The sequence below is a fragment of the Arachis ipaensis genome, chromosome B9 (assembly GCF_059453495.1).
Source record: "Arachis ipaensis isolate K30076 ecotype BB chromosome B9, ASM5945349v1, whole genome shotgun sequence".
NCBI classification, from domain to species: domain Eukaryota; kingdom Viridiplantae; phylum Streptophyta; class Magnoliopsida; order Fabales; family Fabaceae; genus Arachis; species Arachis ipaensis.
Window position 1 is genome coordinate 137,514,226 of NC_142444.1, and position 72,089 is coordinate 137,586,314.

Here is a 72,089-nt window from a genome sequence, read left to right on the forward strand (position 1 = left end):
TCCATAATTGATCCAAAGCTTCAATTTCACAAGTTTGACCTCCAATTTGATTTTTCACCAACAACATTCAATCTAAACTACATATATCACTATAATTAATCCCTAAACTCAAAATCTCACAATTTCACAAGAGGGTTAGGGTTCTTACCTTGCCTATAGCTCAAGTGAGTCAAACCCAACAAAACCCACAAGCTAATTCGAACCTAAACACCAAAATTAAGCAAGATTCAACATGGATACACATTGAATTTCGAAATTGGGAAGGAGAGAATCTAAAACTGGGAAGTGAATTCCATACCTAATTAATGACTGGGCTTTGTAGAGCTTGACACTGCGGTCGCGTGGCCACAAACGGTGCGACAATCAAAACTCTAAATCAAAAGTTATCAAGAATTGAAGTTTGGAAGGTGAGGGTTTGTGTTTTGGAAGCTCTCCCCCTTCTCCTCAAGTTTCCAGTGTGAAATGCTAATGGAGGAAGAGAGAGTGTGCTGAGTCATTAAGTGTGAGTGGAATGGGTTGGGCCTTGGGCCCAATAGGGCCCGATTCAACCGGTTTGGCCCCTTCAGCCAAATCTTGGACCAAATTCTTTAAAATTAGTGTTAAAAGTCTTATTTTAATTAGCTCTATCTTATTAAACTATAAAATTCATATCCTTAATTTTTTTCTAATAATTATTAATTTATTAGCTAATTACTTATTAATTTTACGGGTTTTACAACAACAGCCCTAAAATTATCAAAATAACCCCAGCTGGGCTGTTCTTCATGGCCGAACCACAATTCACAAGCAACAACACTAATTCAACAAAATTTCAACATAAAACTCAATCAAACTCAACAATAATCAATCAAACCAATATTTACTTATAAAATTCACATTTAATTATTATAAAATTACCAAACCTACCTCCGTATGAAATCAAAACAACGGAAGCTCCGGAGAAGCTTTTTGACCGAGCAGCTGAAGAAGAAACGTCATAAATTGTCTGTGCCTCCTAGAACTCCAATTGGCCAAACTCAAGGGGAAGGGGAGCTATGTCACCATCAACTTCTACCGAACAAAAGAAACGTCAACGTGAAGAAGAAGAAGATACGAACACTTTTATTGGATTAGATTTTTTATTGGAGTTACGAATATCAAGAAATCGAACTCAGAAGGGTTGAGGTTCCATGATTTTCTTTCTTTCTCTCTCACGGCCATTCTTTCTTTTTTATTTCTTATTGGTTCGTTTCCAAGAGATAATGAAGGATAATGATGATGATTAATTAAGGTAGTGATGAGTTGTCAAAGAATGGGGTTGGGTGTCGCGTTATAAGGCTGCTGAGTCAGCGATTCAAGTTATAAATATCTTAAACGGATAATTATAAAAGCTGGATATATTAAAACACAAGTAATAATATATATGAGTTACTAATATAAATGACATTAGCAACATAACAATAAAAGATATACGATGAAGCATTAGCAAAGCTACGTTCACCGAGAAGTACAATATTTACTCATATCGGCGGATATTGAACTCGATAATAATATTATTAACTAAACTTTATTTTAAATTAAAAAATATCAATTACTTAAATTAATATATATATATATATATATATATATATAATTTTCATTATTTATAACTTAATAAAATTATGGTTTTAATTATGTAAAATATTTTATCATAATAAAAATATGAGACTTGCTACACATACAAGACTTTTTGGCATACAAGTCTATACAAGTCAGCCAAAGTCCGACAAAAACAACTCTCAATTTAAAGAGCGTGTAAACACGCGCTTCCTCAACTTTGAATAGCGCGAAATGAGAAACGGTTCTTCTTCAACGTTTGTATTCCATGTTCTTCCTCCTACTCCTTCTCCTTCTCCTTCTTCTCCTTCTTCTTTGCATTCCTCCTCATTTTTCTTCGCATTCCTTCTTCTTCTTCTTCTTCGCGTTTTCATCCTCATCGTGGTTCTTTTTATTGTTGTTATTGTTGCTGCATTTTTTTTCTCCTCCTCTTTCTATTATTTTGCAACATTATGTATTTTTTTATTCTTTGCTTGATTTTCTCTCCCAAGAAGAATTATAAAAAAAACGAAATAAGAAGATGAGGAAGAAGAAGCAGTAGAAGATGAGAAGGAAGAGGAAGAGTTTTAAATTATACAGAACTTATCAGAATAAAAATACACCTAAATATCTTCGTGTTACACCTAAATATCTTCATGTTACACCCAAATTTGCTACAAATACAGAAAAATGTTTCCTCTAATGCTGCATTTTTTTCTTCTTTTTTTTCCTTATTTCTTTCTTTCTTTTAGTTAAATGAATGTAAGTTCATCCTCTTCCAAGTAATTTTGCAGCATTATGTATTTTTTCTTCTTCTTTATTTGATTTTTTGTTTTTATTCTTGTTAAGAGAGTAAAACAAAAAGAAACTTGAGAATGTAAAACAAAAAAAAAAAGATGAATAAGAAAAAAAAGAAGATGGTAATGATGATAAAAAAAAGAAGAAGAAGAAGCAATAGAAGATGAGGAAGAGGAAGAGGAAGAATTTTGAATAGTGCAGAAATTATCAGAACAAAAATAAACCCAAAATTCTTAAAATATACTCAAATATCTTCATATTACACCCAAATATTTTTGTGTTATACCCAAATTTGCTGCAAATACAAAAAAATATTTCCTCTAATGCTGCATTTTTTTCTTCTTCTTTTTTTCCTTATTTCTTTCTTTCTTTTAGTTAAATGAATGTAAGTTCATCCTCTTCTAAGTAATTTTGCAGCATTATGTGTTTCTTCTTCTTCTTTGTTTGATTCTTTTGTTTTTATTCTTGTTAAGAGAGTAAAACAAGAAGAAACTTGAGAAGGTAAAACAAAAAGAAGAAGAAGATGGTGATGATGATAAAAAAAGCAGTAGAAGATGAGTAGGAGAAAGAGGAAGAGTTTTGAATTATGCAGAACTTATCAGAACAAAAATACACCTAAAATTCTTAAAATACACCAAAATATCTCCGTGTTACACTCAAATTTGCTGCAAATACAGAAAAATGTTTCCTCTAATACTACATTTTTTTCTTCTGAATTGAACCAAACCTCAACCACTTGATTGGATTTAAAACAATAAAAGGAGGTGAAGAAATTCCAATGAAAAAAGAAGGAGAAAGAGGAGGAGGAGGTGGTGGTGTTAATGACGACGATAACGAAAAAGAAAAATAACGAAGAAGAAGTAGAAGAAGAACATGCAGTAAGGGCACGAAGCGCGTGAATATAAATGACTTGTAAAGACTTATATGGGAAAAACGCTTGTATGTGGAGAATAATTCTAAAAATATATATAAGAATCTGAATTTAATTGAACTCAAATAGTTATAAAATTTAGTTACTTATAATAAAATAATTTCTAAAATAAGGAACTCCAATTTATGAAATGAATTATAGCTTATTTATATTTTCAAAATTGTGGATCGTTACATGATATACATTAATATTGTAATTTTTTGTATTCTTTAAAATTATAGAAAGAACTAAAATTTGAGGATTTGATTTTTATATCTAAGATTTTTTAATTCAGTTTTGCTAGAGAATCAACTAGGGAGGAAGACAACTCCAATCAACTAGTTAAAAAACAGGTTTGTTACAAAAAAAAATTCTTTATTAGCCTAATTTTTTGAATTTTAAAATAAAAAATAAAAGAAGTTGCCTTCATTGGCTTATGTTTTAGTTGACTCTCTAGACCTTTTTTTAATTTTTATAAAATAGAAATTACAGGATATGATTTATGTACTCTAAAGCAAACGAAGTTAACACTCCAGTCATCTATAATTTTGAAAAATGCAATTGTCACTCCAATATGAAAAATAAAAAGTGACTATCCAAAGGAGGAGAAGAAAAAATAAAAAAATTCAACGATGATGAGGAGAAAATATGCGAAAAAAGAAGTACATAATTCGCGACAGATATTGTGTGATTTTTTTTAATTTTGGCCAATTTGGTTAAAAAAACCGTTGGATGTGTGGCGTAATTGTTTTTAAAATATAAAATAAAGGAAAGAAAAAACCACCGCAGCTGACACATGTAAGAGGTAAAAAAGCGTAGTTTCCGTTTCCCCTTATGTTCATCAACGTTCCTCACTTCTCCCTCCGTCTGGTAACCGGCTCTCTGTCTCTCTCTCTCTCTCTCTCATCGGAAGTTGAGCTCATCCCGCCATCATAAGCCTGTCTTGCTATCTTCGCCATCACGACAATGTCACCATCATTAGGTATTGTCTTCGCTGCTCACTGTTTTTTCTCCTTCCATTAAATGCATTGACTCTAGAAAATTCATCGTGTTCTTGTTCAGTGTAATAATACTAATAATAAGTTAATAACAATAATAACGATACTTAGTTAGCTTTTAAGTGTTGTTTTGAGCATAACACTCTCATGGACAAATGGGAATCATGTTTTTTCTCCTCCCATTAAATGTGTTGACTCTAGAAAATTCAACGTGTTCTTTTTCAGTGTAATAATACTAATAATAAGTTAATAACAATAATAACGATACTTAGTTAGCTTTTAAGTGTTGTTTTGAGAATAACACTCTCATGGACAAATGGGAATCATTATATTACTATCTTCCAAAAAGTCCACAAGTCTTTTTAGGTGTTCTTAACTAAATAACTCCATCTCCATGCGAATTGAGGAAGGAATATGAAAATGGGCGAACGTCCAATTTGGGTCACTCACCGTCGGATTTTCGATGAGCTGAACTACTTTGTTTTTATTCTGTTTTGTTGACTAGGCCTAGGATAAAGTAGAACTTGATATAGGCTTCATGTTAGATGGCATATGTATTTATTTCTTTTTGTTTAACAATATATACATATATAACAATGTAAGCAATTACAATTTCATACGTTATTTAATTTTACAGACTTTAGTTATCATGATGTAAAGTAAACACATGAGAGTTTACGATTTGGATTTATGTTGAACTCCTGGTGAACTTTCCTGAACTCAAGTTTAATAACTTTGGATTTTGGATTTTGGATTTATGCCGACCTCCTCATGATATTGTGTACATTTAAGAATGTTGTGATTGGCTTAACGGTGAAGCTCTTTTAGTTATGGTGAATTTGCAGCAAGCATTGTGACTAAATGAAATTATATTGCAACTTTTTTGTACTGATTGTAAACATTTCATTTATGGTTATCGTTGAGGTTGTCAATTTGTTTACTCATTATTATATATCTAAATGTTTGGCAAATCAATGTTACATAAAAGTTGTGTTTGCCAAATCAATGATATGCAAAAGTTGTTGACAGTTGTTATTTGTTAATGGTTGCTCCTTCTTAAATATGCTCTAGTTGCTAGTCCCTGACTTCCCTCATTTTAGTAATTGGTTTCTATTCCCCATGTCTTGTTTCAATTGCAGGTCTCCTTATATCTCAAGCAAGTTTACCACATAACGGTATTGGTTTCGTAAAATTTTCCTAGAATTATTAGAATGAATGATCATGATTTGCCTACTGTGGGTAATTTGAACAATATGATAAATTGTCGGTTTGCGATAACTCAATATAAATAGTTTTCTTAATTGTATATAAAGTTTAAGTTGATTTACTTGCCATATAGACACTAACTAATGGGTCCCTATATTATGTCACTTTGAATTCCATAGCATACCTTTTCATGGCAAACTATTTTATTTTATTTTATTTTACTTTTTTGATACACAAATGGGTGAAAGACCCAGAAACACTAAAAAACTAGCACTTCAACACTCTAGAAAAATTAGTTCCAGAAACATCAGCAAGGATGTGAGGGATAAGAGAAGGAATGAGGGCTTTCAAAGAAGCCGATCCCAGTTTCGTGAAATTCCCCTTGTCTAGTTAGAGTATCAGTGCAAGAGTTTGCCTCCCTGAAGATGTGATCGACGGCTGTATCACCGATTTCTGCTAGAAGCTTCTTGATGGAGTTAATGAGAGAGTAACTGATGTGATGAACGACGTCCTGCTTTTGGATTAAGTCATTGGCACATTTGGAGTCTCCTTCTACCATTAGCTTAGTGATTGGTAGCTCCTTGCCAAATTCAATCCAACATAAAATTCCCATAACTCAGTGATAAACCCCAATTTTGTGGTTTATCTTGTGTTTAATTTGGGGAATTTTATCAACTTTTCTCACATTTATTCAATGAAATAGCATGGTTTTGTAATTCTCCCTAAATTTGTGCTTAAGTATGAAAACATACTTTTTAGGCCTTAAAATAGCTAAATTTAATTCACTTTAATTCCATTCGATGCCTTGATATGTTTGTTAAGTGATTTCAAATTTAGGAGGCAAATATTGGATTGAAGGGATGAAGGAAAAGCATGCAAAGTGGGAGAACTCATGAACAAATGAAGGAATCGCAAAGCTGTCAAGACTAACATCTTCCTACTAAATCGATGATAACTTGAGCTACAGAGGTCCAAATGAGGCGGTTCTAGTTGCGTTGGAAAGCTAACATCCGGGGCTTCAAAATGATATAAAATTTTCCATAGTTTCCTGGCGTCTAGAGATGCGTACGCGTGCATCACGTGTACGCATGGGTGGATCAGCGTGACTCACTAAAGGCAAATCGTGGCCAGCGATTTCTAGCTCATTTTGGGCCCAATCCAACTCATTTCTGATGCTATTGAACCCAAGGATTGAAGGAGGAATGAACCAAGTAGCCATAGTTTAGTTTCATCATGTTTTAGAGTAGAATTTTAGAGAGAAAGGCTCTCTCATCTCTCTAGATTTAGGATAGAAATTAGGGTGAAGTTAGGTTAATCTCTCTCAAATTTCTCTTTCAATTCTTGTTTTGATTTCAATTCTCTTTATATTTTAGTGTTCTATTGTCTTAATCTTCTTAGTCTCTCTTGTTAATTTCTTATGTTGCTCTCTTTTATGTTAATGAACAATTGTTGGATCTTGATTTCTTTTAATGCAATTCTATGTTTCCATGTTCTTTTATGTTTACCTTCATTGCTATTGTTGATTTCTTGCTTATGATAGTTGTGGATTTTGTTAATTCTTGCATTTTGTGATATTTACTTTTATTGCACTCTAGGTGTTTGATAAAATGTTTTCTCTAGTTTTTGAGTAGTTTTCTTGACTCTTGGCCTAGGCTAAGGGAATTAATTGATCTTGAGTCATTGGGTCTCATTGAATTGGTGATTTGAGAATCCTTAATGGTCAATTTGATAACCATTGCTACTAGCCTACTACTAAGTCAATTAGTGGCTAGGATAGGACTTATGGATTGATGTTGATCAAGCCATTTGACATACTTCAAGTATAGAAGTACACTTAATGAGCTTGGTTCCTCATAATTGTCAATATATGGTTTGTAGACAAGGATGGTGATCTCAATTCCCCATGTCTTAGCCAAGAGTTCTTTTCCATCCTTTTATTAATTCTTGTAATTTACTTTCTTGTCATTTATATTTTCTTGTCAATTACCAAACCGAACCCCTTACCCTCTTCATAGCCAATAATTGAACATTTCATTGCAATTCCTTGTGAGACGACCCGAGGTTCAAATACTTCGGTTAATTCTTATTGGGATTTGTACTTATGACAACCAATAAATTTGTATGTGAGGATTCTTTGTTGGCTTAAAACTATACTTGCAACGAGATTTCATTTGTGAAATTCTAAACCATACAAGAAACCGAACATCACTCAGCCATAGTGATGGTACAACACCCAATCTTCATGTTAAATCCTATGGTAGGTCTTCCAAGAGCGTCCCTTAGCAAGCCTCCACAGTCTCCTCTGGCTGGGTTGGATGACAAATCCATCATCGTTGAGTTTCATCCAACCCTCCTCCAGCAGAAACCATCGAATCCCCTCTTCCCTGGTAATGCATGATACACCTGCCTTTCTTATCTTGTAGATTTGCTCATGAAGAGGGTATCTTATTATCAATAACTCATTCCAATGCATGTACTCTTGTGCATAATAATTGATTGGCGTTTTTCTTCCCGACTGAACATTATACATGCATCACATGTAAGTATTTGTTTTGGTCATATAGTTATGTGAATTCTTATGCTTTTTTTGTGTAAGTCGGACAATACATGTTATCTTTTGCTTGAACTTGGAAAATTTAAACTTCACTTTGTATGATTTTTGAGTTGGCTTTGGTATATTTTAATAGAATAATAAACTTCCAATAATTTTGGTTTGAGTTTAATTTAGGTGAGAACAATGTTCTCCACATATATAGAGAATTCTTGATTCAACTAATGACTCGTTTTTCTTCTCAGAACCAACTATGGATAATCAATTTCTTTTGCTCCTTGTCTGGTTGGAGTCCTATGGTGGCCTCTCTCTTACATTGGCATACATTTAGGAGGTAATCCTCAAGCTTTATGCTTTTGGGATCTAGTGACTTATAATGATATTGATAAAAAAAATTAATCAAATAAAAGTACAGGCATGGTAAACATCATTCTTAATGAATTTAATATATATGAAGTTTGAAATAACATACACAATGAATGACTTATTTGCATTTAAAAGAGAATTTTATCATATTTATCGTGTCATGTTATTCTACTTGAATGAAATTGGTTTAATTGGAAACAATATAATATTTCTCTTACACGTGAGTTAGATCATAATCTTATTTTATTACATTTTTTAATAATTTAATAAGTCCTTATCTCAACCATATCGAATATGAGGCTATATATATCGAGAGTTCTCGATTTCATCGCCGCAACTCACAAACCCTAGTCCTCAAGTGTCACACAAAATCAACTTGAAATCCTTTTGAATACTACGGAGATTTTTAGTGATTGAATCATATCAGGTAATTCTACTTTCTACATCCTAGTGATGATTAAAATTGTATCCTTTGCAGTTCATTCCTTAGAAGATTGGGATTTCGTATCGTTTATGTGAAAAAAATGATAATTATCGTATCCTAAACTTTTGTTCAGTAGTAATAAACCATAGAAAACATTCAATTTCAAATAGGATAGATGACTTTATGGATAATAAATTTGCTAGTTAAATATTTGTTCTATTTTCCTTAATTATAGAAGAGGAGTATATAACTTATTACACGATTTTGATGATATCTTGCAGTAGTTTCAGTTGCAGGTTTGTCGTTTGAGAAAGTTTCGCAAATTAAAAGGTTCAGATAAGTGTTATATATATCTGATACTTCTCTAACGATGCCAGGCTTTCCTACTACAACTTGTGAAACATCGTATGTTCTCTTATGACCATCTTTGATGTTCTCTTGGTTGTTTCTTGTTCTCGAGAAACAAATGTAGTTTTCTTTTCAGAAAAGTGGTGCAGCTTAGTCAATGTTTATATCTGTCAATCTGTGCAAATATTTCAGAAACATAAATCAAATATGCTATCTAGACGCTCAAGGGGATTTATCTATTGAAGAGGAGCTTTCTGCAGAAGAGAGTTTTGCAGTTTATTGCAAGCCTGTAGAATTCTACAACATTCTTCGGCGACGTGCTTTACGAAATGTACTGCATATGATTGGTTAAAATTATCTGTTATTGATAGTTATATTGTGACTATTCATATTTTTTCATGGAATATATTACATGAGCATAGGGTGTATTTTATTCTAAGTAACATTATTGTTTCTGTTCCTATTGTTTTAGAAGGATTTCTTGTACTTTCTGTTTACTTGCCTTGTCACTTGCTTACCTCTACTTGCTTATTTCATTCTCTTCTTATTAAATTATTTCTTGTTTTGTGAAAAAAATTGAAAAAATATCATGTTGGGTTCCTCATGTTATGTTGATGTGTGACAATGACATTGCATGTTTTATTCTAACAATATACTTTTCTATTTTGTAGCCTACATTTCTTCAGAGATGTTTGGACTATAAGATAGAGGCCAGGCAAAAAAAGAGGCAAGAGTTACCAAAGATAATCTTCCTTCTCCTACTTGCACCATTTCTTTCACAATTTATGTCATTTCATGCCACATGCCTACAGGGTGGATGTGCTACATTCACTTTAAAGTTTAAATAAAAATATTTGCGAAGCTTAGGAGCCATTTATTGGTTTTGGGTGGTTATAAATTTGATCATTTGAACTTGTTTTTATTTAATAAGAACCGGCGAATATTCATGTTTGTCAGTCTATGATCACCATTTAGCTGCAAGTCAACATCAGAACATAACCTTGTCCAATCTATACAAAGATCTAAAATCCAATGTTGGTTAAACTCCAAACGTCACAATTCGTGACCAAGCCTAATGTAAAATGGGATGAAGATTGTCCAACCGTATCTAACTAGTGCTTGCAAACATATGACATGCTTCCTAAGAGTAACTAATAATCTTTTCTAGTATAAGATTCTGTTTAAAGATCAATGAGATATACATTATGTACATGTTGTGATACCATTTTTAACCTTTATATTCAGCTGTGGATATGTACCCGTTGATACATTTGATTGACTATGACGTAGTTTGTAAAGGTTTCATTTAAGGCATAATTTTGCTCTTTTTTCTCTCCTAATTTTTCTTTCATTTTACCTATGTAAAGTATCTTATCTGTGATACTAATGAATTATATTTCAATGATTAGGATACAATTGACAGCTTTGTTGGGTGATATAGATCAAACTCAAGCTTTATTTCCCTTGTATATTTGTCTAGCAAGGGTGGTTTCTAAAGATGAGGATGCCAAGGTAGGAATTGCGCATGTTATTATGAGCTAATTAATATTACTCATGCCAATTGGGTTCTTACTACATATATTTTATCTAATAAATGTTTCTGATTCTTGATGTTTTAACTACAAAAACAAAGAAGTATTCTGCTTTATATCGCATTGGTCGGGTTTTCATCTTTCAAGATCCTTCTGAAGTTGATGTTGATACTCAACAAAAAGCAAACTTTTTGCTCCCTGACATTCATAGACTAGCTCTGACAGCTAAATCCGGGTCACTTGTTCTCTTGTTTTTCACCGCCGGTATGCATGTATTTGCGTAATCCTGTACACACACATGACACATGCAATATAATATAATATCATTCTTGCTAAATTCTTTTTTACTTGCAGTGGAGAACCCAAATTTCCCATCCGGGGTCAATGTAAGCCTGGTGCCTTTAGCTCCGAATTCATCTAAATGTGAGATATGCTTTTATTGCTTATATATGAAATGTAAAATTTGGCTGCAAATGACCATATTGTTGTTACCTTGCTATTAGTTGAACTAAGGTTGCGAGAATCGGACCGGTCAATAAACCAGTAAAGTCATTAGTTTAATAATGATTTACTGGTTCGACCGAGGTTCAACCAATTTAATTAAATATTAAATAAAATTATTAAAACACTTATATATAATTTTAAATATATAAATTCAATAAATGGTTTTGGTGCTTCCGAATTTGGTTTTGGTGGTGCCATCAAATAATTGTGGAAGCAACGTTCCAATGTGGTGGACGAGAAGCTTCAAGAGTTCGACGACATCTTTAGGATTGCGGGGCTACAATGGAGACGGCGATACCAACGGATACAGAGAGAGAGAGAGCTCGGCGATGATAACGAAGCAGGGCTGCGGTGGCTGCATGGCTGCAGTGGATGTGGTGCCTGTGGGGGCTGCGGGGCTGCAGTGGTTGCAGGCTGCGGTGGCTGCAGTGGCTGTAGGTTCTTTGTTCTTTCAATTTCAAACTTTCACTTCAGTTTCAAAGAAGAGAGAAGGGAGAGGAGCGGGAGTAGGAGTGGGAGTGTGGGACTGGGTTGCATTGTGGATTTAGGGTTTTCCTTTTTTTTTTTTAAAAGGTGAAAACGGCGCCATTTTGGAATGGTTTACCGAACTGGAAATCCTTTAATAAACCGGCCGGTTCTATCGGTTTATCAGTTAGCTGTCGATTTGACCAGTTCTGTAACTGATTTTTTGTCAGGAGATTCATGAGGCTAATCGATTGGTGACTGGTTTCCGATTAGCCCAATTATACCGGTCAGTCTGGTTCAATTTTCAGAACTATATTTGTTGAACCACATGTACACATGAACACATGTTCACACACACGATGACACTCTTCGATCCCGATTGAATAATAACCTGCTCAATTAAGTGCTTAAAAATTTACTTTGAGGCTTGATGTGTGTAAGAGATCATAAGCAATTCATATATGTTGCAACTAAAAGCATAAGCTTTTATTTTGGTTCTTAAAAAGAATAGTATCATAATTCTGCAGTGTGCAAATGAAATGATTTGTAACTAATGCTTTATTAAAGATTAAAAGACTGAATAGATTATTTTATAGAGTTTCTCTTCTAGATATGTCGAGAGACTATTCACCTTTGCTATATTGATTATATATTTTCCTTCTTTTTACCCTCCTAACTCTTATGTAATTAGATTTTCTGTGATTTTATTTTAGAAAAGAAGCTGATGTTTCAAGGTCTAGTATGTAGTAACAGGTCTCCCCCCGTGTTGATTTTAATGAAATGGGTAATTTTAGGGGTGTGCATAGACCGGGTGAAACCGGATTTGATGTGATCCAAATCCGACCTGAAATATATACCGAGCCTATTTATTAGACTCGAACTCGGCCCTAGACCCGATGAAACCTATACACTTTTGGGCCACGATTATACTGGGTAAAAACCGGGTCGTTAACATTACATTACCTTGATACCTTCTTATAAGCTAGCATGTGAAAATATCCAAATTTCCAAGACTCCAACCATTATTTGACATGGTAAAATTCACTTAGAAAAATATAACAAGAACCAACTCTTCTCTAAAATTAAAGCATAACCATAATCAATATTAATATTATCTAATAACTCCAAATATTTAAATCAATATAAATAATACAATATTATGCATTAGTCTAAAATCTTATGCATTTTAAACATAAAACATTAACTTATAGTCTTATAATAATTAATAACACAAAATATTAAGGTTTACAATACTTAAATTCCATATAAAAATAGCCATCATCCATCACTAATAATACAAAATATTAATTGTGTATGATGACCGGGCCACCGGGTCAATTTCGGGTGACCCAAGCCATGATTCGGTCCCGATCCGAAATAATGACCGAGTCTATTTTTGAGACCCTTACCCGGCCCTAGACCCGGTGAAATCACACCAAAATAGTCCCTAAAGTATTCGAGACCGGGCCGGATTTTCGGGTCGAGCCAAGCCATGCACACCCCTAGGTAATTTCTATGGTTCTGAGAACTGGACTGAACTGGTAATTTGATCAGGTTAAACTAGAAACTGGCTTCCGGTGTGGTTGACATACATAACCTGTCTGCCACAAACCGGTAAAATACCTTTTGAATCGATAAAAAACCGGCAAACCAATTGAACCATTTCCAGTTTGGCCGGTCTAGTAGGTTTTTCGGAAAAAGAAATTGCAGAGCCATAGAGTTAGAGAGTAGAGACTCTACCTCCAAACTAGGGTCTCCATTTCTGCTCTTCCTCTTCTCTTCTATTCGTTGATGTTTAGTGCTTCATCATTGCTGCAACTTTGTGAGCGTCGTGCGGTTTCTTCAATCATCTTCCTTCTGCCAGTTAGCCAGTTCGAGCTCCTTTCCAAAGGTGCCGATGCGAGGAGGACAGAGAAGACCTTTACAAGTGAGAATAATGAAAAAAAAGACCCTTGAGGGGTGAATAATGGAATTTGGGAGAAAGAGACAGATGCCATTGAGATGGGAAGAGAAGTTATGGAAAAAATATTAGAGATTATTAGGGTAAATTTTGGTTACAATGTAAAATTGGATTGTGATTCTAAAGCCTAAAAAATTTGTCAAATTAGTTTGTTGCTAAAGGCCAAAAAATATTATAATCATTGTTATTTTTTTATTTGGGAAAATGTTAGCATCTTTTGATTATAAATAGTAATGATAATTAATTATTTTTATAATAATTGAATAATTTGTATTATATAAATATATATTTTTATAAATAAAATATCTTTCTTATTTAACCCAATTCAAGCGCAGTTGAACCATTAAACCAGCTATATGACAGGTTCATTTCGAGTTTTAGAACCTTGGTAGTTTCACTAATTTGTGAACTTAATCACTCTTCAGTGCTAGAATTCATCTTTTCATTTCATTTCATTCTGTGCTTGATAGCAAGAGATGCAAACTACTGCTTATGTGGGAAGGTATCTCTCGAAAAAGAATTTCAGTCCTGGGATGAATCTTCAAATTTAAGATTGGGACTTCAAGCTGAGGCTGTGTCAACTGTTGATCTTCATCCTTGTATACTGAAGGTAATTAATATTGTCTTCATTGTTCTTTCTTTAGCGATAATTTCAAACATTTTTCTCCATTCCAAATAAGATAGATGTGCCACCTTATAAATTTCTTTATGCTGCAGTATGGTGCTCGAGATAAGGAGCAAAACATCTCAGTTCAAGCACCAAATAATTTTGAGAATGGGTTTCCAAAGAGTACATCAACGCAATTGCAAATTAAAATGTATGCCCAACAGATTGGGGCAAAGGAAAAATCTTCCCATGATACAAACATAACTGCACTTGCATCGCGTATGACCCGGTAGTTACCATTTTCTCATAATATTTCTTTTGCAATGAATAATTTGGGGTAGGAGGGGTTCATTTTGTTTTTGTTGATTTAGGGTTTAGGACTTAGGGTTTACCTGCTAAATGCAAAGTAGATATTTTAATTGGTAATGTGAAGTAGTGTAGTTTCCAAACCAATCTTTTAATATGAAAGCTTTTCTTCTCTAAATTTAGATGTATTTTCGTCTTATTTGGCTTGAATTATCATGTACTTCATATTAAATAAATGTGGTCTTCATTCTAACTTCTTCTCAACTTGTATGATTCAGGTTGAAGGAGGGAAACCTGAAATTTAATTTCAGGTATTACATTTTATTTTCTTTATGATAGTATCTCTGGTTCTTTTATGGGGATTATATTGACTGTCTATTAATGGGTGCAAATACGCAGTGGTACTGAAAACCTCATTTGTTCTTATGTTTTCTGCATCTCTTGCATATTTCATGTTACTTGCTTTTAGAAGAAATGTCGAAATTTTGCTACTTATTATTCTTCTGTTTTATCAAATTATATTACAGGTATTACTATGATAAGTTGCAGAGAACTGAAGGTAATATAATGCTTCTTTAATGTTCTTTTGGGGTTTTTTTTATATTTTGGTGTTTTGGGGGGGGGGGGGGGGGTTAACAATCAGTGTAGTTTGATCCATGTAGCTGACTAAACATTTATGGTTGTGTAGTATAGTTGTTTGTGGGTTAGTTCGTAATTAATATAGTGACTTTTGCATTTGATCTCTACAAAGTTTTTGGTTTAGTTTCAATCCACATATTTTCAAAATGTTGTGTTTCGATGTCTATTCTGTTAGTGTAGTTATTGAGTGGTAATATTTATAAGAAGCAAAAGTAAATTGTTAACATTTATATTCACCAAACAAAAAATATGAAGGACCAGAATTTAGTACAATAGTGTTTGAAACGAAACATGTTAAAATCATTGGGATCAAATCAAACTAAAGGTTTGGAAGAGATCGAAACCGAAATTGACCATATTTTCAGCAACCAAAAAAATATCTAAGCTTAGATTTCTTATTTTACATTGTTATCTCTTTCCTTGATAATATCAATGCATCCTGGCAATCAGATTATATGGTAACAGAAAGTTTTAATTACAGTCACCGAGGATTTCTCCTGTCCATTATGTTTGGTTAGATGTGCAAGCTACAAGGTTAGCACTGCTTTTGAGTTCTCACTGATAATTTAAACATTTAATTTTTAATGTGATAATTATAAACTTATTTTTTAATTTTTCTGACATGTTCTGTTTGTAGGGTATAAAATATCACATGCTTGCATCACATGATCTTTTCAACTATGAATTTTTGGTCAGTCTTCTTCAGATCTCTGGCAAACTTTACATTCTTTGAGGCTTGAGCTGTATTAAACTGTTAGTTTCAATTATAAATCATTTTGCAGGCATGGGAGGACTGTCCGACAATAAACATATCTGCGAAAACTGATAACTGGAAATCTGAGGTCTGAACAGTTTGATGTCAAGTTCTTTTTTTCAAATTTAAGTTTGTCTAGTTTTATTATATTTTTTCTTACAACAGAATTGAATGTAATGTGTGATGCCTCTTTAGTGTTCAGATCCGGCTTATTTTTGTCAGATTCACATTTGCAATTTTCACCCGGTATAATTTTGGGTTGGGTTTAGGATGACCCACCGCTAAAGTTATATACTTCTTTAAAGTATACCTTTTATTAAAATTAGTGATAAGTTGTTAGACTTTTATACTTCAACTATTACTTTTTTTATTACATTATGCTATTTTTGTATTGAATCTTTTATTTTGGTATAAGTATTGTCTAATATCTAGTGGATTTCATCTCTATCTTTTAAGATTTCATTACTTTGCTATATATAATGTCTAAAATTATACATGTTGGTTGTTTTACCCTTTAGAGAAGATGAGGTTCCTAGAAACATGCAAGTTAAGCATGACAAAACTATCCGAGCTTTTATAGCATGAGTTCATTTGAAATTATTTGTTCACTTTAATAACTTGTTAATTAATTTCCGTCCAGATTTTTGCAAAAATTGTTGATCCCAAGTTGCGCGCTATTAACTTTTGGTAAGCTATTCTCGTTTTTGCACTGGTCTGAGATTTACTTGGCTACAGATACGTTCATATAGATGCATTTAAAACCTATTTCAGTGCCAAACCATTTAAGCGCATACGGCCAGAGGATGAACCTTCTAAAAGAGCAAAGGATGCAGCTCCACTTGCCTTACGATACGAAATTCCAACTGGAGAGGGTGATCTTTTGGAGAAAGCTGATGGTATGTATTACAACTATTTCAAGCATTTTAATAAGTGATGTTGATAGAGGGACGCCTACTACTAACGGGTTTGGGCTGTGTTACAAAAGGAGAGGTGGTAAGTAACGGTTAAGTGACAGTTTTAGGAGTTGTTGGCATGTTCCAGCTGGCTGATAGGTTGTTAGACTCTATTACTTACTGTCTATAAATAGTTAGGTTATAGTTAGTTTAGTTTTATGCGTATTTTCTGTTATGAATTCTGTTAGAAACTGGAGAGAATCCCTCTCCCTGAGTTGGTAGTTCCAACTGTGTAGAACCTTCTAGGGAGTGCTAATTGACCATCCGGGTGCAACAATGAAGCTTACCAGTTCTGCTATTGCTGGTTCTATCAACTGGTATCTGAGCTTGAGGATCCCGACGCTGAATGGTGCAATCGAGATCGAGGAAAATGGAGACACGATTTGACACAATCGAGTCGTGCATGGAGGAGATGTTCCGATCAATGCAGGAGATGCTGTAGCGCTTCGATTCCAGAATGGATTCGTTCAAAAATCGCGCGCCTAATCGGGACGAGCGTGGTTCACCGGGATCGCACCTGGCCGCAGGCTCGTCGGCCAGAAACCGCAGCGCACCGGAGCAATGCCGGAAGTTGGAACTTTCGATCTTCCGCGGTGATGACGCAGTGGTCTGGATTGAACGTATGGAGGAATGGCTCACGGTCGCCACCTTTGCGATGGAAGGAAGGGCGTTCGCGTGGTTCAGGTGGTGGGAGGCGACGGCGCCGGTGCTTCAGTGGCAGTTCCTCAGTGTGGCGCTGCTACGGTATTTTCAACCGGAACGGCTGCAGAGTCTGTATCAAACGCTACCGAAGCTGAAACAGACGAACTCGGTCCGGGACTACATTGGTCAGTTCGTGCTTCATACGCGGCCTCTCCGCTAAATTACACCGGAACTGCTGATGGACCTCTTCTTGAACGGGCTGAAATTGGAAGTGGGTGAAGAATGTAAATTGTTTTCATACCAGTCAGTGGATGAGTTGATGGAACTGGTACAGAGGGTAGAAAACCGCAATGCTGCCTTGCGAGGAGTATCCGGACGTAGTAAACCACCGTCTTCCAAGTTCGTCGTTGCCAATTCAACTGCCACCAAAGCTGTGCATCCTGCTACAGCGTCCAACTCTGCAGCAAGCAAGGGCGCGGATTGAGACATCTCAGCAACGAGGAGTATAGGGTGAAGCGCGCCAGGGGGGAATGCTTCCTCTATGATGAACCGTACACCGAGGATCACGTTTGCACGAATAGGGAGTTCGAGCTTTTGATCATGGAGCCAGACTTTGAAGCAGATTGGTTATAGCATGAGGCAGTTCCGGAAACAGGGTAGCAGGGACAATTGGAACTCAAATTCATGAGCTTGAGTGGACATCACAAGTCAATCAAAGCCTGGGCAGAGATAAATGGCCGCCGTGTATGTGTTCTCATAGATTGTAGAGCTTCGGACAACTTCGCGACACCGGAAATCGTCACCGAGTTGGGCCTAAGGATTGGCAACACCCAAGTTCCAGGTCAGGGTAGCGGACAGCAGCAATAAAGGGGGACAAGGAAGGTGTTTGTGTTTATCTCTCGAATTCAAGGAATTGACGATCAAGGAAGACTTCTTCATTTTCCCAACTGACGAAGCCGAGTTTGTCTTGGGGCTGGCGTGGCTAGATAAGTTGGGAGACGTCATCACAAACTTCAAAAAATCACGCCTTCGATTTCGGAATGGGGACAACATGGTTACTTTGTAGGGGGGACCCGGAGCTGTGCTATGGAGGCATGCACCTTCAATCTGCAGTTTTGTCCATTCAAGAAGGAGGAGAGGGATTTATGGTCCAGCTGTGGCCCATGACTTTGCAAGCTGCCGCTGTATCGCAGGTGCCACAGGTGATACAATCGGTGTTAGCTTCTAATGCTAAGGTGTTTCAGACATTACCAGGGCTGCCACCGCACTATCACCATGATCATGCCATTCCATTGAGAGAATGAGCTTCAGCCCCGAATATAAGACCTTATCGTTACCTGCACCATCAGAAATCAGTGATTGAACAAATGGTGAGAGAAATGCTGGCCTCATGGATAATTCGGCCAAGCTCCAGCCCTTATGCTATCCCGATATTGTTGGTGAAGAAAAAGGATGGCAGCTGGAGATTGTGTCGATTATAGGGCGTTAAATGGTATTACGGTGCCAGATAAATTTCCTATCCCCATCATTGATGAGCTACTCGATGAATTGGCCGGAGCTATAGTTTTCTCTAAGCTGGATTTAAAATCTGGGTACCACCAAATTCAGATGAGGGATCAAGACATCCACAAGACCGCCTTCCGCACTCATGAGGGCCATTATGAGTTTCTAGTCATGCCCTTTAGCTTGACAACGCCCCTAGCTCCTTCCAAGACTTGATGAATGTCATTCTTAAGTCTCTATTACGGAAATTCATCTTGTTTTTGAATGATATTCTCATCTATAGTCATGATATGGCGAGCCATGCCCTTTGCCTCCAACAAGTTTTCCAGATTTTATTGGAGAACTAGTTGGTGTTGAATGAGAAGAAATACACATTCGCAGTGAGCTTGATAGAATACTTAGGTCACATCGTCTCGGCACAAGGGGTCTCGACTAATCCTAACAAAACCACAGCGATGCTAGAGTGGCCGGTGCCTATGGACCAGCGGGCTTTATGGGAATTCGTGGGCCTTACCGGATATTATAGGCGTTTTGTGCAAGGATATGGGGTTATCACCAGGTCGTTGACGGAGTTGACAAAGCGAAATGCATTTGAACAGAATGACAAGGCCCAAGAAGCTTTTGAGAGATTGAAGAAGCTAATGGCAGACCTACCGACTCTAGGGTTGCGTTTGTTTACAGAGACAGGACACTGAGATAGGGATACCAGACACAAAATCGTATTTGACAGAGGAGACATGGACAGAGACATTGCGTCCAGAGACACTGAATTAGTGTATTTTGTGTCCATTTTGATAGGAAGGACACAGAAACACTATCAAGGACACGACTTATTTTTCATTTTTTCTTTTATTATTTTTGTTAATTTTTCATAATTATATTTTTCATTATTATATTTTTCGTCTCAAATTTTTTGAATGGAAAAAAATGAGAATAAATTGGATTTTCATAATTTGTTCTAGTTTATTACCAAATAAAATACAAAAACACAAAATTGTGTCTCTGTCTTTTATGTCTTATTTTAAGTGTCTTGTCTTGTCCTATTCTCAGAAATAAACGTAGCCTAGCAGTTCCGGATTTCAATCAAGACTTTGTGTTGGAAACTGACGCATCGAGTGAGGGGTTGGGTGTGGCGCTGTCTCAGCAGGGCAAACCAATAGCATTCCTAAGCCAAGCACTATCTCCAAGGGCCCGGCAAAAATCTGCATTGAGAGGGAGTTGATGGCCATTGTCTTCGCTGTCCAAAAGTGGCAGCATCACTTGTTGGGTCGCCAATTTATTGTTCTCACAGATCAGTGAAGTCTGAAATTCCTCACAGACCAGCAACTCATGGACCTAGCTTACTTGAAGTGGACTACTAAATTGTTAGGCTTGGATTTTGAGATCCGATACCGGCCAGGCCTTGAGAATAAGGCGGCAGATGCATTGTCACGACAAATGATGGCAAGGGCAATCTCAGTAGTGCATATGAACCTTTGGGAAACGGTGGAAGAGGAGGTGGCTCTCGACCAAGAGCTACAAAAGATCGTGGTCGCCCTGTAGCAGGGGTTGGATGACTATCCGGGGTGTTTCTTACACAAGGTAGGCTGTTTTATCAAGGGAGAGCAGTTTTGACTGCAAATTCTTCTCAGATCTCACTTTTGCTGGCTGAGTCCCATGATAGTGGGGTAGGAGGACATTCAGGCTTCTTTCGAACCTATAAGCAGTTGGCAGCAGCTGTTCATTGGCGCGGCACGAGGCAAAGGATCAGGGATTATGTTGCGGGTTGCCACACTTGCCAGCAAAACAAGTATGCCGAGATGAAACCGGCAGGGCTGTTGTAGCCCCTACCAGCTCCGGAAAGAGTTTGGGAGCATGTTACAATGGATTTTGCGGCAGCATTGCCAAAATCCAAAAGCATGGATACTATCCTGGTAGTGGTCGAACGGTTAACTAAATACACTCACTTCATCCCCCTAGCTCATCCGTTTTCAGCCAAGGAGGTGGCACTAACCTTTATTAAGGAGGTGGTTAAACTACACGGGTTTCCCAAGTCAATCATATCGGATAGGGATAGGGTGTTCATGAGTAAGTTTTGGTCCGAACTATTCCAAGCTACTGGGACAAAATTGAAGTACAGCACGGCATTTCATCCGCAAACCGATGGCCAAACCGAAGTGGTGAATCGCTGTTTGGAGACTTATTTGCGGTGCTTTGTGGGTGGCTACCCGAGGAAATGGTTGGAGTGGTTACCATGGGCTGAGTTTTGGTTTAATACCTCCTACAATGCCTCAGCCCAGACAACACCATTTCAAGCACTTTATGGTGTGCCAGCACCTGTTCTTTTCCGTGGAGAGACTTTTCCATCGCATGTTGAGGAGGTGGCAGCATTGACTGCAGCCAGGGATGCTGTTTTGGCAGAGCTGATTGGTGCAGGCTCAGCAGCGGATGAAACAAGCAGCAGATGGGCATCGAAGGGATGTGGAGTTCAAGCCTGATGAGTGGGTTTATTTGAAAGTGCAACCTTGTCAGATGCGGACACTAGCGCGGAAGGTCAATGAAAGATGAGCCCTCGTTACTATGGACCGTTTAGTGATTGAGAAGATAGGGGCGGTGGCATACAGGTTAGCCATGCCTCAAGGGTACAGACTTCACCCGGTCTTCCACGTTAGCAAGCTGAAAAAGGCCGTCCCACACCGCAGCAGCAGGTGTAGACGCTTCCACCGGGGCTGGCTGAGGATGGTGAACTGGTGATGCATCCGTCTCGAATCGTGGCATCGCGAACCACAGAGGACGGGGTTTTGGAGTATTTGGTGCGCTTGGTGAGCATCTCTCCTTGTGAGGACAGCTGGGAGCGAGCAGCGACGTTGCGGGCTACCTTTCCGGAGTTTCACCCTGAGAACAAGGTGGTTGTCCAAGGGGGAGTATTGATAGAGAGACGCCTACTACTATCAGGTTTGGGATGTGTTACAAAAGGAGAGGTAAGTAGCGGTTAAGTGACAGTTTTAGGAGTTGTTGGCATGTTCCAGTTGGCTGATAGGTTGTTAGACTCTATTACTCACTGCCTATAAATAGCTAGGTTATAGTTAGTTTAGTTTATGTGTATTTTCTGTTATGAATTCTGTTAGAAACTGGAGAGAATCCCTCTCCCTGAGTTGGTAGTTCCAACTGTGTAGAACCTTCTAAGGAGTGCTAATTGGCCATCCCTGTGCAGCAATAAAGCTTACCCGTTCTACTATTGCTGGTTCTATCAGATGCACACAATGTTAATTAGCCAAGAAAATCTGACAGTTAATTCAAAATTTTTTATAATTCATAGATGGTTGTTACATAAGTCAAAGTGATCAGAACAACTAGTCATAATTTATTTGATTACAACTTAAAGTTGAAAACTCCCGTCTTTGTTTTTCCCCTTTAGAAATGCTTGTTAACTTATTTCATATGGGCTTTGATAACTTTTTTCCAAATAATCTTGCTGATAAAAAGGGAAAAGGGTAACATATCTTATGGGATATTTATGGTAGCATCAGTGTTGTAGTGTGATGAATGTGTCATGAAATTCTAGACATCGCAGGGATTTCAACCGCAATTGTACCATTTCAACCTGATCAAGACTGTGTCCCACCGGAACCACTGACAGATGAAAATGCTCTTTTGAATCATGCTGTGTTACCGGATGCCATAACACGGAAGTCTACAATTCAGCGTTATAACATTGACCCACAAATGTATGTTCTTTGGCATATGAAAATACATATATGAGCTCTTACATTTTGGGATATTGTTAGATGCCTAATTATATTGCGAAACCACTTGGTTGTATAAATCAATTAATAAATTAAGCTAGTGCTCAAGTTGAGCTAGATATCTTCATTTGCAATTAAAGGCATTGCTAATTTGTAGGAGCTAATTGTATGTGGATTTTGATTATTTATTTGGGTTTTGTTTACTTTTGATTTGTTCATGTTATTTGCAATGTTTTTATGCCTGAACTTCATTTTCCACTCTATTTCCAAGTTCAAAATTACTGTCTTAATATTTTCTGTTACAGTCAGGAACCAAAATGTGTGTTTTTTATTTGAAGGACAAATATAATACTATCAGAAGTTTTCAGGGATTGAGATGTAGGTTTTCTCAATATTTACTAAGAGGGAATAAAACTGATCTGCCTAAATGATATTTGGACTGGTATATAGGAAGCGTTGAAATAAGTTGTCATGTCATTCTCTACATGTGATCATAAATCTTTTTTCCTGTAAATTACTTGATGTACGCAGCTCTGACATAGTTCTTCGAAAACGTTTCAGCCTTTCCCAGTTGAGCAAGCGAAAATTCTATCACTCTCGCATATACCAGGTAATAAGTGGTTGCCATTTATTTGTTTACTGTTCTGCACTTCAGTTTCCTTGACATACCACATATAAATCATCCTGAAAAACCACGATCTGAGTACAATAAGAGGCCTATACCCTGTATCTTCCTGTGGAAATTGTTCTATTTGTTGCAATTGGTTGGATAATAAATGTGATTTTAGATCATCGGTTCGATAATGTTGGGGATGCGAATAGAAATTTTTTACCAAAAGTATGTTTTTGTCCATCAAATGGAAAGTTCTTAATAGAGTATGCTAGCAATTCTATATTTTAGAAAAATCTCCCTCTCTCTCTCTCTCTCTCAAAAGAAATCAAAATATGTAATTACATGCCCTTTAATGGTTTATTATGTCGGACAAATATTTTCCTCATTTCCATTTTCATTCATTTATTTATTTGTTCTTCAAGCCAATGGAACTTGAAGAAGTTCTATCAGAAGGAGATAGTGAGGATGAAGTTGATGATGAAGTTGCTGATTTTGAAGAGCTAAGGGTATGCATGATTATATATATGATCCTTGTTTTAAAATTTATAATCTTTTTTACCTTTTTAAATGTAACACTTGTGATACAAGAATGGTCTGGTAAAGCTTTTGGGTAAAACTTGGATGGCCCTGTGGCTATGAGGCTCAGTAGTTCTTTGTTACTTTTATTATTAACTTCTTGAAAGACTAGTGTCTCAAAGGGAGAAAGAAAGAACAGAGAAAAGCTGTAGGGAAATATTTTGCCGTTTACCCAAAAACCTTCTACTTAATAGTGTTTACATGTTAGCGATGTGACTAATTACTTAACCCATAAGAGTCTCCTAATTACTTTATATGCCGTTTCTTAACAAATTGTTGTTTGGATTTACATCGACTGCACTTAAAGGATAAAATATGCTTTTTTGTCCCTGAATTTTTCGAGAAGTTTTAAAATTACCCTAACGTTTCAATTTTGTTCCTCTAGTTTCAAATATGTTTCAATTATACCCTTCGGGGTTAAGAGACATATTTGAAACAATAGGGACACAATTGAAACAAATTAAACGTTGATATTTTTGAAACTTTTCGAAAACTTCAGGAACAAAAAGAATATACTTTACCAACACTTAAATTGGATGGTTTAATCGAATTTTAGACCTTGTTAGGAGAGCTTAATTACCATTTGTGATTCTAATATGACAATTAAATTTCTGCTTGATCATTGTATAGGTTTAGTTTGAGGCTTTGGGATGTGAATATGAAATCTATTGCACCTTTTAGTATTTCTTCATACTTTACGTTTTGAGGATTCATTGAAACATTTTGATACCTTGCAGAGGCTTGGTAATTTTGACAATGTGACCAATGCTGAGAAGAAATTCATGCATATGTGGAACTCGTTTATTCGAAAGCAACGGTAAGTTCTTTTCATTTTGACTCTATTCGCTCTCTGTTCGTTGCATCTTCCTTGTTTTGATAGACTTGTTCATTCGATTTTAAACTTTCTAGCATCAATTATTTTCATGTGGCAGGGTGCGGGCTAATGGTCATGTTCCATGGGCATGTGAGGCTTTTGTAAAAGTCCATGGCTATGAGCTTCTAGAGTGCTCCAAATTGACTTGGTAACTAGCCTTTCCTTTTTTTCTTGTATCAGAGTGCTCTCATTTTATATTATACTAGTGTTGCATGTCGGGCCACTTTTTAGCTTAGAAAAATCCGCAAGGAGCTATGAAGCACGGACACTTCATTGAGTTGTCGTGTTGGACACATTTCGACATGCCTTTGAATCTTTTATGTCTGATTGTGTCTTAATAAAAAATAAAAATACTTCTGCAGAAACGCTTGGACATATCCAAAAATCATCATGTGTCGGTGTGTCTCATATTATTCTCTGGTCTTTTCTTAAATTAGCTTAGAAAAAATATATAATATTATGAGAAAGTATAAGGAACCAACTTTTAGTTACCAACATTAGTCAACTTTAATGTTGAGGTTTATAATTTAGTATTTAGAGTTAAATGTTTATGATTTAATGTCTAAGATTTAAGATAAATAAAATAGTTTTAAATATATCGGCTAATGTTGGTTGAAAAAAAGGTTGATTACCTAATATTACTCTTATTATTCATTAATACAAACAATTCTTACATGATTTATATAATTAAAAAAGACATTAAAAAAATTAGTTTGTGCTTTAATTTTAATAAAATATCAAGATATTGTTACAATTTATCTAAAGCAGTTTATATTTTAATATATATGGCATGTTTTTGTGTCTCAAAAAAAATTGAAATTAGTGTGCCTGCGTGTTGTGTCCCATGTTCTTGTCGCTGTTCGTGCTTCATATATATGGAGTATTACTTGAAGAGACTGGGTTTGACTCTAGTCTGCTCTATAACCATTTTAAATTTCGGGTAAAGTATATATTTTGTCTCTAAAGTTTGAAAAATATTTCAAAAATACTCTTAAGTTGTATTTTGTTTCAATTTTTTCTGAGGTTTTTAATTTACATCAAATATATCCCAAATAGTCAAATTTTGAGAAGGTTTAGGACCAATCTAGTAATAATGCATGATACCTATGTTTGAGTTGGTTGTGTTGAAGGTTGTTCTTGTGAAATTGTTGCTAAATTCATTCTAATTTTTTTGAAAAAATTACCCGCCAGGAATATATTCGATACAAATTGAAAATTTTTTGGACAAAGTTGAAACAAAATAAAACTTAAGAATATTTTCTAAACTTTTAACAAATTTCAAGGACAAAAAATATACTTTATCTTTAAATTTATTATTTACAAAATCGTGAGACAAATGTGAGAAACCAAAATTCGAGTAAAATTACGTTGTCTTAATATATAGATGCATATTGAAAGGAGCTGTTTTATATTAGAGTGAGAGACACAAATCTGGATTTGAAGGAAGAATAAGTTGACACTTTGCTCTGTATTATATGTTCTTTTATCCTCTTTATGACTTAGCCTTCAATCAAAATGTCATGCTTCATTATCATCATATATATATTTTGGATGTTTCAGGATTTGCAAATAATAACAAGTTTGGTCCTGTTGGTAGGTGTTGGAGGTTGCTTTCCATCAAATTATGGAATCATGGTCTTCTACATGCACGGACCATTAATTCATGCAGCCTTATTCTTCAACAATATGAGGCAGAAATCAGCGCCAATAAATAGTTAAAGATAATTCATTCTCGTTCTATGACGTATCCATAAAATTTTCATAGTGGGGACGAAAATATATTAGAATAAATTTTATTGAATATTAATGTTTATACTTTATGTAATAGAAAATTAGAGATATAGAAATTAAAAAGAATTAGTGCGCAACTTTTTTTTAAAAATACTTTTTATTATATACAATTTTGAAAAAATATTTTTTTTTATTTCTAAAATCTGAACTCAAAATTTTAGTTAAATTATAAGCAATTTGTTATCTCATATTTTCAGTTAATTGTATTTTTATTATTTTTACATATTTAATAAATAAAAGAACTAATCAATAGGTATGATATGTCTATTAATATACTAGTATTTATAATTTGAAGTTAGAATTATATTTAAGTATTAGAAAAACTTAACTGTTGATACCTTCCACTCAATTAGAGAATTCATTTGTTATAATATTTATGGAAAAAAAAAATAACCTTTTCAACAAAAACAACGGTTACAAATATGATTATTTAAGAGTTAAAATAAATAATATTAATTAATAGATAGATAAACAGATAATGTTCTTTTTTATATCAAATGATTTTTGAAGACAAAAAAAAAACATTGATAATTTTATGTGTTTAAAAAATTAAGTTTTTAGTTTGATAATTAACTAATTGGTTAGTTTTAAAAAATATATTATCACTAATTAATTTTTTTATTGAGCAGTTCTATTTATTTTGAGTTTTAATATTAAATCAGATTTAACAAGGTAAATATTGCTGCATGTTTCGTTCAATTAAATAAATTATTTTTTAAAGATAAATTTTTAAAAAATCATCTATAATTTATTATGGGAACAAAAACATTATAATAAGAGTAAATATATATAATATACAACTTTGATTATTTTTTTTTTTTAATTTCAGTGGTGACAAGTATCCTCTCTCCACGTAAGATAGGTCTATGTTCCTGACTGAAAAATCCCTTTTAATAAATACAAAAGACAAGATGATATATATATATATATATATATATATATGGAAAAAGAGGACCATTGTTTTTTTCACAAAATATAAAGGTAAAAATTTATATGTAAAGATTTATATGTAGTGATCTTTTATTTAAAGTTGATAATTGAAAACTATGAAATAATTTCATATGTTTAATTAAATTATATATAATATTTTTTAGTTATCAATTTTGCATGAATAAGTTTTAACCTTGTATATAAATTGTTGTCACCGACTGTGGGGTATTTTTTTTCATTTCAAATTTATACCCTTTTGTATGGTATTCTCAATTCACTATCTGGATTTGTACCATAAATTTGTAAAGGGATAAAAGGTTCCATACTTTAGTACATTTTTCTGCGGGATGTAGGCGAAGAAATTATTTGGCAAGATGGAATATTATATTCCTGATTTGTTTTGGAGTTTGTTTCATGTGAAAGTTCCATACAATCTTTACATGTCTTGTTTTTCATTATTAATTTGATGTCTTTGCAGTTTCATACTTGGTCATTTTCATGAGTCTGTCGTGTGTGTTTGTGTTTTTCCCCCCTTTTATTTCCAAACCGTGATAACCATGTTCTTGGGAGCCAATGCTAGCTAAGTTTTGGACTTAGATAATCTAATGTCCTATGTTGTTATACATTTTTTAGTTTTTTTAAAAAATATAAATATGGTTAAATATAGTTTAGAAGTAACGGGATTTTCGTACAAACTATCCGAAAAAAATTGAGAGTTTCGTACATATCATTTATTCGGATATTATGAATAACTTATCATTATATTTTCTAGTGTTGCAGAAACAAAATTTGATCACCTAATCGCCTTTGAACATGTAAGAATTTCATATAAATAAATAAAATCTAATCTCTATTGAATGGTTAAATTTTATAAGTGATTCTAGCTAAAAGTACTAGTATACATATTATATTTTCTTATCACGCCTACTTATGTGTTAACGTGTGTATGTGTGCGCGTGTTGTTTTTTAAATAAAATTTGACCAAAATGAAAAGGGTAATGCATCATAGAGTATAAGGTGCATATATAAGTATATCCTACTTTATTTATCATTAGATTATTGTTATTATTTGGACTATCGTAAGCCCTGCCCATAATAACAATGGCCTTGGAACAAGAAGAATCTAAATTGAAATGTGTGGATGATTAACAATAAAACCAACTTTACTTTTTTTATTAAGAAAAAAAAATATAGTATCTAAATTGAATAGGTCAATTTATATTTGATTTGAATATTTTAAAAGCATGTTTATGAGGTTATTTTGCAAATTGATACTCTTAGGTATACTCATTAATGTATCGTATTCCAAAGGAAGAAGTAAAGTATTTTCTGTCCTTTTTAGTGATGAATTCGAGAGACAAATACTATGTTTGTCACTTTGCTTTACGGATTTAAGAATGTTTCTGAAAATTGATGTTCTTGCATGTATGCAAGACATTGTCAACTTAGTTATCCATCAATGGACAAAACAATATATTATATTATTCTCGTTAAGGACATCTTTTAGAATATATGTAAAATAGAAACAATTTTTAAATTTTCGTTTTATTTCAATTAAAAACAAAATTTATCTTTTATATATATCTAGCTCATCTAACACATAAAAGAAAAGGAAGCCAATAGATAAAGAAATCTAAAATATTTTTTTTAAAGATATTTTTTAGCAATTAAAAGTTAATATATATAATTGATTAAATGGTGTTATTTTTATCAAAATTAAATTAAATAAATCGATTTGACCAAAAAATTTATAAATCAAATTTTAAATCGGTCTAAATTATTTTTTTTTTAGAAAATGATTCTTATAATTAATATTGAGAATCCTAAATCTTAACCCTACGATGACACAAAGAGAAGAGAAGAGTTTGAATTTACGGTTCTCAAAATTAATAATAATAATAATAATAATAATAATAATAAGAGTATTTTAGTCGTTTTCTATAATAGAAATATTGTAGTCACTTTTTATAAAAAAAAATATTAATTTAGACCGATTCAAGATTTAATTTACCGATTTTTTGGCCAAATCAATTTGTCTGATTTAATTTTGTAAAAAAACACAATTTAATCAATTATATATATTAAATCTATTATATATATCTAATTTTACAACCAAAATGTGCCACATGTCACTTTCTCATTGCAATTGGAATCAAATTTTTCCCTCCAAAATTAAGGAATTATCCTCTCCTCCTTACAACCAAAATGTGCCACATGTCACTCTCTCATTGTAATTGAAATTAAATCATTTCCACCAAAATTAAAGAGTTATTCTCTCATCCTTACTAATTTTACAACCAAAATGTGTTATATGTCACTCCCTCGTTGCAATTGAAATCAAATATTTCCCTCCAGAATTAAAGAGTTCTCCCTCCTCCCTCTTCCTTTCTCTATTTCTCTCATTCCTTCAACCACTCTAGGGCAATTTACATAAATAAATTATTTGTCTCTCAAATTTACGTAATTGCATTGTTTTAAAAATGAAAACGCAAATACATTGTTTCATATATCTATAGAAACCGCTATTGCCAATAGCGGTTTATCAAAACACGTAATCCGCTATAGCTAGCAGCGGTTTACATGCGAATGGGGGAACACAGAAACCACTAGAGGCTGTCGCGGTTTCTGTTTGTTGATGCTTGGCCATAAATCGCTACTGGCAGTAGCGGTTTATGTGTATTGGGACATGTGCGTAAACCGCTAGAGACAGCAGCGGTTTACGTTGATTAGAAAAAATGTTTGTTTATGCTAAATTAAGTTACAAAAAGATTGAGAGAAAGAAAACGGAGTATATATTTTTTGCAATCATACGATTTATATGAATAAAAAATGAAGTAATTATATTACATGCATATTTATATTTTTTAAATTATATTGTGAAATGATAAATTAAATTTTTTATTTATAATATTATTTAAATAGTATATACCATTAATTGTGAAATGATAATTAATGGTATATACTATTAATAGTGATAACATCATAATTTTGATGAATAAAATAAAAAATATAAATATGCATGTAATAATTTTTTATTTGTATTTATTATTAAAATGAGATTAAATAGCAAATCAAAGAGTGAGTACTCACAGAGTACTAAAATATATAAACTAAGACTAAATTTTTTTTTATCTTCATCCCTTCTAAAACTCATGAATGATAAAATAATTTATTTTTAGTAAAAAATTCACTAAAGCATACACTTTTTCTTTAAAAATTACTTCATTTTTTATCCATATAAATCATATAATTGCAAAAAATATATACTCCGTTTTCTTTCTCTCAATCTTTTTGTAACTTAATTTAGCATAAACAAACATTTTTTTTCTAATCAACGTAAGCCTCTAGCGGTGTACGCACATGTCCCAATACACATAAACCGCTACTGCCTCTAGCGGTGTACGCACATAAGCCTCTAGCGGTTTATGGCCAAGCATCAACAAACAGAAACCGCGACAGCCTCTAGCGGTTTCTGTGTTCCCCCATTCGCATGTAAACCACTGCTGGCTATAGCGGATTACGTGTTTTGATAAACTGCTACTGGTAGTAGCGGTTTCTATAGATATATGAAACAATGTATTTACGTCTTCATTTTTGAAACAATGCAATTGCGTAAATTTAAGGGACAAACAATTTATTGATGTAAATTGCCCACCACTCTATCTATTTTATATATCATTATCAATATCAATGATTAATTATTAATTTGAGAATCAAAATGTGACATTCTTTAATTACATTAAAATTTAAATTAAAATATTAAAATTGAAATTAAAATATTAAAATTGAAATTAAAATATACCTATATTATGTATCATATATTACTATCTAATTACTAATTTTACAATCAAAATGTGCTATATGTCACTCCCTCATCGCAATTGAAATCAAATATTTTCCTCCAGAATTAAAGAGTTCTCCCCTCCTCCCTCTTCATTTCTCTATTTCTCTCGTTCCTTCAACCACTCTATCTATTTTATATATCATTATCAATATCAATGATTAATTATTAATTTGAGAACCAAAATGTGATATTCTTTAATTACATTAAAATTTAAATTAAAATATTAAAATTGAAATTAAAATATACCTATATTATGTATCATATATTACTATCTAATTTAATAATCAAAAGTATCACATGACACTTTGTTATTAAAATTGAGAAAAAATATTTTTTTTCAAAATTAATAAACTCCCTTCCTAAATTCTCTCATCTATCTCTCTCCATTTTTCATTTCTCTCTACCATTTTTACTCTATATATAATTTATATTTTATATTAGTAATTTGACAAATCAAAATATGTCATCCGATTTTTTTTACTATTAAAATTAAAATTTTTTCTTCCAAAATTAACAAACTCTCACTTTTGCTCTTACTCTTACTCTCATTCTTCATCTTTATCTTTCTCTCTTTTTTTCTCTCATTTTCTATTTTTTCTATATTTCTGTTTTACAGAAAACAAAATTAACAAAATAATATAATTCAAATAAAAATTATTATTATTATTATTATTATTATTATTATTATATACATATTTTTTTAGTTTTTTATTTAGTTTTAAATTTTCACCACTTATCTTTCTAATCTATATTTTTATTTCTCTTCTTTCAAATATTTATTACATATAATTTGGAGAGAATACTAATATTATAATTAAAAATTAGAATCAAGATTCAATTGTTTTAAAAAAATTAATTTTTGAGTTAATTTTATAACTATTAGTATAATTTTTTATGCTAATATCTAATTATTATTTAATTTTTTATCTACAGATACCTTTGTCTTCTTAGTCTGAAATTTTTGTCAACCTACCATAAAAAAGTAGTTTGATTTCGTAAATCTTTTGTGTCATGCATAATTTATACTGTTAGAACAAAGTTGACCGTAATTTTAAAAAATTTATATTTCCGTAATATTATTACAGATAAAAATACTAGTTTTAATTACTAAAAACTATCTTTAAAAAATTTGTTTTAAGCGTCTTTTATCTGAGTGGCTCTCAAAAGAAAAAGATGTTCTAATACTAGGAGATTACTAAAATAATAAAATAAAAAATTAACCAATATTAAATTTTGTATTTTTTATTAATTATATATAAATTCCAACACTTGATTCAAGACCGACTAAACTTGTTTACTTTAATTTTCGCTCTATCAATGTTCACATTTTAGAGTAACATGATCTAACATAAAAGATAGACGATGTATGTATTTGAATTAGAGACAAGTTTAACATTGAAATTGATTAGCAGCCCATGAGTTTGTTGGCCTTAAGAATAGGGTTTTTGTCAAGAGGGACAGTTCCATCATTACCAGCAAGAGCCTTGTACTTGTCTTTCCTAGTGAAGTTTGTGCATTCATATGACAATGTTGCAGCAATGAGCCTCTGAATGTAATTGGCCACATCAATGCTCATCTTGCCACCAGACCCACAAGTCAAGTCCTTAGGCAACTTGTTCAAGAATGTTACCTCATAAGCTGGGCTAGGGTTCATGAAGAAGTAGAATGGATCCATCCCTTTCCACCCTCTAGCGGTTGTTCCATGGAACATGCTCATCCTATTCACCATTGCCACCGGCACCAATTCGTCCGTCAACTCCGCGAACAAGGCCGAAAACCTTAGAAGGAAAGGTTCCCTGCAAGTTGTCCCTTCAGGGCAAATTGCAAGGTCGCCTTCTTGTAGAAGCTTCTTAATCATCGAAGCGTCCGTGGCGCGATCACGGCTTAATCTAACCGTCTTGATTGGTGAGATTATCTCCGAGAGACGTGAGACTGAGTAGGTTACGGCCGGTATAGGGCGGCCGAGGGCTGTGGAGAGAAAAATAGGGTCAAGTAGGGTTCTGTGGGAGCATATGAAGAGGACACCGCTTTGGCCGCTGGATTTATTTGCCGGCGGAGGTGGTGTTCCTTTGATGGTGACGCGGACGCCGAGGGCCCAAAAGGCGTAGTAGACAAGTGGCATAGGGAGGAGAGATCCGGCGGCGATGCGGAGGCAGGCTAAGGGAAACCCTAGAGGGATCCAAAGGAGTGTTAGCAGTGCATTGAGAGGTGTTGGCTTTTGGACAAGCCTTCCATCATGAAATATTATGGGTTTTGGAAGCTTCTCACTTGTAACTGCCTTCACTTGTGGTTTTGGAGGGACAATATATGCTTCCTGCATGCATGCAAACAACCATATATATACTATTAGAATTTCATTTTACTTAACCTACCTAGCTAGCTAGAACAAAATTTACTCTCTCTTTTTCCTTTTTAAGAAATGAGTACATTTTCTTTTTATGTTATGAAAAATGTATATTAAAAAATGGTATTTATTATTATTACCTTGCACAAAGACATGAAAGGAGCATCAGTGAGTCTATCTCCAAGTCCAATATCTGGTTTCTCATCACCAAAAGTTTTCTTGAGCACATCTGCTTTATTTTTTCCAACAAGAACTCCGGGCTTGCAAACAAATCCGGTTGCTCTTCCCTTATAACTTTCTAATTCTGTCCCCAAAACTATGTCGGCACCCAACATCTCCTTCAAAAATGGCTCCACCATCACCCGTGGATTCGCCGTGAGGACGTACCGCCTTCCACATGACGAAAACACGCGCCATGTCTCCGGGTGGAGATCCCCAGAATAAAACTTGGGGAGCACGGCACGTGCTACAGACTCTATACTGGAGAGCCTCATCCCCGCCATTGAGGCGAAGACGAGGACTTGAATCCCCGCGGATTCGGAGACAAAGTAGTATAAAATGGCAGCCAATGGGGATGCCAAGAGAAAGAAGAGGAGTCTTAGGAACCCACCGACCTCAAAGGCAATTAGGGCAAAGTATGGGAAGGAACTTCGCCCTATGAGCAAAGTTCCATCCATGTCTGCCACAACAGTGTGGTTTTCTCTCCCTATGGAGTTACATTTTTCCACTGGCGGAAAAGTAGCAATAGTGTTGGTTGAACTATTTGCCATGTATCTATATATGATAAAGTTGAAACTTAACTTCTTCAAAGTGAGAAAATATTGAAGAAATTTGGTTATGAGTGTACCAATTCCTTGTGTGCATATATATAGAAAGTAGTTGGTGTAGAGAGAGATATAGGGTGTGACAATTATTGGATTTTATTATATTGTTGTTATGAGTTTTGTATGAATTAATTTCTTGTATATATAGGAATTGATGTAGAGAATGAGGGGTAGGTGTGAAACAAATATTGGTTTTGATGTTAATATGATTATGTGAACTATGATTTGATTAATGGTGGCTGAATGGCTCAATGTAATTGACATATACTTTAACGGTATAACCAAGGAAGGACTAAATAAATCTTTGTTTTTTTCTTTAGAAATTGCTATTCATGATATCAAAGAAATAAATTGTAAATTTAGTGATAATTACTTGCAAGATCTAATACATTAAATATGTACTTTTAAAAATATATTTAACTATGGATTTTTATGTTATAATATCTGAAAATTATATGAAAAGAGAATAAAGTACACTGAATATGCTCAAAGTGCATAAAAATATTATTCCAATTTAGTTGGTAGTTATAACTAGTTACTTTGTATTCTCCGTCTAGTTTTGTCATTAATTCCAAATGGTTATTACTTGGCATTTTAATATTTCGTTTTCAAGCATTGCAAATTGCGATGATGTTGCCTTTAACGTATATATATATTTTTTTTTCTTGGAACTTCGAAGCTAATGAAAATCTCGTGTTTGTTAGCTTTGTTCGAATTTTCGTCATTATTATTAGTATTTTTTTATGATATATAGCACTTTTGAACTTTAGTTGTCTTAATTGGGATGATGATGATGAACTTAATTACTTTTCACAACGATGATTTAGTATATAAATAATCAGTGATCAACTTGTAATTGAAAATGACAATCCATTGTTGTAAGTAAGATTTTCGGTTATTTAGATATTAATGAATCAAACGATAATTTTTAATAAATTTTAAAAAATTATTAATTATTTTATTTTAAATTTATAAATTTGTAAAAATACATATTTTTTAAAATATGAACTAAAACACAAAATTTTAAATTTTTATTTTTGTTATTATATTTTTTGATATTTATGTTTTAAGTTAAAAGAAATGTCAATACCTTGTTGAAAATAATTGAAGTTGTGTAGAGTAGCATCTGTCGCAAATTTGCTGACAGTGCTAACGAAATTACATTGAGATTTTTTCATTCTTAATTTTGCAGGCAATGACTGTTAAACTAATATAAAAAATAAAGGTTTTTTAATTTTACTTACACCAACTGCAAAAATAAAAAATAATACGTAAAATGATAAATAGTTGTATTCTTGTATAAAACACTAAATATGTAATTTTTTATTTCTTCTAAAAAACTCGTTGTTATTATAGTTTATAAAGTTTTAAATCGTTCTACGTGGTTCCACCATTTACTATAATGTTGGACCAGTGGAGACTTTTTAGTTTGATTTTATGTTATGTTTTTAATGTACTTTTAAGTTTTAACTCACTCCCTCTGCTCCATGGTTGTGCATCAGCATCAAGTCCACAACCTCCCTTCACTTTCTCATCTGTTTACTTGAGAACAAATGGGATATTCTGCACATGTGCATGTTAGGATGACACTAAAATAGGTTTATTAATTACTTTTCATTAAGGTGCATCAATATTAGGTTTTTTTTTTGGGTAATGCTAGGTAGACAAAAAAAAACAGCTAGAACTTGCCTTATTTAGCATTAATTAATTGTCGCAACAATTAATGAATGTTAAATAATGCAAGTTATGGCTGTTTTTGGCTGATTTTCTTTAGTTACCAAACATTTCCGTTTTTTTTTTTTCCTTGGTTTTAAAGTTGGACCACCTCTTCTAATTTATTTAATTAAAGACGCTACATTAATTTTCCTTAAACATTATCAGACTATGAGCTTATTATCAATGACATCTGATTTTCACTTGACATTTAAGAACCTTTTAATCCTTGGCCTTTTTTTTAATAAATAGAAGAGTTACATATTTAACATTTTATACAAAAATACAACTATTTAATATTTTACATATTATTTTTAATTTTCGCAGCCAGTGTAAGCGAAATTAAAAACGCATATTTTCAACCTTATTTTTACAGTCAACTGCTAGCGAAATTGAAAAAGAAAATTTTCAATACAATTTCGCTGGTACTGAACACTGATAGAAAATTTGTAACATATAAAGTTATAAACACGACGGCTACTTTACACAGTTTTTACTATTTTCAACAATTCATTGACATTTAAATTTAATAGAGGGTAAATAAATAATTAATTTTAAAACATAAATGTGAATAAAAAAATACTCTATTTGGATATAAATAAAATATAAAAAAAATAAAAGTAATAAGAATAGTTCAAATTTTGAAAAATATTTTATTTTACAAACTTATAAATTTATAACGGCATGATTAACAATTTCTTAAAATTTATCAAAAATTATCTTTTGATTTATTAGCATCCAAAGAATTATTACCGAGACTTTTAATAACAAAATTTATATAAAATATAATTTTCCAAGATGGTGGCCTAAGAACTCAAAATTGGATTTTTCAGAACTTGAGATAATAAATACCACCATCAAAATATTTATTATGCACTTTATTTCACAAATTAAATAACATTTTAATTGATATAATATTTTAATTATTTTTCGAATTACATAATTGCATAGATTTAGCTGGTGTCTTTATATTTTAATCATTCTGTTTTAAATTTATAAGTTTGTAGAAATTTGATTTTTCAAAACTTAAACTAAAACAATATTTTTATGAATGTTAATTTGAAGTTAATTATTTATTTACTCTCTATGACTCCATTAACTTTAAAACATAAATACTAGTAACCTGTTAAAAATAATAGAAACTGTGTATAATAGCTAATGTGTTTACTCTGCCTCAAATTCACTGGATGAAACAGTGACTGCGAAGTTAAGATAGAAAATATGCTTTCAAATTCATTTACCGGCTACAAATATGAGTAAGAAATAATACGTAAAATAATAGTTATATTTTTATATAAAATGATACATATATAATTTTTTTTATTTATTTAAAAAAAATCCTAATACAACCTTTTGATTGACCATGACTTTGAAAACCAAACCCTTGTAGGCTCAAAAGGAATACTGCTATTCTATAACGATGAACCACGCACCATTGCTAATGAGGTGCACAGTATTAAAACCCGTCTGAATGAAGCAAACTCGTTAAAATCACATCAAAGATCTAAGATCCTTAAAATCTTCGAAAGCAGCCCATATTATAGCTTTTAGCAATATACCCAGCGTCGTACAGTTTCGGCTATCAAAAGGTAAATACGCTGTGAATCGGTTTAAACATATGTCCTCTGATCTTGGCAATTGAACAGAAAAATATTAGAACAGCAATTTAAAGATGAGAACCCAACTGGGAGCAAACTAATGTTCCAATTAAAGTGAAATCAATAATATGCTTCTATTTAAAACTAAAACCAGCCATGAAATAAAATTACATGGAAGACCCTGCAAAAGCATATACAAAATCCTGATCTTCTAGCTCTCCAACGAATGCAAACAAAAGAGAGCCAGAATAGAAGCAGACATGGAAGACATTTGAGTAATCCCTATAACTTCTATACAAAACCAAACCCAAAATCTTATGTACTAAAATACAAAGGAATCGCCAACAGATGAGAGCCTAAGGGAATGAGTTTCAATAACCAGTAAGCAACTGTTTAAGGCTATACACCTATCTCCTAAGCTATAATAATGTAATGATTTCCAACATAAGATTCATAGACAGCATCTCTATCATCTACACACTTCTTTTGCCACCCCCTGAAAGCTGCAGAGTGCCATTGGCTGAATGTATTATTATATTGACTGGCTCAGATGATACATATCCTCAGTTGTAGATTTTTACCGGCTTCTCGAATGCGTGACGATTCTGCAAAATTGAGAACTAATCATTGGAAATGTCAAGAGACCTTCAAATAGAATTATATCCAGTGATGCATACTCTATGCATGATCTCAGATCATTAATTCAAAGAATTTGATTTCAGTAAATACGTTCTCTAATCTAATATCCAAATATATACTGGAACAATCAAGTTTCCAGGACAATGGTCAGGGGGCATCCCGACTGATGGAAGGAAAAGGTAAGGCAGATAAAGACACTGAAAACGGTTGTGAATGAAGATGCTTGCATTGAGAAAACCATACAAAAGGGCAAAAAAAAATTGCGCAATTTGAATATCTGAAAATCTTATAACATGTTAGTAAAAATTATTATAACCGAGTTCTAATGTGTTTAGGAACGTAGCAGAGAAAATTATAGGACAGGTCACAAAGGATGGTAACATTCAAATACCATTTTAAGATTATGGCGTTAAAGTAAGAGGAAATAGAGAACAAACTACATGTAACGTGAAATATATTCTTATGATTTAATGTAGTGTGATAAAATAAGCAAAACATCATCCCTGTTTATCATAATACTAAAACCCTAATCCTAATCAAATGAGGAAAAAATAATGAAATAAAAGAAAATTAAATAAGAAAATCAATGCTAAGAGACCATCTAGGTAGAAAGATTTTAACAGGAGTAATTGACAAAAATAGCTTCAAACAAGGGAGGTGATTTATCACATTTCAAAATTCTGATTAGCTTTTATTATCATTGCAAGGAGATCTATCGTCATATCTAGGTTGTCTTAGTTTCTGTTTAGTACCTGATATAAAAGCACAAAAGTGACGCTATACTTTAATCCATCGTTAACTCTCGATCATCAATACCATCCATATCAGGCTTAAGACAGGTTACATATGCCACTGACAATGCCACACAGAGCATCACCAAAGAAAAGAATGAGTTGTTAGCTGAAAATACTATTTACCTGGTTGACAGCATAGGACTTTTTTGGAGCATTGTCCGTGTGTTCCAGTCCAAGATATTGCTCCCAAGCGCCATAGATATCCCTTCTCTAAACATTCAAACAGTGTGCGGTAACTTGGAGTTAGAAATTGAACAATATGCCACAGTGGAATCCAGAACAAACTCAGACTCAAAATTACACAACCCAAAAGTAAAAGTAACATGAGAAAGAGAACACCAACAGACCTGAAACCGAGAGGAAACAACATCTGAATCTTGTAGGTATTCAGGACGACCGAGTGACAGAAATGCAAACTTCCACTGGAAAATAACACAATTTACATTATAACTGTACTCTCATCCAAACAGAAGCTGAAGCAGGAGTGGAATGCAAAGAACAACTAATTTTCCAGACACCCAAATAACAAGTAATGACTAATACAGCTCAATACCACGCAAATTTACTAGCCAAGCTTGAAAATGCCTAGAAACAGTATAAACTGAATTAATTGGGCTTATTAACCTTCGAAAACTCTTCATCTGGAACTTGCAACTTTTTCTGTATCCGCAACTTGACATCAGCTAAAGTCTCACCCTCATGTACAACCAAGAAAAAAGGGTCTCCAAAATTCTGAACTTGCTGTTAAATTCCCAAGCCGCCAGAAAAAAATAGAAACACAAATCAGAAGGAAAGTGAAGTTTTAGATAGTAATATGACTTGATTTCTTTGAAAGGTGAAATATACTTGGATCAAAGCACTAAAATACAAAAAGTATACAATAGACTTCATCTCACTACCTGATTTTGTGTCGTATCTTTCATGAAATGATAAACATGGATCAACCGATCATTAGGGCCAAGATTTTTCTCTTCTTCAGGAATCTTCAAAAGTATACAACAAAATTACTTTTGGGACAATAAACTAAAACAAAGAGGAAAAGGTAGCGAGAAAATTATAAAATCATATCACCATAAATTTAGTTCTTTAGTTTTTGTAGGATGAACAGTAAACTAGTATTATCCAAAATATCAAATGAAAGTTGCATTTCAGATCATTAAAAACTGGTTTAACAGGTCACCGGACCTCATCAGTAGTATAAAAAATAAAGCAGTCTCTCTATCAAGTGAATCTTATATTTGATTGGTAATTATAAACTCATCACAATGCAGTAATCTTTACCTCCTCTGCTCTTAGTGTCCAATATTGGTCATTAATATTCTCAATCTTTTCACTGGGAGAGAAAATCTGTGAAAAGTAAAGTTAAAACATCTTTAGCAAGATAGCAATGGGAATAAAAATCCAAAAATAAATAAGACAAGCAGCAGCGACGCATTAGAAACATAAATGCCTATACTATATACATCACAAGAGACATAACTGCCACAAGGACATTGTTATATATGTATAATGAAGCATCATTATCATTGAAAAAAGGAGAGATCAGCAAATGACATCTTACTTTCAGATCATCATAGATGGAGAGAACAAGTCAGTTTTAGGTGGCTACCTCACAAAGACTTTCTTGAACATTGTCATAACTTGACAATTGGGTCGTAAAGCTATCATCTCTCTTTCTATCACTATAACTTTAATACTTTATCATGTAAATTGCTTAAAGGAACTAATTTCAGTTAATAATGTAGCTATATAATTATTTGGGTGGTTGGGGGACTCTAGTGGCGTGACTTCAATAAAGGCAACATCGCCTCGATGCATTAGATTGAGTCTAATCAATCTGCTTTTTGCCATGTGACAAAAATACCAACTGAAGGAAATTTGTAACAATGCTAGGATTTGAATAAGGAAAACACAAACTATGCTCTTCAGCACCTTATATATCTTGTGATAGAAAACTTCGAGCAGTCTAAGTTCTGCATTAGGATGAGATAAATCCACCTGCTTCAAAATACACAATTATTATAGAAGAAATATATATATATATTAAAAAGAAGCATTAAAACAGACTGTTGAATTAAGCACGCAATAAGGCATGCCAATGATTTCTTGTAGCCTGGAAAATCAGTATGACTTGGATTATGCATCACTTATAAATTCATACTTTACCTTTGATTTAAGATCATTAATTACATCTTCCACGTCACATTGCTTTGGTAATCTAATAGTATGAATTAACACCTGAGGAAGGATAACTCTCTTAGAAGAAGAATACTCAGCTTAACAAATTTACATAGTGAAACAGTTAATGAAATGACTAGCACTCACTTCATCCTTGGTAGCATGATGGAAAGCAATTTTGAGTGTTTTTAGACCTTGCAATTCTGGCAGAGGGATATCCAACACTTCATAATATAAAATATCGGAAGTCTAGAAATATAAATGTAACAAATTAATTTATGAAATCAGAAAACAAAACAGATAGCAACTTTTGAAACCCTTAAAAGTTGCAAAAATTATATAGTCCTACATAATCTACTGAGGAAGATGTAAAATTGTGACTAATACCTGATTGTAGTGAACCAGCATGTCAGACAAATTTTCTACTCCCCGATACTTGATTGGCTGTGGTTTAGGTTGCTGAGAGTAGCAGTTATGAGACGTCAGTCTGATTTTAGAAGGATCATCCAAACCAAGATGTTGAGCAACTCTTGTAACAACATCGTCATATGTATGCAGCTTTGACCTAAATGACCATCAAGCACATATCACTTGCCACATAAAGATACTTGCAGGTGGAGATATCAAAATCTTGACTACTTGGAAATATTTATAATGGAACTAAGGTGGTTATCTAATGCTTTCACAATGACGGGATCTTTAGGTAGATGCATTTATCTACAATTTAGTTATGATAACAAGAGAAAAACAAAAAAGAAGGAACAGAAAAGATTCCATGATTGTAGGAATAGCAGAAACTTACAATTCAAGACTGAACTCATCCTCTTTTGGTCTCTCCAAAGACCGGAAGCGTACAACCTGTGAAACGAAGGAATAAAATAAATACAAAAGGACTTGTTAGCAAACTATGCCTATGATGTCCTTAACGAGATCATTACACACAGCTAGTCACAAAGATACAAAACTATAGGAATGTCATACCTGACGGTTATGCACATATTCCAAGAATGAAGGAACATCTGGATAACGATCAGCACTTCCAACTTTGGGGGTCTTCTGGTAGCAAATAATATCACCATCCTCAAGCTGGCCAAGGACAAAAAGATAGAAGTCACAATTGTGTGTCAATAAAATAGAATATTGTTGACTAGATCAAATCAAAATCAGATTCCTAATTCCTTTCATGAATCTGTTATGTGAATAGAATTAATTATAAATCTTTTCCTTTTTTGGTTTATTGCAGTGGTCACACCAAAGATTGGAGGGGTGCTTCTGATTTGATGAACTTTTAAGTGCAGCAGGTGCCACTAAGAGTGCATTAGACTCCAAAGAAGTCTGTTCAGTCTTGCTTTTCCCCATCATCACAGCTCTACGAGTTTCCTCTCTTCTAACCTCAGCAAATACTTCTCCAATTGAGGATAGGATTGCTCTTCCAATAATTCTGCTACGAACTTCATCTAGCTCCACGTTGAGGCCTGCAAGAAACTGGAATATCCTCCCTTCTTCCACTGTTTGTTGGTGGTGTTTGCCATCAGCGGCTGAATTCCACTTGTAGTTATTGAAGTGGTCAAGATCTTGCCACACCCGCTTCAATGTGTGGAAATATTTGGTGACATTGTCACTCCCTTGTTGAATTTCTCTAGCTTTTAGAGTAAGTTCATAAATCTGGGATTTACTCCCAAGATCAGAGTACATCTCCTTGACACTATCACCACTAACTAGTACCCATTGCTCAGATTTTAAATATGATGGAGTAGGAGTGGTGTTCTCCTTTTGTTCAGGATTAATGACTGAGCAACTATCAGCCATAGCTATAAATCAAAGGCACAGTGCAGAGATCCTGCTCTGATACCAAGTTAAAGTGTTTGAATATATTATTCTATCAAATGTACAGGGAATCATCCTCTTTATAGAGGAATTATAGAAATAGAAATAACTAGAAAATAGGAAAGAAGGGAAAATACTAGCCAAAAATAAAGAAAAGATTTCTAATCATAAAATCCCTAAAATTAAGCTAAACCAAAAAAGGAAAAGATTTATAATTAATTCTATTTACATAAAAGATTCATAAAAAGAATTAGGAATCTGATTTTGATTTGATCTAGTCAACAAATATAGTGTGGACATTACTGAAAACCCAACCAATAACAATAAATAAATAACAAATGATCATAGAAAGCATTGAGGGGAAGAGAAAAAGACAAAAAAAAAGGCAGTTAATCATTTATAAATGATACCTGATTAGCACGAAATGTAGATTTCTTGTCAACAAGCTCACACATGACTTGAGGTTCAAATTTTATTTCCTGAATGTGCATGTGAAGGGTAAGTACTCTTTTCCTCTCCGCTTCATGTTACAATCATGGTAAATGATGATATGTCAAATGCATATTGACTAACCTCAAAAAGTTCAATTTCCTCATCACGAGCAAATCCTGCCATTTCATTTAGTCTAGTCAATATATCCATAGGCCTTCCACTAGCCGACACATAAAACCTCCCTATATACCTGAGAAAACAAAAGATCTGCCATTTGTGAATTAAATGTATTTTCACCTAAAAAATAATAGGAAGATCAAGTGCCATTTATATATTTAAATGTATTTGCACTCTAAATAATAAGACAGTCAAGTACCGAAATTCCTCATTTGATGGGTCATAAAGTTTGAAGAATAGCAGCAAATCTTCTGTTGACTTCTCAGGAAGAGCGATAGGCCGGAAATCCTAATTGAATATGCAAATCATGAACAAAAAATCCATGTCCTTTAGAAGCTAGTAGGAAAAAGAACATAATCACGTGCAATTTTTTGACGGAACTGTATTACCAGGAACAAGGTTGAAAATGTAAAGGAAAATAGTACCTGTCCTGTTTCCACTTCCAAAAATAACTTCAGTTCTGCACTATTTGCCTTATTGGACACTTCCCTTAACTGTCCAACCTGCAAGTGATAAGTAAAACAAAACAATTTGCAAATAGCACAATCAGCAATATCATCATAACATATATTAAAAAATTTAAACATCTTGTTTTTTCTCTTTTGGATAGAAAAGAAACTTTAATTTCCACTCTAAATCTCACAATAACAGATAGTTATCATACTTAATATATAGATCATGGCTACCAGCATGCAATTTATGGCCAGTGGCACAAAGCAATTAAAATGGGTGAAGTACTCACTGATTGGGCTTCTTCTTGAGGTGTCACAGGTCTATTTGGCCTATATGTGTGGTTTTGGCGTTTTGCCCACAACCAAAACCGTTGGTACTGGACAGGTACACCCAACTCTTTGGCAACTTCCTCCTGAGAAAAGCTTCATTGTCAGAAAGACACGGAGAAAATATAAATAACTTTTTATTTTCTCAGATATCATACAAATTAAATGACAGTCCAACTTGTCAAGGATCACCTAAGTGGACGATGACAATCAATATGAATTGAAAAAGCATGCATTCTATTAGCAAAGACGGGTACAACATTTAAAATGAGAATTTCTAATCAACTTAAGCAGCTTTTATTATCTTAAAATTCTAATTAACTGACTCACTAAACCACTCCACCCAAAAAAAAAAAAAAAGCCAACAAAACCCCTAATTTAGAGGATATTCATTCAGAAAACCTGATAAGAGAAAGATCTTTTGAGACAAATTCATTCAACCAGTTGTCTGGTAAATCCACATATGGGAGTAGATCCCAGTACAATCCTCGAAAACCCAGATCCGGGTATCAGACACCTAAAGTGAAATATATGAGGAAAGGAAAAAATCCATGACAAATAAACTTCTTCCTGCCGCAATCCCAACAGAAAAAAGAAGCAAATGTCATTCAGGCATTACAAATCTAAGTCCAATATCCATAACTTACAACAGCACCATGTGTTGTTGCAAGATTGATCCACATGACTGAAAGATGATATCAAATGCCAAGTGAAAATAATCCATAATGGATGGTAAATTTTGCTAGATTCTCAAATGAAATATATAGAAGTATAAATTGCCAAACATATTAGAGCACTATGCAGATCAAATTATAAAACAGTAATCCATACCTTAAAAACGCTGAAGGGAATTTGTTTTTGAATACGGAAACTTCTCACTTTATCATGATCCACAAGATCAAAGAATATATCTTCTCCAATCTGTTCAAACAGATCAGCATCACGTGCAACCTGTGGCCAGCATCAATAACTTATCACTAAACAATCTCTTATGAGTCACCCAACCTAGAAAGCATCTTATAAAAGAATATTGGAGTAAGAAGTGGCAACCTTTACAATGGTATACAAATGAGCCTCTGCCTTCTCCTTCCTCTTCAGCTCTTTTTCTTCTTGTTCTTTCTTTAACCTCACCTAAAGTGTAAAGTTGAAAATAAAGCATTGCTACATCAAAATACGAACAGCAAAATCAAATTACACCAGTGAAACAAACATCTTACTCTAAGGTGTTCAGCAATGTCCTTCTCATCCACATTGCATATGATCTTATCTTTGTCACTCTCGCGTATGTAAACAAGCATATATGCATTTGAATACTTCGTAAATTTAAAGGGGGAGTTGTTGAAGCCAGGGTTGGTATGAGGTAACTGCAAACAACAAAAATTAAGAAATAGAAAGATATTGTAACTGAGAAATAAAACATTGCGGGGGGAAAAAGTCTACTCAAACTAAAAAGAAAAAGAACATTCATTTCAGACAAAAGTTGATATCAAACTATGGATGAAAGAAGTGCCAAAGCAAGATAATGGAATATTACTTCTTCTTCCCCACCATATTGTTCTTCCAATGCCCTTTTAGCCTCCTCTTTCGTAACACGCTCATCATCAAATTTAAACCTAAAAGAAGAGTCATGCTAGTTTAAAATAGAGCACAAAAAGATGACATGAACAATACAGATACAGTTGAAAACAATTAAAAGTAATGAAACATCAATCATGTAGGCATCACTCCTCAATCAAAGTTAGAGATAAGACCAAAATTACATATCAAAAAAATAAATAAATTACAACAAATAAGCCTTATTCTCCTTGATGAGTCAACTATATGAGGCAAACAACGCCATAGATGCGGCTTTTCTTGGACCCTACATAATGTGGGATGCTTTGCACTAGGCTGCGCATTATATATGCTTAACTACATTTTTAAGAGTGGAGGAAAAAAGAAATGCAAATCCATCAAACTACCAATCCCTCTTTTTCACAAAGGACTCGGTTGTTAACTTTTGCTTTCTTAGCGAAGTGCCTCTGCTGTAAATCTGTAATCATTTCTTCCACTGCATTAAATGTTTTTCCTATAACAGAAGTTCAAGGGGAATGAATTGGGAAAAAAATTATTGTGCCTGGATCAATGCATTGACTAGCTATGTCAACTGTTCAGAATCCACTAGCACTGTGGAACATCTATACAGAACCCAATATATTTTCTCGTTTCACGGGGAAAATTGGTTGGCAATCAGAAACCAAACCAGTTTTCATGGAAAATATAGTACAAAACAAAGAAACAGACTTAAGCATGTAACAGTTGATATAAAAATACTGAAAGAATTAAGTGCATACCACTGATCTGATAGAGTTGGCCTAATGTAAGCATAGTAGTGTCCGCCATGAACCCCACCACTGTGAACCAAAACACTGAAAACAAATAATGGCACACACAATATCATAAGCAACTGGTTAATTAGATACCAAACCATATCAAATTAAAAGTAGTTTAAGATGAAGAGGAAAATAAAACACACAGATTTTGGTCAATAAGGTGGTGTACATAAATACATTATAAAATGAAACAATGAAGCAAAACATAAAACATTAAAGGAGTTCAAGCAGTCAACCCCGTTACTGCTGTCCAGCCAAATTGGACCTTTTTTTTTTATGAAATATTGCACCACACTATAACATAAAAAAAATCAATAACAGTCCACAAGAAATAGATTGATCTTTCACAAACTCGTTTCAACTTGGAAGATTTCATTGAATAGAATTTCCTATAATTAAGATCAATGGTCACAAAGTATCGAATACCTTTATTTTATCAACAAAAGAAAAAACATTTCAAATACCTGTGAAGTGTATAAAGGTTGCGAACTCTTCTATCAGCTTCAGGAGACAAATACTTTCCATCCTCCCTATCAAGATCTAGTTGCAAGGGGAACTCATAACGGTCGTTGATCTGTTAATGGCCCATAAAGATGTCAAAAAGATGAAAAATGGAGAACTTCACACACACACACACACACACTAAGATATAGCAGCGACCAACAAGATGTCTGCATAGATCGAGTCAACTACACAGATAAAACTAGACCTAGTGTTCTATACTCTTTCTAAACCATTTCAACCATCTGCTAGAGTAGGGTTACACATGGTAGGATGTAAAAATTACACTGCAACTTTGCAAGTGACAGCTGTCTTGCATAACATTTTACAAACATGTAACAAATCACCCAACTAGTTTCCATAATACATTGGATCTGCTGATCCTATAGACTCAGATGTACTCTATTTTTGATCATAATAATCAAGCCAAAATTTTCTGTCTCCCTCACTCTCAGTTTCTTCCAATGACAATCAAACAATTAAAATATAGACATTCTTTTATGGTTTCATCAATAGATCTTGAGGGCATAATTCACCAAATTTGGATCAAGAATTCAAGATAAGAGAGACAGAAAACTAATAGGAACTAAGACACAAAAAAGTTAACAAGTAAATGCTAATTTTGCTTACCTTGGTTTAATATGACACTGAAAACTAAACTGAAACATACAACTATATTACAAAGGAAGGAATATATCCTTGATTTTAGAGTTAATACTAACCTTTACCATAGTGTCTCGCATAAAATCGTATTCAAATCGTTTTAATTGAAGTTGAAGAACAGGTGGAAAATCAATGAACAACACACCCTTCCTTGCCTCCTGAAAGAATAATCACAAGAATAATATTGAGAAATGCCAAAAAGTGACATATATGGAATACATTTAATATAATATTGAAAACAAGAGGGGAAAGTAAAAGAAACACATCTAGGGAATAAGACTAGAAATATTGTGTCATTTATAGAGGGTCATATGTACACAGCTTTACCATCATAAAAAGCAAGGCTGTCTCGCACAACAAGAACCCATAAGAATGCATGGATACACCTTCATGCCTGAGGATTTCTTATCATCTATAGTATATTGTTTTCTCCTTTATAAAATTTCTCCCTATTACCAGAACAAAGGGAAAGAGAAAAAGAAAAATAAATGCATGGATATAACTACAGCTGATTGCACCAGCACTAAGTGCATAACCAGTGTAGCCATATACGGCTAAGAAAAAGGTACAACTTGGTATCAAATCGTTTTACCTGTAAGCCATACTTCTCCGCATGATACTTGTTATCACCCTCAAGCCGTTCCACTTCGACGTACTTGTCAAAGGAGTCGTACACATCCCGACACCCTTTGACATCAAGCTGAAGATCTACAATCAAATAGCCAAAATTCTATATAAAGTCATAGAATAGATGGAATGATGTAATATACAACAGCATTCTAAAGCACGTACCATAAAATGATTCTTTTCTTGTGGATTTGTAGTCCACATTGATGCATTCGATATAATTCATATGGTGGCCTTCAAACAACTGCTGTATAGTGCCTTCCACAACAGTTCCCTAAAACAAGAGGAAACTTCAATACAATAATATCCTAGGCATATAAAAAGCTACATGACGAGTGTAGCTAAAACATTGTCAAAACAACATAACTAAAAGCAGTTACCATTAAAAAGGAAAAATTGTACCTTCATTTTGTCTTCTAGCTTTTCACAAAGAACCCTATTAAGTTCTTGGACATCATGCTGCATGAATGCATCATACGTATCCCATCCGAATGACTTAGTTAACTCTTTTGTTGCTACACTACTATCACTGTACTGCAGTTTGTAGAATAAACTCTGTAATGCTAGGGGAATGCTCCCTGATGGCATATCATTCTCAGTTGTAGGCATATGGTACACAGCCTGTAACAAAATATAATGCACGTGAGCTGCTTCCTTTGAGAAGGAAAAATAGTTTTCTATGTGTATACCAGCTAACCTTTCTAAAATATGGAATGTGATACAATGTCTGAAGGAGAGAATTCATGTAACAAGTAGCTCCTTGGTTTTTCAATCCAACATAACCAGTTTCCTTTTTTGAGTCGTGAGACCAGTAATCAACAACCTTACGTACAGCAACATCAGCCTCAACTACACATGTGTCGTTCACAACATAGCCTCTACTAGGATCGAGCAATTCAGAAAGCGGCATGAAATTGGTGAACCCCCAATCACTCTCACGTGCATTGAACTGGTGTGATGTTTCTGCAATTGGAAAGCAATCAAAGAAATATTTTATTCCCCAAATGCAAATAAATAAACCCAGAGAAAAAAATAGAAGACGAAACTAATCAAGTAAGAGCAAGCATAATTATCATCGACAGGTAAACTCCTAAAGAATCTAGCTGAGTACAAATGCATAAACTGCACTAATTAGTCACAGGCACTGTGGAATATCAGTCATATCCAATATTTATTCAAACTTATATAATTTCATGTGTTGAATCAAAACAAAAATCAATAGATGTCTGATCAAAATCCAGACCACTGCTATAATTTGAACAAGAATGTTATAGAAAGTCAACCAAAAGCAAAATTGTACAGCTATTTTGATCAAAAGCTTACAGAAATCACTGTTTCAATAGAAATAAGATAATTAAAATTAAGTACACCACAGTGCAAGAAGGAAACATGCTCACTAGGACTTGTGACATCAAACAGAAACATAACTCATCCTATACTTATTACATATGGCAATATAATATCTTCATTGTGAACGCCTATTGAGAGAAACTACCTTTTCTAATTGAGAATTTATTATGAAGTTGATTAACAACAGTCAAGCTGAACTGCGCATATCTACTCCATCCATAAGGCAACAACACTGAATCTACAACATCCAGATACATAGACAAATGATCAACATTGTTCCCCTTCGGAAAGACAAGTATCCGCCTGCTCATTGCAAATAAGGTGAATTAGGAGTTAGGACCGCCATCTCAAACAACAAAATTTAGTTAAAGTATATGAGAAAAAATCCACATACCATCTGTAGCCTCCAACTTGGAAAGAGTCAGAATATACTTTCCTCATAAGCCTCGAAAAATTATCAATTGTCCATGTGAACCTCCCAGATTGTGGATCATCCACTATAGGTGCATCAACCGTACTAATGTTTTCTGCTTGTACTAGAACCAAATAGGAAAAGGATAAAGGAAGAAAACCAACAAATGTAAGTAGAACAGTCACTCTTTTACTCAAATCACTGAAAAATATAAAATAATTGATTTATGTTTAACAAGCACTTGAGGGTCAGCAGCTCCACACAGCACACACAAGGTGGAGGAAATAATATTAGCTTTGATATTACAATAATCCACTTCCATAATGCAGGCCCATGCAGAATGAAATGCTTATCCAGTCAAACAAGTCCACGCACAATGTGGAGGAAAGAATCGTTAACCAAACTAGCACTTTGCAAATCAAAACAGCTTGACATACATTGCAGGGGAAACTCATAAAGCTATAATGCCCACTTCCCGCAGTTCCTTAATCAAAGCAATGTTTGCACTTCACGACAATATGCATGATCCCCCCCCCCCCCCCAAAACACCAAAGTCTCCCCCAAAAAACCACCACAAAATAAAAACAACACACACACAAACCTAATACTAAGATAGAGACAACATTGAAGTGACCTTGCTTACAATTCAAAGACCGAAAGAAAATACAAGCAAAACTAAAAGAGCTACCCACAGTAAACGAAAATACAAGCAAAACTAAAAGAGCTACCCAACAGCAAACTAAACCATATCGTACTGACACGAACCTCTCACCGGGGTACAATAAGGAAGCAACAAGCACACATTAGATATTATATGCAAATATAGATACCGTACGGTATTAAGAATTAGATAAACGAATAATTCTACAAACAGACTCATCCACCGTGATCATTAGCAACATCACCATCATTCACCAAAAACCAAATGCATGTCAATTTAAGCTTTATTTATTTTGTACCTTCCATGGGAAGAGGGCCTTCAGGATTATCAGAGTTAGGAACCTCCATCTCTTCGTCCTCCTGCTGCTGCAACAACAAGAAGAAGAAGAAGAATCATAATTCAGAACACAAACAAACAACCACAAACCGATCTACTCTCCCTCACTACCAAAAACCCTAGCAGCAATCACGAACACAAATAAACCAAGCAAAGCAGCAAGCACGCAGAAATAAAACCAATAAAAAGAAAAAATTAGGTCAATTCAGAATCAGAGAAGAGAAGTCGTGTCGGTTGTGAATTGCACCGAATTGAAGCTATTCGAAAAACAAAAGTATAAGAATTTTAAAAATAAACAAATAAAAGAAAAGAAAAGCAGAAAAAAGAGAGCGCGAGAGTGATAACGTACCTCTAAGTGTGGAGGAGGCATTGGTGGTGGTGGCGGCTGCGATTGCAGAAAGAAAGTGATGTATGAAGCAGTGAGCGAAGAAGGCGCGAACGACGGAGAAGAAGTTACGAAGAAGAAGAAGAAGAAGAAGAAGAAGGAGAGTTAGTGAAAGTGAAAGTGAAAGTAAAAGAGGCGAGTGATTGCGCAGCGCAGTGCTTAAAAGAGTGAAGGGATGCCTTCTTTCTTTCTTTCCGTCTGTATGCTGGGCTTTGTGCTGATGTAGTGATGTGTGTGCGTGTCTGGTCTAGTAAGTAAGTACCAGGAAGGATATTATTGGAAATTAATAAAACAAATAAATATTACCTTTTAAAAAGAATAAATAAATAATGAAGATAAGAACAGATTTATTATTTTAGAAAAACATAACATTATTGATACATCAAATATCACTGAATTTCGTATTAATATTTTACTTTTAAATTACGTATTTTTATTATAGGGTTTTTTTTAAGAGAGAAAATAAAAAGGGAAAAAAAGCCACAATAAATAAGTCTATTGAAATAAATCGGATTGCATTAGGTTGAGATTTTGGATCATGTTTTGTTAAGAGATCAGAATTTTTCATCTCTAAACCAGAAAAAACTTGACTAACTAATTTTTCTACTTGAATTCAAAAATCTTCTCAACTATTAATATGACTTTTTTAATTAAAGAAATAGGAATGTGTATATATTTTTTATTTTTAATATGACTTTTTAATTTTAATTTCACCAACTCTTACTTAATTGACCAAAAAAAAATAACTAAACTCGTATTTTGTAATAATGTTTGATACGTATCTATAACTTCATAGGTTTTAGTTTAGGGCTTATTTTTTGGTTTATTGTGCCTTAATTTTAAGTTGGTATTTGATGGGAGAATTTTGTAAAATTTTTTGGGTTTTATTTTTGAGTTTATTAGTATTTGATTAGAGGATTTTGTTGGCTTTGATCATAAATTATACGTTTGATAGTAGTTTTGAGGTGTTTGATTTGTGAGTTTGAGTTCAATAAGAAGTTTAGTTTGAGTTTTGAATTTTAACGTTTAAATTTGGTTTTAATTGATTTGATATGCATATATCAACTTTTAACATATTTTTTTAGTAGGATTATCAATTTTTTTTTAATCAAAGGTAGGCATCTTTTATTGATTTAGTAAGTAAAAGAATTAGTCTAAATATGGACAATAGACACGAATAAACAAAAAAAAAGTTCCACCCAAAATTAAAGATTAACTAATTAGATACATTTGCTGAGAAAGAAAGTTAGAGAGAAAAATTTATTGCACGAACACAACGAGAGGCTTCTTCTACCACCATGGCCGAGGAGAGCTTTTGACCTTCGAAGACCAATGAGTTTCGCGAATTCCACAAGTTTCAAGTTAGATAAACCGTTAATTTCAGATTCTCTTTCTCATTACTATCTTTACTAATTTGATTTCAAAATTCACTCTACCGTTTCCACGGTTCATTGATGTGGTTCAGTACCGAAAAGTCCATCATCTTTCACGCTGTCTCTGTTTTAGGGCACTCCCAGAAGCAATGGGCCATTGATTCCGCAATCAATCCACACCGAGGACAAATCGGGTCCACTAATGAAATTCTAGCATGAAGCTTCTACCTACCTGATCCCCATGAAAAACCTTCTATAGAAAATTCTTCACTTTTAATTAATATTTAAGTCTCCAAATATTTGACCAGTTGTTTTATTTTGGCATTTGTGCAGGCAAGAAGTCTGACGATGCATGAAAGAAATGAAAGGCTACTTTGTATCTGGATGCCACTGAATAGCTACCTGATTTTTCTTTTAGCCAGGTAATTGCATCTTCTTTCCCATAGATTTCTGTATTTAGAATTGCTATAGCTACTTCTGGGCTATAAATTTTCTAATCAAAACTTGATTTCATTGCTTATCTTAGTGAATTAAATCAAATACCCATTTTGGATAGTAATTAATGTAGGAATTTGGAATTGCTGTAATTGTTGTGAACTCATGTACCTAAGAATCTTTCTTATTACGAACAATGTTACTTCTACCAATTTTTCATATACACCTTTTTTCTATCACTGTGTCCTTTAATTATACTTCTCTACCCCGATGACGGATTGTTTTCTGACTCGACTCTCATGAAATTGGAATATCTATAGTATTTACTCTTATAAACCTTGCTAATCAATGAGTTAGGTCGAGTTAAAAGTATCCAACCTTGCTTGGCTAGCATTGCAAGGTTGAAGACTTTTAAGTCTTTAAAAATGAGACTTTCCTGATTTTTTGGTCTGCTAAAGTTTGCTGCCCTATCTAATGCACCCTTCTTTTCGTACCATTTTGTCCCCACCAGAAATTAAGCATTGTTTTTTGTATTTCATCCGTCAGCGATTCTAGTAACTTGAAGCAACTTAGAGTATACAAAGGTATTGCTGTGGCTACAACCTTAATTAGGACTTCTCTTCCACTCACAAATAATGATGATCTCTTCCAATATTGAAGTTTTTGAAAACCTTTGTCTTTGATGTAGTTGAATGTGTCCCTCTTTGATCTTGAACAACCGTTGGTAGCCTAAGATATTTATTTTGATTTCCAACATGAGAAACTATTAGAATTTCAGCAAGGTGATCACGAGTAGTGTTAGGAGTGTTATGGCTAAAAAAGACTCATGACTTGTCTAGATTAACTACTTGGTCACTAATTTCCTCATAGTTTCTCAAAATTCGAATCAGATTTAGACAATCATCTTCTGTGGTTTTGCTAAATAGAATTGAATCATCTGCAAAGAATGGATGGTTGAGCATAGGACATCCATGATTAAGTCTCAGTCCTAAAATTTTCAGCCTCTATTCTCTTTTGTGGAGCAGATGAGGAAAGACTTTCTGACGCACGCAAAAAAGAAATAGGTAAGGGGATAACCAGATAGAGGGTCACCTTGACACAACCCTCTACATGGTTTAAAGAAACCATGAGGTTGTCCATCCACAATAACAAAGTAAGAAACTGTAGTCACACACTCTTAATTCATATCATCTACTTTTCGCTAATATCCAATTTCTTCATCATAGCTCAAACAAAAGTCCATTCCACCCGATCATAAGCCTTACTCATGTCAAGTTTTAGTGCCATGTCATAACTGCCGAACTTCTTATTCTTCAAAAAGTGTATAAATTCATGTGCAATTAAAACATTATCATTAACAAGCGTTCTTTTGGTAAACGCACTCTGAGAATCACTGATAAGTCTATTCATGACAAACTGTAATATGTGCACCAAACTCTTGGATATTATTTTGTAAAAAAATACTACTAAGGCTTATAGGTATGATGTGCTTCATAGTATTGGCATTAGGAACTTTAGGGACCAAACAAATATGTGTATAATTGAATGCCTTGAGAATTTTACCTCTAGAAAAAAAACTCTTTACTATTGCTATGACTTTCTTTATTACGGTGTCCCATAAAAACTAAAAGAATTTGGCTGTAAACCCATCATCTTCGAGAGCAGAGAACGGGTTAATTAAAAAAAAATAGCATCTTTAATCTCCTTTTTCAACATCAGTCTGACCAACATTATTTTAATTGCTTTGTCAATTTTTTCGGTATTATGTCTAGTAGTTCTTCGTCCAGGTCTTTTGGGTTACTAGTAGGGGTGGCAAGCGGGGAAGCCCGCCCCGCCCCGCCAGAAGCCCGCCAAATATCCTCTTTTTTTTTTTTTTTTACTTTTAACTATTATAATTTCTAAAGACATAAAAAAATTATAATTTTTATATTCACAAACATTAAAGTCTTTGTAATTATAAATATCTAATAAACATAATTATAAACCAAGTTTTCATCCAAAACATAATTATAAATATTGTCTCCAAAGCAAAATAAATATAATTATAAATATTGTCTCCAAAACAAAATAAACATAATCCAAAACACTCAATTTTCATCTTCATTCTCTTGTAAATTGGGTTGGGGGAAGTTGAATTTTGACAAAAAAATTACAAAAACACCCCTTGCAAAAAAAATACTAAACCCGGCGAGGAAGCCCGTCCTGCCCTGCCAAAGCCCGCGGTTTAAGCGGTGCGGGTTAGGCGGGCTTTTACTATTTGGCGGTCCCAATTTTTCAGTCCGACCCGCCTTTTTTGGCGAGTTACGCGGTCCGGTCCGGCGGATTTAGGCCCGTTTGCCACCCCTAGTTACTAGTCTTGAAGATGTTTTCAAAGTAGCCTTGAGTAATCTTAGCATTTCCTTCCAAGTCTGAGACTGAATTACCTTGTTCATCTTCCAATGTATGAATTTTATTTTTTCTATTCTTTGCTTGACACTTGGAATGAAAAAACTTTGTGTTTCTATTCCCCCATTGAAGCCATTGAATTCTAGATTTTTCCTTTCAAATCTCTCCTCTTGAATCAACACTTCCTATAACACTTCTTCAAGAACCCGAACCTCCACTCCATTAGCATTGTCTCCTTTATCCAACTCGATTGCTAATTTGTCTTTAGCATTAACAATTTGGACTTGGGAGTTAGACGTATAGTTTTTCTGCCATTTCACTATCTTATACCTACACTTCTTCACCTTACTAGCAAGTTGAAATATCAGGGATTCTATTTTCTCTTGGTTCAATGCTTGTTTAATTATCTCCACCACTTCTTCATTCTCACACCATCTTTTTTAAAAGCGAAATCTCCTTTTGACCTTACGCTGCTCCTTATGCGCACTAAGTAATAGAGGTTTATGGCCGGACCCCATATTAGTTAAGTGCATCACATAGGAATTAGGAAACTCCTATCTGTAAGCATTCATAGTGAGAACTCTGTTCATCAGCCTTTCCCGAATGTAATTTTTTCAAATTGTCTATTATTCCAGATAAAAATCTCTCCTTCAAACCCCAAATCCACCAGCCTTCCAGAATCCATGAAGTCATTAAAGCTGGCTGATAAACTCCAATTTTGTGGTTTATCTTGAGCTTAATTTGGGAGACTTTATCAACTTTTCTCACATTTATTCAATGAAATAGCATGGTTTTGTGAATCTCTCCTAATTTGTGCTTAAGTGTGAAAACATGCTTTTTAGGTCTTTAATTTGCTAATTTTAATTTACTTTAATTCTATTCGATGCCTTGATGTGTTTGTTGAGTGATTTTAGGTTCATAAGGCAAGTATTGGATGGAAGAAGTGAAGAAAAAAGCATGCAAAGTAGAGAATTCATGCAAAAACAAGGATTTGGAGTGTATACATCGACACGCACGCGTGACAGACGCGCACGCGTGAAGATGAGGTCGTCCAAGCGACGCGTACGCGTGAGAAGAAAAAGGCTAGACGACGCGTACGCGTGGCCCATGCGTACGCGTCACAGCAGGCACGTGACCTCATTAAAGTGAATTCGCTGGGGGCAATTTCTGAGCTTCCCATGCCCAAATCCAACTCATTCTTGAGGCTATTTGATGCAGAATTCAAGATTGGACAAAGGGGGAGCAATTAATTTTAGGTTAGCACCATGTAGGTTAGTTTTCTAGAGAGAGAAGCTCCCTCTTCTCTCTAGAATTAGGGTTCTTAGGTTAATTTCCATCTTAGATCTAGGTTTAATTTATTGTTCTCTTCTTATTTTCTTTACAATTTCTTATTCCTATATCTTTGTTCTCTTAAGTTTTCTTGTTAATTTCTCCTTTGAGCCTCTTGAGCACTCTTGTTAATTTCCATTTTCATTTAATGCAATTTTATGTCTGATATTCTTTTATTGTTGATTTGAGTTGTTATTGTTATTCTCTTGCAATTGGTAGTTGTAGAATTTATCTTTCCTTGCAATTTATGATGCTTTCTTTTTATGCCTTCCAAGTGTTTGACAAAATGCTTGGTTGGATGTTAGAGTAGCTTTTTGAGCATTCTTGGTTTGGAAAGAGGAATTAGGCAATCTTGAGTCATGAATACTCAACTTATGTTGGTGATCTAGAGTTGTTAGTTAATATTGTTTCCATTGACGCTAATTTTTTGCTAATTCAATTAGTAAGTTGATTAGGACTTTTAGATTAAGATTAACTAGTCTTATTTGACTTTCTCTCGTGTGAAGATAACATCGTACCTTCTTCCATTGTTGGAGATGACTAAATAGGATATGCTCTTGTTAATTATTGTTATGATTAGTGACTAGGAAAGAAAGCCTATATTCTCAATCATTGCCATGAATGTCTCTCTTTATCACTTGCTTTCTTTAGTTGCTTGCTTTATTTTCTTGCCATTTATTTTCTTGCCCTTTTACCAAATCAAACCCCCTTGTTCCTCCATAGCCAATAATTGATCACTTCATTGCAATTCCTTGTGAGACGACCCGAGGTTTGAATACTTCGGTTAATTTTTATTGGGTTTGTACTTGTGACAACCAATTATTAAAACTTTGATTGAGCATTGCTTGTCGGTTGGAAACTATACTTGCAACGAAGTTATTTCCTCTAACCGAGAAGAAATTATTTGCTGACGGTTTTACTCTTTCAAGTTTTTGGCGCCGTTGCTAGGGAGGTTTAAGTGTGGGGATGTTTGATAAACCCCAATTTTCTGGTTTATCTTGAGCTTAATTTGGGGGATTTTATCAACTTTTCTCACATTTATTCAATAAAATAGCATGGTTTTGTGAATCTCTCCTAATTTGTGCTTAAGTGTGAAAACATGCTTCTTAAACCTTTAATTTGCTAATTTTAATTTACTTTAATTTCATTCGATGCCTTGATGTGTTTGTTGAGTGATTTCAGGTTCATAAGACATGTATTGGATGGAAGAAGTGAAGAGAAAAGCATGCAAAGTGGAGAATTCATGGAAAAACAAGGATTTGGAGTGTATACATCGACGCGCACGCATGACAGATGCGCACGCGTGAAGATGAGGTCGTCCAGGCGACGCGTACGCGTGACATGACATGTACGTGTGAAAAGAAAAAGGCCAAAAGACACGTACGCGTCACAGCAGGCACGCGACCTCATTAAATTGAATTCGCTGGGGCGATTTCTGAACTTCCCATGCCCAAATCCAACTTATTTCTGAGGCTATTTGATGCAAAATTCAAGATTGGACAAAGGAGGAGCAATTAGTTTTAGGTTAGCATCATGTAGGTTAGTTTTCTAAAGAGAGAAGCTCCCTCTTCTCTCTAGAATTAGGGTTCTTATTAGGTTAATTTTCATCTTAGATCTAGGTTTAATTTCTTGTTTTCATCTTGTTTTCTTTACAATTTATATTTCTAGCACTTTAATTCTCTTAGTCTCTCTTGCTATTTCCTTTATTTTGCCTCTTTTAGTTTATGAACACCCTTTGTTGGATTTGGATTTCCTTTAATGCAATTTGATGTTTGATGTTCTTTTATTTTTTATTTGAGTTGTTATTGTTAATTTCTTACATTGGATAGTTGTAGAATTTATATTTCTTGCAATTTTATTATGTTTTTCTTTTATGCCTTCCAAGATTTGACAAAATGCTTGGTTGGATGTTAGAGTAACTTTTTGAGCATTCTTGGCTTGGAAAGAGGAATTAAGCAATCTTGAGTCATTAATACCCAACTCATGTTGGTGATCTAGAGTTGTTAGTTAATATTATTTTCATTGACGCTAATCTTTTGTTAATTTAATTAGTGAGTTGATTAGGACTTTTGGATTGAGATTAACTAGTCTTATTTAACTTTCTCTCGTGTGAAGATAATATTGTACCTTCTTCCATTGTTGGAGATGACTAAATAGAATAAGCTCTTGATAATTATTGTTATGATTAGTGACTAAGATAGAAGGCATATATTCTTAATCATTGCCATGAATGTCTCTCTTTATTAATTGCTTTCTTTAATTGTTTGCTTTATTTTCTTGCCCATTTTATCAAATCAAACCCCCCTTGTTCCTTCATAGCCAATAATTGATCACTTCATTGCAATTCCTTATGAGACGACCTGAGGTTTGAATACTTCAGTTAATTTTTATTGGGGTTTGTACCTGTGATAACCACTATTAGAACTTTGATTGAGCATTACTTATTAGTTTGGAACTATACTTGCAACGAAGTTATTTCCTCTAACCGAGAAGAAATTCTTAGCCGACAAAAATACTCTATCACTGGCTATTGATGAAGCCGACTTTTCCCTCCCTCTTTCCTTCTCATAGTGAGCTTTAATTACATTGAAATCTTCCATCACTATCATCTTCTCGTCCTTTCATTAGGTGTAGTATTCTCGAGAACTGTTCCTCCTTTTGTGCCTCTTCTAAGTGCAAATAAATCCCATTATCTCACATTTTTTACTTTGTTGCTCATGACTTGCGGTGAAATGAATTAAATAGTATTCATAGTTGAGTATATGCACATCTAAGAACTCCCTCCAAGCTACTATTAAACCTCTCGATTGACCTATAGGATCAACAGTAAATACTGACTGAAAGCCGATTCTCCAAAGCACCTACTTTACCTTTGAGTTGTTATTTTTTGTCTCACAAAGGAACAACATCTCGGGGAATGGGATTCAATAATCCCTTCCATGTTGTGAACTGTCAGGGATTTTTTCAAATCCCAACAATTCCACGCGAACATCTTCATGCCTTTTGGGGTGCCAATGTAAAGGTGGCACCCTCTCCCTTTTCAGCAACTTCTAATCTCTCTTGGCACTATTTTTTAGTTACAGTACTATCTCCATTTCTTTCTAAATGTCTTTTCACTCCCATTATTGCTTTACCCAAGAGTCTCTTCCTTGCTATTTGCTTCATGTTATGTTTTCTCATCCCCTTTTTTCTCTTCGGTTCCTCCATAACACCTAATGAGAAGGTATCAACGAAGCTGGATAAATGAAATGGTTCTCCTATTCTTTTATGATTCTGACCAGCTTCCTCTATCTCCTTCATCACTGCTCCTTCACATTTGCTTTTCTCTGCCTAAACCTCTCTGTCTTGGCCATTCTGAATTTTCTCCACAGTTTTCTTTATCAGTGAATTGTCATCTTATACCGAAAGGTTAGTAAAACCGCGTATTAGGCAAACCAGGTTGGTAGGCTCGTTGACCTCTGGACATCTTTGTCAGCCTAACTTTTCTAATTGCGGATTGATTTCTTTTTTGCTCATTCATCCTCCTCCTGAATTGTTCCGCTCTCAACCACGACCCCCAAAGTTCCTCCCTTGTGTTCCCAACTTCCGTGTCCTCCAAATACCCCCGCACGCCCTTAATTCATGCCCAATACTTCCACAATAATGGCAGAAATTTCGTATCGTCTCATATTTTTGAGCTGTATTTTGATCACCTTGTTATTACTTTCTAAAATTTTTAGAAATCGACAAAGTGTCTTGGTCATGTCCATCATGACTTGAATCCTAATGATGTGATTCTCCTGGTTTCTTATAGTAAACAAGTCTACATCCAAAACTTCTTCAGTTGCTCCACCTACTCTCCTTCCTAAAGCCTTTGTTTTATAATACTCTGGTAGTTCCTATAATTGGATCCATATAAGGACATGTGCAAAGTCTTTTTCATCAATGAGGTTATCCTTACACCATCTTTTAAGATTCAGGTTATCCACCTGAATCAAATTTAGTTTTTTTTTGGAAGAAGAAATAAAAGATACTGCCTTACAAATCTACAAATTTCAGACCCTCTAATTATTTTCAAATAGTATAGAACACTGCCTTCCAAGTCTACAATTTTATTTTAGACCCTCTAATTGTCTCCAAATAATGTAGAACACTGGCTCCGTTGTATCGGTGCCGACTTTTCTATCTGCCATTAATCTTTCCACTAAATTATTAGCGCACTTTTCGATTCTTTCACTCACATTCTCATCTTTAAATTGTACCATCCGATTTTCTTCATCCTCCAAAGTTACTTTGTCTCGTTTTCTATCAATAGTAGAATTATCAATTATTAAAATAGTTAAATATTTTATGATAAAATAATTGCACGTTTTATGGCAAAGCAATATCAAATTTTTCCGGATGTTTATAGAATAATATCAATTTTTTTTATGGTAGAATAATTAAACATGTTTATAGCATAATATTAAACTTTGCACCATACAAAATATCAATATCAATCTTCGCTATATTTTATATTTTATTTAACATTTTTTATTATAAAAGTGAATTGATTATATTATTTTCAAATGTTGATTATCATTATAATTTGTCACAAACATTTAGGCTGCGTTTGTTTCCGAGAATAGGATAGGATAAGACATTGAGAACAGGACAGGATAAGACACTGATGGACAGAGACACAAAATTTTGTGTTTTTGTATTCCGTTTGGCGATAAACTAGAATAAATTATGAAAATCCAATTTATTCTCATTTTTCTCATTCAAAAAATTTGAGATGAAAAATATAATAATAAAAAATATAATTATAAAAAATTAACAAGAATAATGAGAGAAAAAATAAAAAATAAGTTGTATCCCTTGTTAATCTCTGTGTCCTTCTTGTCAGGATAGACACAAAATATATTAATTTAGTGTCTCTAGACACATTGTCTTTGTCCATGTCTCTTCTGCCAAACACGATTTTGTGTCTCTGTGTCCCTATCTCAGTGTTCTGTCTCTATAAACAAACGCAGCCTTAAAGTTTTATTATTATAATTTAAAAAAAAATAAAAAACCAATAGCAGAATTTAGATAGTGTATATATTTCATTTAATTAAGTAGATTTGTTAGATTTATTGACATATGTAGAGAATAGATGTTAATTTAAATAAAATAATTTTAATTCGATTCACTATAAAATTAAATGGTTCTCATAAGAATTAAAAATTATTAATGATAATGAATTACAATTACTTTTTTGATTAATTATTTAATTAAGGTGTTTTATTTTAAAGATAAAATGAGTAAAACTGAACATATCAATTCATCAATTCATTCTAATAACAGTTAGTACATTGAAGAAATAAAATTATATTAATCACAAAAATATTCTATAATTTTATTAAAATGGAGAGTAAATAACTAAATAAACCTTTTATATATTTTATATGTGATTTTACATAATTCTTTTTTATTAATTACTATAATAATAAAATATTTAATAATACAATAATTAAATTTAATATAATAGAATAATCACATTTCTTTTCATAATAATAAAATTAAAATTTTCCATGACATTAATATTTATTCCGATAAAGTATTTGATTCTTTTAATCAATATAATAATATAGTTTATTTAACCATGAGATGTGAAGTGGTGACCGGGTTAACTCACCATGTGGTCAAGGGCTCAACTTTCATCCATACAAATACAAATAAAACACGTCTCAATATCATGGAAATAGATTCTCTTATTTATTTTCTTTCCTTGATTGATATGGTAAAGTGCAATTTTTCATTATATATTTTTTAAATAGAACAAAAATTATGTGAAAAAATATTAAATTATAAAAAGTTATACTTAATAATATTAATTAATGAAAATTAAAAGAATTCATACTCCCAAATTTTTTATCGCAAGTACTCTGAGAAGGGTAAAGAATTTGGCAACGGATGCACATGGTTGATTCGAATCAGTCTCTGCCAGCGCAAAGGTATTTGGGAGGTAAAATGGTATAATGGACCTCATACTTGTCTAGCCACGTCGATATCGAGTGATCACATGATGCTTGATTACCATGTGATGACGGCCTACATACTTCCTATTATTAGAGTTGATGTTGTCGTGTCGGTCAAGGTACTGCTGAATGCGACAGAAGACTAGGTGTGCAGATGACGATGTCGGGTAGTGTTGCTGTGTTGAGGACAAGTCCTGTTCGAGGGAGTGGGCAAGTCAATGAGTCGCATGTTTATTTCCATCGTCTTTTTGGACAATCCCACCATGTATCGAGGCTTTCCGACATTGTAAGTCGTTGGTTAGTGTCGACAGGACTCACTCAGTCTGCAATGCACGACTCGAGATCCCTCTCGCTTGATGTTGGCTGATAACATGACCACCTGCGACCCAATACATGTATCCACAACAGGCATAAATTATAAAAATAATGACACACAGAATAAGTATTAATGTTGAGTACCTCAAAGCCAACGAGAGGCATCAAACCCCTCAGGCCTAAAATCCGAAAACCGCCAAAAGATCCATGACTAGAGGAGCTGCAATGAATCGGCCAACTTAACCACGTGCTTGTGGCACAAGCACCGGTATAACCACGATATAGCAGCGGACTCCCAGCTGTAAATGCTCATGTCCTCTAATCTTGCTACATAGGATAACCACCTAATATGCATGTGTGTACTGGATTTGTCACCAAAAAGTTGCATCGATAATAGTATCATGATATACGCTCTCGTGTACCTCCTAACTGTCTCCTCGTTTGCGCCTTCGGGAATTTCACAGTGAACTTGTCGATGCAGCCCGCTGGCGGCAACACACCCAATAACTCCTCGAACCATGACCATGTTGGACAGCCGCCGTCGATGTACCGCTCGAAGTCTGTCAGACATCCGCTGACGTACTATCCATCGATGGGAAACCCCCAGCTGGTATGCTACATCCTATAGCGTAATCATACACTCCCTGAATGGTAGGTGAAATATAGGCGTCTCCGGATGCCATCTCTCAACAAATGTACTTACTAATGGCTCATCCAACCTAAACCATTAACCGTTGAGCCTCGCGAGATGGGGCAAGTCAGCCATCTACAGATACAACATGATCTTATCGTCTAATGGTATACCATGCTGCCTCCTCATGCTTGGGATACATCGATGGGGCTGCATGACAATGAAATAATTCTCTTAGAACCATAACACTTTAGAAATAAAAAATCACCTAGAACAGATAATTCTAATAAAAAAATACTTTGACAAAAATTAAATTAAATTCTATCGGAACATAGTTAACCTAGTATATCCGACGAAACACTAAACTCTTTAGTTTATAACTAAAGTTGTAGTGCCTCGTTAATCTAACATTTAATAATTCAATTTTTTAAATAAATTAAATCATTCTAAATTATTGTTAATATTCTATTACCTAATTGACCCAACACTTGAAATTCAAATCAATTTAAATCAAATTAAACTCCAACAAAATTTCTAACCTCGTTACACGTCTAACAATAAAAACTTACAAACTCTAACTAAACCTATTAAATCTACAATTCAACATGCTTAGTTACCCCTCATCCAACATGCATTTGTAATTTCAATCTTCTAACACACTATTACCCCTAAATCAATACTTTGACTACTATTTGAAGTTTATAGATTCTAATAATTCTAATAATCAAGTTTTCAGCCATTTAATATCACTAACAATTCTTTATTTCTTAAAGAAAATAAAAAAATAAATTTCATTTACTAACCTCTTCATACACACTACTAGCAATATGGGCGACTCCGTCCAACTGATAGATTCGATTTGGGTCATTTTTCATTTCCGCAGTGTCACTCTTCTAGTATAGATTGTCTCAGTTTCTCTGAATTTTTTGTTTTGGTGGGGTATGATGTGGTGAAATGTAATTTAAAACAAGTGAATTCGAATTCTATATATATGGGTTTCCGTGTAAATAGAATCAAGGTGTGTAGATTTATATTGGAAGCACGAACATGCATAAATTGAATCAGAGTGTGTCAATTTATTATGTGCAAAAACCGTGGACTAAATCGAAGTAAGCTGTATCGATTTACTATCGGTGATGTCAAACCATGTGCATTTCTTAGTAAATCAACTCTACTTAATTTGATTTACATGAAACCCTAATAATTCGATACAAGGTAATTCGATTTACTACTATAATTCGATTTATATAGAAATGTGCATGGAGACATCCACGTAACATTTTCTATTTTAGGTGATTCATGTAAAATTGAGTTGCCTTTGGTTTATATAAGTGTTTTACCGTATTCTTTTGCACTATAACCATCATACTTATTAGTCATTATGATTGTTCTGGTTCTTGATTAGGTTCATATATGAGGACTGATCCATGCCTCTCTCTAGAGTAAAGTTATAATTTCTTTATTATTAGGATGAGAAATGTTATCAAGCACCTAATAAAAAAGATGAATTATAGTCACAATTTTTTGTGAAGTATTTTTTTTTTCATCTAAAAGTTCAAAATTGATACGATTCTGTTGTTCTGTTTTATGCGAATATTTTTATCAAGATAGATTTGAATGCTTTGCTTTCTTTAGCCGTTATCAAAAGTTACATTAACAACATTAGCCAGTGATGTAAAAATCTCCTTGATAAATGAGTGAATTCATTGTAGGAATGAGGAAAATTTGATATATTCTTCACATTGTTTACACCTTAAATTTTGATTAGTATGAAAATAGAAAGTTGAGCATATATTTTTAGTTAACATTTTGTTTAGTTATTTCGATGTCTTCTGTACTTTTTTTAAGAGATTTTATTCGGTATTACATATAATGGATAAATTGCACCCTATTTTGATTTATGTTGTTTGAACTAAAAACATATCTAATTTATAATTTAAAGGGTAAAGTACTAAATTGGTCCCTAGGTTTGGACGTAATTCTATTTTGGTCCTTAAGGTTTAAAGTATTCTATTTGAATCCAAAAAAGTTTTATTTAGCATCAATTTAGTCCCACAGTGAGGTCAAAATTAAATAATTAACAAAATGTCCTACATAACAACAGTACAAAAACAAAATCGATAATCTGGAGAACAAGTACAAGCTCCAAAGGCATAAAATCAACCATTGATACATCAATATATTTATTTATTATTTTTTTTATAATATAAATAAAATCTTTTCTATAAAACTAAAGAAAATGATAAATAAATGTATTGATGCATCAATGGTTGATTTTGTGCCTCTGGAGCTTGTACTTGTTCTCTAGATTATCGATTTTGTTCTTGAAATGTTGTTATGTAGGACATTTTGTTAATTGTTTAATTTTGACCTCACTGCGGGACTAAATTGATGCTAAATGAAACTTTTTTGGATTCAAATAGAACACTTTAAACCTTAAGGACCAAAACAGAATTACGCCCAAACCTAGGGGACCAATTTAGTACTTTACCCTAATTTAAATTTTATAATTTAGATTTCTTGAATTTCTCCTTTTTAGACTTATTTTGTGATTATCATAATTTTGGGATGTAATTATGCTTTAAAAAAATAAATCTTAGAAAACAGAATAAGCTATGGTCACGGTTTAAAATAGGGTGACCGTAGATAAGCTATGTAACGGTGAGAATTTATGCCGATTCGAAATTTCTCAATAGAAATAGAATTGTTTCGTTGCAAGTATAGTTCAAATCGGCAATTTATCCTCACAATCAAAGTTTAATTTGTTTGTCACAATACAAACTAATATTAACTGAGAGTATTTAAACATCGGGTCCCCTCTCAAAGAAATTGCAGTGAGGTATGCATGTTATCAGTTATGAGTATACGGGGGTGGTTTGTGGATAGAGGAGCGAGAGAGTAAATGACAAGAAAGTAAAGCTAACAACTAAGGAAGTATAAATGCTAAGAGACACTCCTAGCAAGGATTGGTAATCAAGGATTCGTTTTCAAGTCATTGATCACGAATATGATGATTGCCCAGAGTTAATCCGATTTAGTCATCTCCAACATCGGGAGAAAGTTAAATAGGCATAGTCAGTCTTAATCCGTAGGTCTTACTCGTCAATGAAAATAAGAACAACTAACAATCCTAGATCACTAATCAATATTGAACATCAAAGACTCTTGCATCACTAACCACGACATGACAATTATGAGAGCAAACCAAATTCATCAACCTCTAATGATGAGATATGTCAATCGGGCTTAATCAATCTCAATTCATTGGTCTTACTCATTAATGGAAATGAGATTAATTAAGATCTCCAAATTGTCAATCAACTCAGACATTGGTGAAATCAAGGTCACCTAAACTACTCAATTCCAAGGCAAGAGTGTAGAAATCTATCCTAGAATTAAAAAAGACACTTCTACAAATACTTGGAAGGCATAAAGTAAAAGCATGGTAAAATTGTAAATAATAATAAAATCTAAAACTACTAAATGCAAGATAACAATATTAACAACTTAATTAAACATCAATGAGCATGAAAACATCAAATTGCATTAATATAAATCAAAACTAACAAGAGTTCATAAACTAAAAGGAGCATAATTAAGAAATGAACAAGGTAAACTAAGAGAGTCAAGGCAATTAAACAAGGAAAACAATTGAAACTATATCAAGACAAGAAATAAAACCTAAATCTAAGAGAGATTAACCTAAATCTACCCTAATTCTAGAGAGAAGAGAGAGCTTCTCTCTCTAAAATATAACCTAAAACATGATACTAAACTAAACCTAATTGCTCTCTCCTTATTCCTTCTTGAATTTGGTCTCAAATATTTCAGAAATGAGTTGGAGTTGAACTTGAAGAGGTCTAGAAATTGCCAGCCACTTTTTTCTTAAGTGAATCACGTGCCTTAAGTCATGCGTACGCACAACATGGTGAATTCCCAAATCATGCGTACACGCAAGGCATGCGTACACATGACCATGAATTACTCCAAATCCTCATTTCTTCATGAATTCTCCACTTTGCATGCTTTTTTCTTCACTTCTTCAATTTAATCTTTGCCTTCTAAGACTGAAATCACTTAACATATTTTATTTAAAGTAAATTTTATTTAGCAAATTAAATGCCTAAAAAGCATGTTTTCCCCTTAAGCACAAATTAGGAGAGATTCACAAAACCATGTTATTTCATTGAGTAAATGTAGGAAAAGTTGATAAAATCCACAAAATTCAATACAAGATAAATCATAAAATTGTGGTTTATCACTATGATCACGCTAAAATCGTTACAATGGATAAGGTTATGGTCACGATTTTTTAAAAGGATGACTATAGAGTAAGCAATGGTCACAATTTTTCAAAAGGGTAATTGCTATGGTCACAATTTTTCAAAAGGGTGACCATAGAGTAAGCTATAGTCACGGTTTTAAAATAGGGTGATCATAGATAAGCTATAGTCACACTAAAACCGTTATCATAGATAAGGCTATGATCACGATTTTTTAAAAAGGTAACCATGGAGTGAGCTATGGTCATGGTTTTAAAATAGGGTAACCATAGATACACGATGGTCATGCTAAAACTATGACCATAGATCAGCCTATGGTCACGGTTTCACAAAAGAGTGACCATAGAGTAAGCTATGATCACAATTTAAAATAGGGGTGACCTTAGAGTAGGATGTGGTCATGGTTTTAAAATAGAGTGATCATAGATATGCTATGGTGATGAGCGGATAATTTATACGCTTTTTGGCATTGTTTTTAGATAGTTTTTAGTAGGATCTAGCTACTTTTTAGTATATTTTTATTAGTTTTAAAGCAAAATTTATATTTCTGGACTTTACTATGAGTTTGTGTATTTTTCTGTGATTTCAGGTATTTTCTGGCTGAAATTGAGGGACCTGAGCAAAAATCTGATTCAGATGCTGAAGAAGGACTGCAGATGCTATTGGATTCTGACCTCCCTACACTCGAAATAGATTTTTTGGAGCTACAAAAACCCAAATGGTGCGCTCTCAATTGCGTTGGAAAGTAGACATCTAGGGCTTTCCAGCAATATATAATAGCTCATACTTTGCCTGAGTTTAGATGACACAAATTGGTGTTCAACGACAGCTTTCTGCCCTATTTTGGTGTTAAACGCCAGAAACAAATTGCAAGCTAGAGTCAAACGCCAGAAACAAGTTACAAACTGGTGTTTAACTCCAAAGAAGGCCTCTACACGTGAAAGCTTCAATGCTCAGCCCAAGCACATACCAAGTGGGCCCGGAAATGGATTTCTGCATCATTTACTTATTTCTGTAACCCTAGTAACTAGTTTAGTATAAATAGAACTTTTTACTATTGTATTAGACATCTTGGATACTGGGATCATCTTTTGATCATCCTTGATCTTGGGATCAGATCTTTTTCCCTATTTTTGAATTCATATGCCATTTGGGGAGGCTGGCCATTCGGCCATGCCTAGACCTTGTTCTTATGTATTTTCAACGGTGGAGTTTCTACACACTATAGATTAAGGTGTGGAGCTCTGCTGTTCCTTGAGTATTAATGCAAAGTACTATTGTTCTTCTATTCAATTCATGCTTATTCTTATTCTAAGATATTCATTCGCCCACAAGAACATGATGAATGTGATGATTATGTGACACTCATCACCATTCTCACTTATGAACGCGTGACTGATAACCACTTCCGTTCTACATGAAAACAAGCTTGAATATATATCTCTTGGGTTTCTAATCAACGATTCACATCGACTCCCCTCTGACAATAGGGCATATGAATCCGAGATTAGAATCTTCGTGGTATAGGCTAGAATCCATTGGTAGCATTCCTGAGATCCGGAAAGTCTAAACCTTGTCTGTGGTATTCCGAGTAGGATCTGGGATGGGATGAATGTGACGAGCTTCAAACTCGCGACTGTAGGGCGTGGTGACAGACGCAAAAGGATAGTAAATCCTATTCCTACACGATCGAGAACCAACAGCTGATTAGCCATACGATACCTGTGCATGGTATTTTTCATCCAAGACGAGAAATTCGACAGTTAATTAGCCGTACAGAAACCGTAGAGGACCATTTTCCCTGAGAGGATGGGAAGTAGCCATTGAAAACGGTGACACCCAACATACAGCTTGCCATAGAAAGAAGTATGAAGGATTAGATGAAGGCAATAGGAAAGCAGAGATTCAGAAAGAACAACGCATCTCCATACACTTATCTGAAATTCCCACCAATGAATTGCATAAGTATCTCTATCTTTATTTTATGTTTTATTTATCTTTTAATTATCAAAACTCTATAACCATTTGAATTCGCCTGACTGAGATTTACAAGATGACCACAACTTGCTTCAACCCGACAATCTCCGTGGAATCGACCCTTACTCACGTAAGGTTTATTACTTGGACGACCCAGTGCATTTGCTGGTTAGTTGTGCGACGTTGTGAAAAAGAGTTGAGATTACAATTGTGCGTACCAAGTTGTTGGCCCCATTGAGATCACAATTTCGTGCACCATATGGTCACACTAAAATCGTGATCATAGACCAGCTTATTATCACGGTTTTACAAAAGAGTGACCATAGAATAAGCTACGGTCACAGTTTAAAATAGAGGTGACCATAAAATAGGTTATGTTCACGGTTTTAAAATAGGGTGACTATAGATAAGCTATAGTTACATTAAAACCGTGACCATAGATTAGGCTATGGTCACGGTTTTATAAAAGAGTGACCATAGAGCAAGTTATGGTCACGGTTTTTACGCCTGAACATAGAATAACCTATGGTCACGGTAAAAAAACGTGGTCTGAAGTATCAGAATTTAAACACTGCAACAGTGACCATAGAAACCATGATTATAGATAAAAAAATCATGTTAACAGATCTATGGCCACGGCAAAATAAGCCACGGTGGAAAAATCATGACCTTAGGTCAAAAACTGTGACAATAGATCTATAGTCACCATTTCACTAACTATGATCACAGTTCTTCACTATGATCATAAACTTTTTTTTTGTAATATAATTAAACCTAATTCTAAATGTGACATACTTTTATAATTTCGATATATAGCCCTAACCTAATATCATTTTAGGGTAACACAATTTTATTTATTCAAAATACACAGATTCAGAATATGTATATTAAATATTATTATTTGAATATTTTCCATCACATTATAAATTTTTTATAACATTTTTTTTAGTATTTTTTATCAGCATTCGTCGAGTCTAGAGTATATTGCGATCTTAATGGACTAATCGATGTTGAGTCCTTTTAAATTGTGTTATTATAGACTATCTAAAAATAATATAGTTATAGACACAATGACATGTGGCTGAGACTTGTATACTAGTGACAAAGTTGTTTGTCTCCGTTAGTACAAAACTCGACACGATGTACAATTCGATCATGATGAAATAAAATGTCGATTACATCATGTGTGAGATGAGTCAAAGAAGGGTTTAGGTCGAAATTTTATTAACACGTGGGTTAATTCATTAATGCATGGTAAATAAAAAGAGAATTTTTTAAATAAATAAAATAAATATCTTATTTACCAAAATATGTAATTTGTAGTATTTTTACCAAAATACATATTATTTCTTATCTCGTTTACAGTGTAAACGAAATAAGAGTACATGTATCTCG

General features: G+C 33.8%; 3 protein-coding genes across 9 annotated transcripts; 1 reads left to right on the forward strand and 2 right to left on the reverse strand.

Annotated features, from left to right (window-relative positions):
- Window positions 1–12,839: 12,839 nt before the first annotated feature.
- Window positions 12,840–26,684, forward strand: LOC107618826 (polycomb group protein EMBRYONIC FLOWER 2-like). Of its 4 annotated transcripts, none has more exons than XM_088500077.1 (16): window positions 12,840–13,583; window positions 14,087–14,226; window positions 14,334–14,512; window positions 14,808–14,840; window positions 15,057–15,088; window positions 15,650–15,702; window positions 15,806–15,859; window positions 15,951–16,010; window positions 16,563–16,609; window positions 16,694–16,818; window positions 22,565–22,727; window positions 23,307–23,355; window positions 23,781–23,864; window positions 24,672–24,751; window positions 24,867–24,956; window positions 26,369–26,684. In XM_088500077.1, the coding sequence occupies exons 1-16, from the start codon at window positions 13,448–13,450 to the stop codon at window positions 26,379–26,381; spliced, it is 1,338 nt and encodes a 445-aa protein (XP_088356203.1). In that variant the 5' UTR covers window positions 12,840–13,447; the 3' UTR covers window positions 26,382–26,684. The 4 variants fall into 4 exon arrangements, with proteins under 4 accessions (XP_088356203.1, XP_016176482.2, XP_088356202.1 ...); XM_016320996.3 differs by having other exon boundaries at window positions 26,406–26,684; XM_088500076.1 differs by having other exon boundaries at window positions 22,574–22,727; window positions 26,406–26,684.
- A 6,094-nt stretch (window positions 26,685–32,778) lies between these two features.
- Window positions 32,779–35,719, reverse strand: LOC110267099 (glycerol-3-phosphate acyltransferase RAM2-like). Its single transcript, XM_021112240.2, has 3 exons — window positions 35,632–35,719; window positions 33,858–34,444; window positions 32,779–33,687 (listed from the first exon to the last, which is right to left on the reverse strand). The coding sequence occupies exons 1-3, from the start codon at window positions 35,717–35,719 to the stop codon at window positions 32,779–32,781; spliced, it is 1,584 nt and encodes a 527-aa protein (XP_020967899.2).
- A 2,242-nt stretch (window positions 35,720–37,961) lies between these two features.
- Window positions 37,962–52,245, reverse strand: LOC107617625 (ubiquitin C-terminal hydrolase 13). Of its 4 annotated transcripts, none has more exons than XM_088498230.1 (32): window positions 51,950–52,245; window positions 51,563–51,629; window positions 50,586–50,727; window positions 50,337–50,494; window positions 49,539–49,804; window positions 49,244–49,462; window positions 49,007–49,115; window positions 48,807–48,922; window positions 48,274–48,372; window positions 47,515–47,624; window positions 47,012–47,086; window positions 46,213–46,291; window positions 45,896–46,042; window positions 45,729–45,809; window positions 45,510–45,629; window positions 44,642–44,764; window positions 44,325–44,402; window positions 44,099–44,187; window positions 43,864–43,972; window positions 43,701–43,769; window positions 42,445–42,549; window positions 42,266–42,321; window positions 41,851–42,028; window positions 41,611–41,712; window positions 41,452–41,523; window positions 41,218–41,283; window positions 40,567–40,632; window positions 40,185–40,268; window positions 39,910–40,026; window positions 39,633–39,707; window positions 39,409–39,495; window positions 37,962–38,457 (listed from the first exon to the last, which is right to left on the reverse strand). In XM_088498230.1, exons 1-32 carry the CDS (start codon window positions 51,968–51,970, stop codon window positions 38,416–38,418), a joined length of 3,327 nt encoding a protein of 1,108 aa, XP_088354356.1. In that variant the 5' UTR covers window positions 51,971–52,245; the 3' UTR covers window positions 37,962–38,415. The 4 variants fall into 4 exon arrangements, with proteins under 4 accessions (XP_088354356.1, XP_088354354.1, XP_088354355.1 ...); XM_088498228.1 differs by having other exon boundaries at window positions 37,962–38,472; window positions 51,950–52,234; XM_088498229.1 differs by having other exon boundaries at window positions 37,962–38,472; window positions 51,563–51,626; window positions 51,950–52,215.
- Between the last annotated feature and the right edge of the window lie 19,844 nt (window positions 52,246–72,089).

Bases quoted from the DNA above. Each gene is read 5' to 3' on its own strand.
- LOC107617625 (XM_088498228.1), bottom strand. From the start codon at position 51,970: ATGCCTCCTCCACACTTAGAG. The intron at 51,630-51,949 runs GTACGTTATCAC...TTGTTGTTGCAG, and splicing joins TGCCTCCTCCACACTTAGAG to CAGCAGGAGGACGAAGAGAT. The intron at 44,765-45,509 runs GTATGGATTACT...AGCTTTTCTCAG, and splicing joins TTCCCTTCAGCGTTTTTAAG to GAGGAAGTTGCCAAAGAGTT.
- LOC110267099 (XM_021112240.2), bottom strand. From the start codon at position 35,719: ATGAAAAAATCTCAATGTAATTTCGTTAGCACTGTCAGCAAATTTGCG. The intron at 34,445-35,631 runs GTATTGACATTT...CTTTTCCGCCAG, and splicing joins CTTCAATTATTTTCAACAAG to TGGAAAAATGTAACTCCATA. The intron at 33,688-33,857 runs GTAATAATAATA...GCATGCATGCAG, and splicing joins CTTTCATGTCTTTGTGCAAG to GAAGCATATATTGTCCCTCC.
- LOC107618826 (XM_016320996.3), top strand. From the start codon at position 13,448: ATGTTTAGTGCTTCATCATTGCTGCAACTTTGTGAGCGTCGTGCGGTT. The intron at 23,356-23,780 runs GTAATAAGTGGT...TTGTTCTTCAAG, and splicing joins ATCACTCTCGCATATACCAG to CCAATGGAACTTGAAGAAGT. The intron at 24,957-26,405 runs GTAACTAGCCTT...TCCTGTTGGTAG, and splicing joins GAGTGCTCCAAATTGACTTG to GTGTTGGAGGTTGCTTTCCA.